This window comes from Heptranchias perlo, chromosome 9 (assembly GCF_035084215.1).
Source record: "Heptranchias perlo isolate sHepPer1 chromosome 9, sHepPer1.hap1, whole genome shotgun sequence".
In the NCBI taxonomy this organism is placed as follows: domain Eukaryota; kingdom Metazoa; phylum Chordata; class Chondrichthyes; order Hexanchiformes; family Hexanchidae; genus Heptranchias; species Heptranchias perlo.
Genome location: NC_090333.1, coordinates 81,679,494 through 81,750,490, shown reverse-complemented (window position 1 = coordinate 81,750,490; position 70,997 = coordinate 81,679,494). Strand labels below are relative to the sequence as shown.

The 70,997-nt window shown below is 48.3% G+C and overlaps 3 protein-coding genes and 1 pseudogene across 3 annotated transcripts in view; 3 read left to right on the top strand and 1 right to left on the bottom strand.

Moving 5' to 3' along the window:
- LOC137325069 (ankyrin repeat and SOCS box protein 12-like) overlaps positions 1-9,579 on the bottom strand; it is a 9,788-nt gene extending 209 nt beyond the window's left edge. Inside the window, exon 1 of the mRNA XM_067989764.1 lies at positions 8,769-9,579. Within this exon, the coding sequence (XP_067845865.1) occupies positions 8,769-9,570 (802 nt within the window). The 5' untranslated portion in view covers positions 9,571-9,579. The remainder of the gene's footprint in view (positions 1-8,768) is intronic.
- A 12,778-nt stretch (positions 9,580-22,357) lies between these two features.
- On the top strand, positions 22,358-22,517 carry LOC137326048 (U2 spliceosomal RNA; annotated as a pseudogene).
- Positions 22,518-37,491: 14,974 nt separating this feature from the next.
- On the top strand, positions 37,492-49,623 carry mrps14 (mitochondrial ribosomal protein S14). Its single transcript, XM_067990812.1, has 3 exons — positions 37,492-37,602; positions 42,979-43,146; positions 48,183-49,623. Exons 1-3 carry the CDS (start codon positions 37,543-37,545, stop codon positions 48,363-48,365), a joined length of 411 nt encoding a protein of 136 aa, XP_067846913.1. The 5' UTR covers positions 37,492-37,542; the 3' UTR covers positions 48,366-49,623.
- An 8,257-nt stretch (positions 49,624-57,880) lies between these two features.
- Positions 57,881-64,386, top strand: LOC137325562 (uncharacterized). The gene is made up of 2 exons (XM_067990811.1): positions 57,881-58,077; positions 61,979-64,386. The coding sequence occupies exons 1-2, from the start codon at positions 57,912-57,914 to the stop codon at positions 62,326-62,328; spliced, it is 516 nt and encodes a 171-aa protein (XP_067846912.1). The 5' UTR covers positions 57,881-57,911; the 3' UTR covers positions 62,329-64,386.
- Positions 64,387-70,997: the final 6,611 nt, after the last annotated feature.

Genomic DNA, 70,997 nt, shown 5'->3' with positions numbered 1-70,997 from the left:
CCATTGTAAATGATACAAACAATAAATTGCATTTATATAGCACCTTTAATGTAGTAAAATGTCCCAAGGCACTTCACAGGAGCGTTACCAGACAAAAATTGCTGCTCAGCCAGATAAGAAGACATTAGGATTGGTGACCAAAAGGTAGGATTTAAAGGGGTAGGTTTTAAGAAGCATCTTAAAAGAGGCGAGAAGTAGCGAGGCGGAGAGGTTTAGGGAGGGAATTCCAGAACTTTGGGCCTAGGCAGCTGAAGGTACAGCCACCAATGGTGGACCAAAGGTGGGGGGGGGGGATGCACAAGAGGCCAGAATTGGAGGAGCACAGAGATCTCGGAGGGTTACAGAGAGGTTACAGAGATAGAGAGGGGTGAGGCCATGGAGGGATATGAAAACAAGGATGAGAATTTTAAAGGGAGACGTCCATCCAATTACCAGTCTCCGTCACTCCTCTCTCATCGCCACCTTTTGTAGTTTGGAGCTTTTGGTTCGGGGCAGCTGGGAGCGGACATTTTGTAATGAACTTCCACCCCAGTGACATCATGAGGGTGGGGTGGCACCTATTTATGATGTCACTCAGTTGCAACAACAACTTGCATTTATACGGTGCCTTTAACGTAGTGAAATGTCCCAAGGCGCCCAGCATCACAAGATCTCACTGTTACTCTCTCCCCTCTGCTGGCTCATCCAGCTATCTACTTGTTATTCAGCTCATCCCACCAGCTCAGCTTTGGTTTTCGCACGTGGCCTATTCCCAGCTGGGATCCATCCGCTCCCTCCGCTTGTGAGGGCACTGATCCTCAGCCCTGCTCCCTCACAATCTACTAGCTGTAAAACCCACTCTGTCTCCGTAGGCAGCCATATATTCCCCCCTCCTCCAAGTTCATTACTTCAATTTTGGTCAGTTTATCGGCCCGGCCGATATACAAAATCCTCCTCGCACGATGAATTCTAAAAGCAGCCACGCTCGACTTCTGCACCTCCCCCCCCCCCAGGTACATAGGTGCTGAGTGGACGCTAACCTCATAACCTCACCTTTCACATCCTGTGACTCAGTGGGTAGCATGCTTGCCTCTGAGTCAGAAGGTCATGGGTTTAAGCCCCACTCCAGAGACTTGAGCACATAATCCAGGCTGACACTCCCAGGGAGTACTGAGGGAGATCTGTACTCTCAGAGGTGCCAGCTTTCAGGTGAGATGTTAAACCGAGGCCCCGTCTGCCCTCTCAGGTGGATATAAAAGATCCCATGGCACTATTTCAAAGAAGAGCAGGGGAGTTCTCCCTGGTGTCCTGGCCAATATTTATCCCTCAACCAACATCACTGAAGAAACAGATTATCTGGTCATTATCACATTGCTGTTTGTGGGACCTTGCTGTGCACAAATTGGCTGCTGCGTTTCCTACATTACAACAGTGAGTACACTTCAAAAGTACTTGCATTGTCTGCAAAGTGCTTTAGGATGTCCTGAGGATGTGAAAGGTGTTATATAAATGCAAGTCTTTCCTTTTTTTGATGATAAGTCTCCTCCACCAGAGCTGCCTCCTCCAAGTCATTAAAAGCACTCCACTAAAGCTTGTGATGTTACCCCGAACGCAGCTTCATGGTGTTTTGGGACGGGCTCCTGCGTGGGTGGAAGTTCCACACAGATGTCTGCTTCCAGTCTGTCTCAGTTCTGAAACATAAAGGGGTTTAATTTCTACGGGGTGGGGGGGGGTGGGGGGTTTCCTCCCGAAAGTCCTGCGGGAACCCTGGAAAAAAACGGAGTAAATGCCATTTACGTGGAACCCCCGCAGAAATCCCACCCCAAACAGTGAGGCAGCGAGTGAGGACAAAACACACACTTATCTCCCTTTATAACATTCAGGATTACTTGGCACTTCAGCAGAAGACATTACCCATTGATTCAAGTCTTTCTTTAATTAATTATTCGACCGGCATGATCCCAGACCCCAGTAACTCCCACGAGGAGGTGCATCAGGTACAACGTGGGCTGACTTTCGACCTGATTCCTCCCTCTTCCTTGTGAGAAACGCCCCAACAGCACAGCTGAGATAGGGAACTCGGTGTCTGGGGAGTCGCACTATTCCATGAGGCTTTGAGCTCTGTCACGCTCTGCCACTAAATCGCGCCATCATTTTGAATTCAAGCACACCAGTGCTAGGGAACGTTACGCCCTCCTCTTACAAAAGGTAGGAACTGCAAGGAATTATCAGGGCCAGAGTGACCTTATTTCGATTGTCTGGGAGCAGGAGTCGGAGAGAAATTTCCCAGATTTTATTCCCCCAAATTGGTTTGAATTTTCATCTGTTTTTTTGCCTCTCCCAGGAGATCACACGGTTTCGGGTGGAGTGGGGAGTGCATACATTGTGATACACAAGGCATCGCAATTTGTGTGGGACAGGCTGGCTGTACCAGAGGGTCATTTCCCGTGCGTCATTGTTCGTATGTTTCAGGCTCAGAGTGTTACCATCAAGCACTCCCAGATCAGGTACACCCAAGTTAACCATAGAGTAAATTTCCCTACAGTGTGCCCCCAAGCTCAGGAGGGCTCCTTCTCTGTAACTCTGCCCCAGTGTGACATTTAGAACTCTTCTCACTCCATTCCATCCTGTGGCCTTTCTGAGTCTGATTGTTACTTTTTTTTTTGCTAACCTGTGTGAGGAAGTCATTTTAACATAACCCGCCGATCAAGTCAATGGAACATAGAGCCAGGCGGCCGACCTGATCCCGTCAGGGTGGGTGGGGAATGACGTTAGGTTAATAAGACCCTAAACGGGTGTGCAATTATGCAGTGGGTCTGTACTCAGCAGGAATGAGGTGATACTGTCCCAAGCTCATTTCATATAAAGAACATGCATTTATACAGCACCTTTCACAACCTCAGGAAGTCCCAAAGTGCTTTATAGCCAATGAAGTACTTTTGAAGTATTGTCACTGTTCTCATGTAGGGAAACACAGCAGCTAATTTGCACACAGCAACAGCAGTGTGATAAATGACCAGATAATCTGTTTTAGAGGATGTCGTTGAGAGATAAATATTGGCCAGGACACCAGGGAGAACTGCCCTGCTCTTACTTTGAATAGTGCCCTGGGATCTCTTTATATCCACCTGAGAGGGCAGACAGGGCCTCTGTTTAACATCTCATCTGAAAGACGGCACCTCCGACAGTGCAGCACTCCCTCGGTACTGCACTGGGAATATCAGCCTGGATTATAGGCCCAATCTCTGGAGTGGGACCTGAACCCACAACCTACTAACACCAGGGGTGAGAGTGCTACCCACTGAGCCACAGCTGGCATACAGGACCTTTACATGTGGAAAAGAGCTGAGACTTTCACCCCATTAGTCAAGGCTGGATTTGAACCTATTTCCCAGAGGGAAAGGCTCGCGTTTAAACGCTCTGAGCTGCCCCATTTCTCTGATGGTTCCATTTTCAACCCAATCCAACGATACACTCTCCCTCAAGTAATGATTACCTTCTCCCGTTTATCCCGTACAAAAACACACTCTAATCTTGTTCTCAAACCGCTGCTTGCTGTGACCTCAAGGAGCAAAGTAGACACACAAGCAGTGAATTCCTCTCGTCCGCCAATTCCCACCCTCCTTCCTGTGAGTGAGCTGACTCCTTGTCGGGATAAAGTTATGGGGGTAAATGTTGCCCAATTGGCTGTTCTTCATGCCTGATGCCTGTCGGCAGGCTATTCAGCTGTGGAGGGATGCACAGCTGAGCCTGACCCTGGCCTCATTTGAGGTCCATACATGAGCACCTTTCAAGCAGGCTCACTGGATGGTACTCAGGAGCAGGCAGCCCTGCCCTAACCCTGGAGTGCACGGGTCAACAGTAAGGTTTCCTGCTGCTGCCCTGCCTATGATCAGCCCACCCGGCCGAGATCAGAGATCCAATCTGGGTCCACAGCATGGCTTAGTTACCGGACAAACTCACTGAAGCATCTCAAGGAGGCAATGGGTTTCATTCCATGCACACTTTCAATTGAAAGTTATGGGGAACGAGGAACTTCAGTCATCCTGCACCAATGCACGAAGTGGCTTTCACCCTTATCCAGGGCTTGACCACCATTTTGAATGTGGATCACTACTGATTACAGGCGGGAATCTGTCAGCATGTGACTTCTCACAACATAGAATCAGAGAGTTTTACAGCACCGAAGGAGGCCACTTGGCTCACTGCACTTGTGCTCCCTCTCTGAAAGAGCTACCCACTCATTCCCATTCCTTACCTTTTCCCCCCTATCCTTTTAATTTTTTTCTTTTTCAAATACTTATCCACTTCCCTTTTAAAAGCTGCTCCCACCACTATCTCTGGTCGGGCATTTCATGTCCTAACAACTCTCTGTGTAAAAAAAATTCTACTAACCTCTCCCTTTAGGTGTCAACTTGGCTCAGTGGGTAGCATGGTCACCTGTGAGTCAGAAGGTCATGGGCTCAAGTCCCACTCCAGAGGCTTGAACCTATAACTTGGCTGATACATGCAGTACTGAGGGAGTGCTGCATTGTTGGAGGTGCTGACTTTTGGATGAGACATTAAAGCAAGGCCCTGTCTGTCCTCTCAGGTGGATGTAAAAGATCCCATGGCACTATTTCAAAGAAGAGCAGGGGAGTTATCCCCAGTGTACTGGCCAACACATTGATTTACATTACAATAGTGATGATCATTCAAAAGTACTTCATTGGCTGTGAGGCACTTTGGGACGTTGTGAAAGGTGCTATACAAATGCAGGTTCTTATTTCTTTGTTGTATTGGTGGTGATCTTGAATGTATACCTTCTAGTTACTGACTTGCCAACCTCATGTACCTCTCTAGACTCTTTCTGTGTGTTGGCAACATTTTCCTTCCCCAGTTTTCTCCTGTTCTTTCCTGAAGGCTGTGACTCAAGGCAGGGGTAGAATTCCACTCACCTCACTGACTCTGCTGCCTCTCCCAAGTGGACATTATTCATGGGTGACCCTAGGCATTGGAAGGAGGAATTTTCTCTTTGTTCTGCCTGATTTTTGGATGGGAATGGGGAGGAAAATGGGCAACCTTTCCTGCTGGATCCCTGCCCATTTGACCATCTAAACGAGGCGGGCATGTTTAAATGAGGTGGCAATGACATGACGTGTCCTCTTTTCTGTTATTACTGCCTCAATAACGCTGGATCTAACAGAGCCTGTACGAAACAGGCACCTCAGAGTGAGGTGCTCCAGATAAAGCTGAAGGATATTTAAGGTCGGCCACAGTTGGTAAATTAAAATGTAGGCAAATTTTTTATTATTTTTTTCACACTAATGCCTCAACTTTGCTCCTTCTGCTATGGGAGTACCATTTTTTGCCTCCCCCCTTTCCAAATAGGCTGGAATGGGATTTCCATCTGTGATTCTTGGAGGGGGAGGAGGAAGACCAGGTTGGTGAGGCAAACGGTCACCTGTCAGTAACCCTACTCTAGAATATACTGACCACCCGCTCCTACATCTAGCTGGTCCAGGAGCGGAAACACTTGCGCAAACAATGCTTCAAAAGGGAAGTCATCAAAGAGATGTGCCACATGCTGCAACCTCACCTACAGCACACCTCCATCATACGCACTGTACTCCCAGTGGCTGTGAAGGTCACCACTGCCCAGAATTGTTATGTTATGTGGTCACTCCAGGCTGTCACTGGGGGGGGCGGGGGGGTATCAATGACATTAGTCAATCAGCTGTGCATAGATGCGTCAAGCAAGTCACCAATGCATTGTTTGTTGGAGCAAGCCAATTTGGTAGCATATTGGTTATGTTACTGGAGTATTAACCCAGAGAACTGGACTAATAATCCAGAGAATTTGAGTTCAAATCCCACCATGGCAGTTTGAGAATTTTGAATTCAGTTTAAAAAAATCTAGAAATAAAAAGCTGATACCAGTGAAAGTGAACATGAAGCTGTTGGATTGTTGTAAAAACTCAACTGGCCCATTAATATTCTTTCGGGAAAGAAACCTGCCATCCCTACCACAGTCCCACACCAACATGGTTGACTCAAAACTGCCAGCTGAAATGGCCTAAGCAAGACACTCAGTGGTACCAAAACTGCCAGAAAGAAAAACAAGAAACAAACCAGGTGGACAACTTGGCTGAGAGCTTGGCATCGAATCAGGACGCGGAGAAGGCACACCCAGCCCAACCAAACCTACAAAGTCCTCCTCACTAACATCTGCGGACTGGAGCCAAAGTTGGGAGAGCTGTCTCACAGACTAGTCAAGCAACGGCCTGATATAGCCATACTCACAGAATCATACCTTTCAATCAATGTCCCAGACTCTTCCATCACCATCCCTGGGTATGTCTTGTCCCACCGGCAGGACAGACCCACCGGAGGTGGGGACCCATTGGGATACAACGGGGTGGGAGTGGCCCTGGGAGTCCTCAACATTGACTCCAGATCCCATGAAATCTCATGGCTTCAGGTCAAACATGGGCAAGGAAACCTCCTGCTGATTATCACCCACCGCCCTCCCTCAGTTTATGAATCAGTCCTCCTCCATGTTGAACACCACTGGGAGGAAACACTGAGGGTAGCAAAGGCATAGAATGTACTCTGGGTGGGGGATTTCAATGTCCATCACTAAGAGTGGCTCGGTAGCACCACTACTGACTGAGCTGGCCGAGTCCTGAAGGACAAGTGCCAAACTGGGCTGGGAGGTGAGAGAACCAACACAAGCGAGTAACCTACATGACCTGATCCTCACCAATCTACCTGTCGCAACTAACTGGAGGAGGAGGCTCCATGAACATCCCCATCCTCAATGATGGCAGAGCTCAGCATTTGAGTGCAAAAGACAAGGCTGAAGCGTTCGCAACTGTCTCCAGCCAGAAGTGCCGAGTGGATGATCCATCTCATCCTTTTCCCGAGATCTGCACCATCACAGAAGCCAGTCTTCAGCCAAATTCGATTCACTCCACTTGATATCGAGAAACGGCTGAGTGCACTGGATACAGCAAAGGCTATGGGTCCGGACAATATCCCAGCTGTAGTGTTGAAGACCTGTGCTCCAGAACTAGCTGCGCCTCTAGACAAGCTGTTCCAGTACAGCTACAACACTGGCATCTAACTGACAATTGCCCAGGTATGCCTTGTCCATAAAAAGCAGGACAAATCCAACCCTGCCAATTCACCCAAATTTGGTTCAGTAGTACTGCCATGGAAGTGTCAGAGAATCTGGGGGGCTCTGGGCCCTGCACCTGAACTCGGGCATTTCAGAACGGTTAATGCTGCTTCCTGGGGGGGGGGGGGGCGGGGGGGAGGGGAGGGGAAAGCAACTTCTTTTGCTGATGCCTGGCCTTTTAAGCTGCTGCAGGCAATTAAATCCTGCATCAGCACACCGTGCCCCGGCTCTCCCTCCCCCATGACAAGTTCCCAATTGGAGGCGGGAATACTGCCTAGAGCCCACCTAGAACATACAGAGTAAGTATTGACACCGCTGTGTCAGGCAATGAGTTGGAGGCACGGTGAGACTTACAGCAGAGCCTATTTAAACAGCAAATAGTCTATTTACTTAGCAACACAGTCTATTTAAACAGAGTCTATTTAAACAGAGTCTCTACGAACTACAGCAAACAGAACTCATGACCGAAACTACAGCAAAGTCTCCCTATAAAAGCAGGATTATTTCTCCAGCAAAACGCAGAGGATAGTTCCATAATACAAATTATGTGTGTAAAATCAATCCCAGTCACTTACAGCAGTGCGACCTCCAGGCATGATTGACGGTGGAATTACCCAGTCATCTCCATTCTGGCCGGGATTTGTGGTGCAAGCCTTAAATTAAACTGATCCTCGAAAATCCAATGAGGTCAGCACTTGAGTGGCCAGATGGGCGTAAACCCGCCCAGCCCCTCCCACACGTTTGGTGGCAATGTCAATTGAAAGGAAAATCTAGTCTGTGTATTGACAGGTTATTCGGCTCTGGTGGGTGCATCATCTGACATGCAGCAACGTGCAGTTCCGACAGGAGTCACTAGATGGTGATCAGAAGCAGAAGGTGTTTCTTTTTCCTCTCTGACTGAAGCTAATTATAACAGTTCACTGACTGGCTCAGTACAGACCAGGGACTGAGCACAATTGCCCGTCTTCCTTTAAATCTATAACAGATTTTCTCCCCTGCTCTCCTGACTCTTACTGAGGTACGGTTTGACAGGCACCAGCAGGGCTCAGATATGACGCTCAACTGGCCATTCTACATGAGCTTAGACAGTGAGTCTTCGGAGGCTGATACAGTCACCAAGTGTCCACACAAATGCATTTTCCAGTGGCTGGTCACTGGAGAGCGGACAGCTCAGGCTGATTTTTTCCTTCCTTAAGCCAGGGTACTGCGGTCAAGTGTTGTACCCCAATTGCTGCCCAGCTGAGGAACGTAGGAACAGGAGGAGGCCATTCAGCCCCTTGATCTTGTTCCGCCATTCAATTAGATCATAGCTGATCTGCAATTTAATTCTATCTTGGTTCCTTAACCCTTAATACCCTTACCTAACAAAAATCCATCAATCTCAGTTTTGAAAGTTTTAATTGACCCCCAGCATCCAGTCTTTTGGGGAGAGAGTTCCAGATTTCCACTCCCCTTTGTGTGAAGAGGTGCTGAGATCAGTTAACTCAACACAAACCAGGGATGCTCTGTACATCTTAATAGTTCACAGGGATGACAGTTTCTTTACCCAATAGGGCTTTTGGGAGAACTGGATTGATTTTGATTTAAGAAATCCCTTTGATGTATAAGTGCTGATAACTGTGCCTCTTACCTGTGGCTCGGACTAGAAGTTCCGCTGCTTTGTTCTGTTGTGTATTTTTTACCGGGGTGTGACTTGGTAGGTAAAGGTTTGCACCAAAGTCTATGAGAAGCTGGATGTACTGAGGCCCACAGCCATACCTGAGGCACATCTCCAGGACTGTCTTTGGTTGTTTGATTCTGGCCAAGAGTCTCTGCTCTGTACAGTTGAAGTCGGGGTCTGCCCCGTACAGGAGGAGCAGCCGAAAGCAGTCATAGTGCCTGTATACTGAAGCAAGGTAGAGTGGGCCACTACAAGCACAGGCATTGGAAGCCCACTCTGGCACCTTGGATCGTACGTTGACTTCAGCTCCATGCTCCAGTAGGGCTTTCAAAATGTCCGCATCCCCTTCTCTGGCAGCAGTTAGTACAGGTGAGCAGTTGTTGTAGATACTTCCATTTGGGTTAGCCCCCGCCCTGAGCAGAGCTTGGACACAGTGCAAGTGCCTGCCGCTAACAGCCGTGAACAACGGGGTTTGAGCTTTCACGTCCAAACTGTCCACCTCGGCACCATGGCTCAAGAGGACCTCCAGACAGCTCAGGTGGCCTTTGGAGGCTGCCAAACGGAGTGGAGTACCCGGGACACCCCAGCCACTTCGACTATTGATAAACTGAGAGTACCTCTCCTGGGACAAAAGGTCGGCCAAAAGTTTGTCCTCATTTCTGGAGACGGCTTGGTTGATTTGGTTCACTTCTACGTTGTCATCTTGATTTCTGGGCTGGAGCATTGAGAAGATCTTACTGACATCCACCAGGCTCATCTTCACCGGGCCCATGATGTTCACTTTCAGCATGTTGCTGGATTCTCTATCAGGCCAGTATCACACAGAGGCATTCATGATGTTGCTAGTTACTCCTGCAGGCTAAGTTGACATTGTCAATGACGCAACATAGTGATGATTATGAGGTCAGGTAGGCAGAGTGTTGCATTGTCCCCCTTCACTGGTCAGGTCATGCACAGCAAGAAAAAGTTCTTGAAACGTACTCTTGCAACCAAATTGGAAGGGTACCCAAGTGCCATAGCAGCTGGGCTTGTACTGCATGCTTGGCTGAATTTAGTTCTCAACCCTGCTTCTCCTCGTTCATTCTTGGACGGCCTGCCACTGAGGGTGAATATAGTTAGGTGACAATGCGTGTGGCTATGTTTGCAACGGGTAGGGGTCTAAAGCAAAAAGGGAAACAATAGTTGTGGAGAGGGTTATGTACCAACAACATTCAGATAACCATAAGGTAGAGATAGGATGGTACAGGTGGCAACAAATAAATGCAGCAGTTATAAACAAACAAAAAAAAACCTCTTGAAAGCACATTCTGCTGAGTTACCAGTTGCCATGTCTGTCAGTCATCCTTTGTCGCTAACCTGCTTTCCAGCTCCTGGTTACAGACAGGGTACACGGAGAGTCGGGGCTCCAGAGATGTGAGCATTCCCCGTTCATGATGTCACTGGGGAAGAACTTGATGATGTCACACCAGGGGGGAAGCTTTTATTTTCTTTCAAACTTTTTGTTGGGGTGAATGGTTATGCTCATCAAGGCAAGGGATGTTAGTGCTGCTTACTGCACCTCTATCCCGATTCAGGCACTCAGCATCAGTGATAGCAAAGGAACAGAGGGTGGCATCAGGGACATGGTGTCGGAAAGAACTTTGGAAAAGTTATTTATTTCAGTGCTGCCGCTTTGTTCTATAGGAGCTGCATTTATTTCAATGCAAACACTCTCTGTTCTATAGGAGATACAATTATTTCAGTGCAAACACTCTCTGTTCTATATGAGATTCAATTATATCAGTGCAAACACTCTCTGTTCTATAGGAGATACAATTATTTCAGTGCAAACACTCTCTGTTCTATAGGAGATACAATTATTTCAGTGAAAACACTCTGTTCTATAGGAGATACAATTATTTCAGTGCAAACACTCTGTTCTATATGAGATTCAATTATATCAGTGCAAACACTCTGTTCTATGGGAGATACAATTATTTCAATGCAAACACACTCTGTTCCATAGGAGATACAATTATTTCAGTCCAAACACTCTCTGTTCTATAGGAGATTCAATTAATTCAGTGCACTCTCTGATCTATAGGAGATACAATTATTTCAGTGCAAACACTCTGTTCTATAGGAGATACAATTATTTCAGTGCAAACACTCTCTGTTCTATAGGAGATTCAATTAATTCAGTGCAAACACTCTCTGTTTTATAGGAGATTCAATTATTTCAGTGCAAACACTCTGTTCTATAGGAGATTCAATTATTTCAGTGCAAACACTCTGTTCTATAGGAGATTCAATTAATTCAGTGCACTCTCTGATCTATAGGAGATACAATTATTTCAGTGCAAACACTCTGTTCTATAGGAGATTCAATTAATTCAGTGCAAACACTCTCTGTTTTATAGGAGATTCAATTATTTCAGTGCAAACACTCTGTTCTATAGGAGATTCAATTAATTCAGTGCAAACACTCTCTGTTCTATCGGAGATTCAATTAATTCAGTGCAAACACTCTCTGTTCTATAGGAGATACAATTAATTCAATGCAGACACTCTGTTCTATAGGAGATTCAATTAATTCAGTGCAAACACTTTGTTTTATAGGGGATACAATTATTTCAGTGCAAACACTCTGTTTTATAGGGGATACAATTAATTCAATGCAGACACTCTGTTCTATAGGAGATTCAATTAATTCAGTGCAAACACTCTCTGTTCTATAGGAGATACAATTATTTCAGTGCAAACACTCTCTGTTCTATAGGAGATACAATTAATTCAGTGCAAATACTCTCTGTTCTATAGGAGATTCAATTAATTCAGTGCACTCTCTGATCTATAGGAGATACAATTATTTCAATGCAAATACTCTGTTCTATAGGAGATTCAATTAATTCAGTGCAAACACTCTCTGTTCTATAGGAGATTCAATTAATTCAGTGCAAATACTCTCTGTTCTATAGGGGATACAATTATTTCAGTGCAAACACTCTCTGTTCTATAGGGGATACAATTATTTCAGTGCAAACACTCTCTGTTCTATAGGAGATACAATTAATTCAGTGCAAATACTCTCTGTTCTATAGGAGATTCAATTAATTCAGTGCACTCTCTGATCTATAGGAGATTCAATTATTTCAGTGCAAACACTCTGTTCTATAGTAGATTCAATTAATTCAGTGCAAACACTCTCTGTTCTATAGGAGATTCAATTAATTCAGTGCAAACACTCTCTGTTCTATAGGGGATACAATTATTTCAGTGCAAACACTCTGTTCTATAGGACATTCAATTAATTCAGTGCAAACACTCTCTGTTCTATAGGAGATTCAATTAATTCAGTGCACTCTCTGATCTATAGGAGATACAATTAATTCAGTGCAAACACTCTGTTCTATAGGAGATACAATTATTTCAGTGCAAACACTCTCTGTTCTATAGGGGATACAATTATTTCAGTGAAAACACTCTGTTCTATAGGAGATACAATTATTTCAGTGCAAACACTCTGTTCTATATGAGATACAATTATATCAGTGCAAACACTCTGTTCTATGGGAGATACAATTATTTCAATGCAAACACTCTCTGTTCCATAGGAGATACAATTATTACAGTCCAAACACTCTCTGTTCTATAGGAGATTCAATTAATTCAGTGCACTCTCTGATCTATAGGAGATACAATTATTTCAGTGCAAACACTCTGTTCTATAGGAGATACAATTATTTCAGTGCAAACACTTTCTGTTTTATAGGAGATTCAATTATTTCAGTGCAAACACTCTGTTCTATAGGAGATTCAATTAATTCAGTGCAAACACTCTCTGTTCTATCGGAGATTCAATTAATTCAGTGCAAACACTCTCTGTTCTATAGGAGATACAATTAATTCAATGCAGACACTCTGTTCTATAGGAGATTCAATTAATTCAGTGCAAACACTCTGTTTTATAGGGGATACAATTATTTCAGTGCAAACACTCTGTTTTATAGGGGATACAATTAATTCAATGCAGACACTCTGTTCTATAGGAGATTCAATTAATTCAGTGCACTCTCTGATCTATAGGAGATACAATTATTTCAGTGCAAACACTCTGTTCTATAGGAGATTCAATTAATTCAGTGCAAACACTCTCTGTTCTATAGGAGATTCAATTAATTCAGTGCAAACACTCTCTGTTTTATAGGAGATTCAATTATTTCAGTGCAAACACTCTGTTCTATAGGAGATTCAATTATTTCAGTGCAAACACTCTGTTCTATAGGAGATTCAATTAATTCAGTGCACTCTCTGATCTATAGGAGATACAATTATTTCAGTGCAAACACTCTGTTCTATAGGAGATTCAATTAATTCAGTGCAAACACTCTCTGTTTTATAGGAGATTCAATTATTTCAGTGCAAACACTCTGTTCTATAGGAGATTCAATTATTTCAGTGCAAACACTCTGTTCTATAGGAGATTCAATTAATTCAGTGCACTCTCTGATCTATAGGAGATACAATTATTTCAGTGCAAACACTCTGTTCTATAGGAGATTCAATTAATTCAGTGCAAACACTCTCTGTTTTATAGGAGATTCAATTATTTCAGTGCAAACACTCTGTTCTATAGGAGATTCAATTAATTCAGTGCAAACACTCTCTGTTCTATCGGAGATTCAATTAATTCAGTGCAAACACTCTCTGTTCTATAGGAGATACAATTAATTCAATGCAGACACTCTGTTCTATAGGAGATTCAATTAATTCAGTGCAAACACTTTGTTTTATAGGGGATACAATTATTTCAGTGCAAACATTCTGTTTTATAGGGGATACAATTAATTCAATGCAGACACTCTGTTCTATAGGAGATTCAATTAATTCAGTGCAAACACTCTCTGTTCTATAGGAGATACAATTATTTCAGTGCAAACACTCTCTGTTCTATAGGAGATACAATTAATTCAGTGCAAATACTCTCTGTTCTATAGGAGATTCAATTAATTCAGTGCACTCTCTGATCTATAGGAGATACAATTATTTCAATGCAAATACTCTGTTCTATAGGAGATTCAATTAATTCAGTGCAAACACTCTCTGTTCTATAGGGGATACAATTATTTCAGTGCAAACACTCTCTGTTCTATAGGGGATACAATTATTTCAGTGCAAACACTCTCTGTTCTATAGGAGATACAATTAATTCAGTGCAAATACTCTCTGTTCTATAGGAGATTCAATTAATTCAGTGCACTCTCTGATCTATAGGAGATTCAATTATTTCAGTGCAAACACTCTGTTCTATAGGAGATTCAATTATTTCAGTGCAAACACTCTCTGTTCTATAGGAGATACAATTATTTCAGTGCAAACACTCTGTTCTATAGGAGATACAATTATTTCAGTGCAAACACTCTCTGTTCTATAGGGGATACAATTATTTCAGTCCAAACACTCTCTGTTCTATAGGGGATACAATTATTTCAATGCAGACACTCTGTTCTATAGGAGATTCAATTAATTCAGTGCAAATACTCTCTGTTCTATAGGAGATTCAATTAATTCAGTGCACTCTCTGATCTATAGGAGATACAATTATTTCAGTGCAAACACTCTCTGTTCTATAGGACATTCAATTAATTCAGTGCAAACACTCTCTGTTCTATAGAGATTCAATTAATTCAGTGCACTCTCTGATCTATAGGAGATACAATTAATTCAGTGCAAACACTCTGTTCTATAGGAGATACAATTATTTCAGTGCAAACACTCTCTGTTCTATAGGGGATACAATTATTTCAGTGAAAACACTCTGTTCTATAGGAGATACAATTATTTCAGTGCAAACACTCTGTTCTATATGAGATTCAATTATATCAGTGCAAACACTCTGTTCTATGGGAGATACAATTATTTCAATGCAAACACTCTCTGTTCCATAGGAGATACAATTATTACAGTCCAAACACTCTCTGTTCTATAGGAGATTCAATTAATTCAGTGCACTCTCTGATCTATAGGAGATACAATTATTTCAGTGCAAACACTCTGTTCTATAGGAGATACAATTATTTCAGTGCAAACTCTCTGTTCTATAGGAGATTCAATTAATTCAGTGCAAACACTCTCTGTTCTATCGGAGATTCAATTATTTCAGTGCAAACACTCTCTGTTCTATAGGAGATTCAATTAATTCAGTGCAAACACTTTCTGTTTTATAGGAGATTCAATTATTTCAGTGCAAACACTCTCTGTTCTATAGGAGATTCAATTAATTCAGTGCAAACACTTTCTGTTTTATAGGAGATTCAATTAATTCAGTGCAAACACTCTCTGTTCTATAGGAGATTCAATTATTTCAGTGCAAACACTCTCTGTTCTATCGGAGATTCAATTAATTCAGTGCAAACACTCTCTGTTCTATAGGAGATACAATTAATTCAATGCAGACACTCTGTTCTATAGGAGATTCAATTAATTCAGTGCAAACACTCTCTGTTCTATAGGAGATACAATTAATTCAATGCAGACACTCTGTTCTATAGGAGATTCAATTAATTCAGTGCAAACACTTTGTTTTATAGGGGATACAATTATTTCAGTGCAAACACTCTGTTTTATAGGGGATACAATTAATTCAATGCAGACACTCTGTTCTATAGGAGATTCAATTAATTCAGTGCACTCTCTGATCTATAGGAGATACAATTATTTCAGTGCAAACACTCTGTTCTATAGGAGATTAAATTAATTCAGTGCAAACACTCTCTGTTCTATAGGAGATTCAATTAATTCAGTGCAAACACTCTCTGTTCTATAGGGGATACAATTATTTCAGTGCAAACACTCTCTGTTCTATAGGGGATACAATTATTTCAGTGCAAACACTCTCTGTTCTATAGGAGATGCAATTAATTCAGTGCAAATACTCTCTGTTCTATAGGAGATTCAATTAATTCAGTGCACTCTCTGATCTATAGGAGATTCAATTATTTCAGTGCAAACACTCTGTTCTATAGGAGATTCAATTAATTCAGTGCAAACACTCTCTGTTCTATAGGGGATACAATTATTTCAGTGCAAACACTCTCTGTTCTATAGGAGATTCAATTAATTCAGTGCAAACACTCTCTGTTCTATAGGGGATACAATTATTTCAGTGCAAACACTCTCTGTTCTATAGGAGATACAATTAATTCAGTCCAAACACTCTCTATTCTATAGGGGATACAATTATTTCAATGCAGACACTCTGTTCTATAGGAGATTCAATTAATTCAGTGCAAATACTCTCTGTTCTATAGGAGATTCAATTAATTCAGTGCACTCTCTGATCTATAGGAGATACAATTATTTCAGTGCAAACACTCTCTGTTCTATAGGAGATACAATTATTTCAGTGCAAACACTCTCTGTTCTATAGGGGATACAATTATTTCAGTGCAAACACTCTCTGTTCTATAGGAGATACAATTATTTCAGTGCAAACACTCTCTGTTCTATAGGAGATACAATTATATCAGTGCAAACACTCTCTGTTCTATAGGGGATACAATTATTTCAGTGCAAACACTCTCTGTTCTATAGGAGATACAATTAATTCAGTCCAAACACTCTCTGTTCTATAGGAGATACAATTATTTCAGTGCAAACACTCTCTGTTCTATAGGAGATACAATTATTTCAGTGCAAACACTCTCTGTTCTATAGGGGATACAATTATTTCAGTGCAAACACTCTCTGTTCTATAGGAGATACAATTATTTCAGTGCAAACACTCTCTGTTCTATAGGAGATACAATTAATTCAGTCCAAACACTCTCTGTTCTATAGGGGATACAATTATTTCAGTCCAAACACTCTCTGTTCTATAGGAGATACAATTATTTCAGTGCAGTCACTCTGTTCTATAGACGCTATATTTATTTCAGTGTAATCACTCTGTTCTATAGGAGTTATATTTATTTCAGTGTAATCACTCTCATTTCTATAGTGGATACAATTATTTCAGTGAAGGCAATCAGTCAATAAAACGGACAATAAACTATTTGGACTCAGGAATTGGAAGTACAATTTCAAAATTTGCAGATGACACCAAATTGGGGGGAATAGTTAATACTGAGGAGGACTGCTTCATAATACAAGACATTAATAAACTTGCAGAATGGACATGTAATTGGCAAATAAATTTCAATATAGATAAGTGTGTGGAGTCACATTTTCGTGGGAAGAATAAGATGGCCACATACCGTTTGGAGAATATGGGGTACAGGAGCAAAAGGATTTAGGGGTACAGGTTCACAAATCACTAAAAGTAATGATGCAAGTAAATAAGGCCATAAAAAAAGCAAACAAAGCACTAAGGTTCATTTCTAGAGGGATAGAATTGAAAAGCAGAGAAGTTATATTCAACTTTTATAGACCCTTGGTTAGACCACACTTAAAGTACTGTGAACAGGTTTGGTCTCCATATTATAAAAAGGATATAGAGGCACTGGAGAAGGTGCAAAAAAGATTTACAAGGATGTTAGCAGAATTGAGAGGTTTACCTATCAGGAAAGATTGAACAGGCTTGGGCTCTTTTCTCTAGAAAAGAGAAGACTGAGGGGTAACCGGATAGAGGTCTTAAAATTATGAAAGGGTTTATTCGGGTAGACGTAGAGAAGATGTTTCCACTTGTGGGGGAGACCAAAACTAGGGGCAATAAATATAAGATAGTCACTAATAAATCCAATAGGGGATTCAGGAGAAACTTCTTTATCCAAAGAGTGGTGAGAATGTGGAACTCACTACCACAAAGAGTAGTTGAGGCGACTAGCATAGATGACTTTAAGGGGAAGCTAGATAAACATATGAGGGAGAAAGAAGTAGAAGGATATGCTGATAGGATTAGATGAAGAGGGGTGAGAGGAGGCTCGTGTGGAGCTCAGTTGGGCTGAATGGCCTGTTTCTGTGCTGTTCATTCTATGTAAAAATATAACTGAACTCGGGATAGTGGCCTGGTGTACTTTAAAAGAAAAAAACAGGACAACCTGCTCAGAAAATGAATTGTCAGACAAAACCGATGGTTGGCAACCCATCTGAGTATTTTTTTACTCATTTGTTCACTTCTACCTTGTTCACTACAACCAAATCAAAAAGTATAAAGTCCTTCTCTGTCATTGAGCGCAAAACTCAATTTGCATTATGTTCAGGGAGTGTCCCTGTAAAGATATTGTAGATTGGCACCTCAGGTGAAATGAATGGTTTGCTTGCATCCCCTCTTCCTTCGCCCTACCATTGACAGCCGTGCCTTCAGCACTAAGCTCTGGAATTCCCTCCCTTAACCTCTCCCCCTCTCTACCTCTCTCTCCCCTCCTTTAAGACACTCCTTAAAAGCTACCTCTTTGTCACCTGTCCTCATATTTCCTTTTGCGGTTTGGTGTCAAATTTTGTTTGATAACGCTCCTGTGAAGCACCTTGGGACGTTTTACTTTGTTAAAGGTGCTATATAAATGCAAGTTATTGTTGTTGCAGTGTTTAATTGTAGTGGTGAGAGTACATATTTCCAGGGGACGCCTGTTCCTTTAAGTGGGCTAAAGTGTCTTTGACAAAAATGAAGTGTTTTTGTAGTTTTGGTTTGGTGGCTGTACCTTTAAATCCATAAGCAGATAAAGAAAAACGACTGTAGTTCAAATTCCTGTCCCAAGCTTAACCCGATACAATGTTCCACGTTTTGTTGGTTACCGTTTCGAGAGAGGAATAGTTCAAACTTAAACACCACTGAGTAATTGGTTCTGTTGGTATTTGACTGACAGGTCCTTTTTGAATTTAAGTGGTCAATTATCCGGTTGGGAGTTGGGGGGGTGGGGGGGGGAGAGAGGATGGGGTGGGATGTTAAAATTGCAAAAATCTGAAACCCTATCCCGACTCCAACCTCCCGTGAACACACCTACTTCTGGTTTAATGGCAGTGGATTTGGGTGTGGCTGAGTAGCCTGCTCTGGAGAGGCGGGTCAGTGATTATAATATGTGAAAGAGGCTCATTTCATGAGATTTTGGCAGCGATTTGAAACTAACGCCTTCTGTATAGGTTTCCCGGGGCTCGGGACACTTGGCAGTGAAATGGAGGTGAGATTGAGCGACGGGGATGGTTAAAGGTCAGGTGTTCCGATATGAATAAAGGCTCAGTGCGAACAGCTGCTTTCTCAGTTCCTTCTGGGAGATGGTTTGCTGAGAGTTCTTGTTGTGACAGACTTATTTGTACAGTCTGGAGGTGTTCACACAGAGAAAATCGGGTTGGAGCCAAGGCTGCTTCAGAACGGACTTCGGAAGAGAAAGATAATCAGCATCAGCAGCAGCAAGGGGTGTGTTGTGGTGGGAGCAGCAGGTGGACAACAGAGAAGTGGACAACAGAGAGATGGACAACAGAAAAGTGGACAACAGTGAGGCATCAATACACCTGGTCCAGACCAGACGGGTCCGTCCGTTCCAGGATAGACTTCCTGTTTGCATCCCCGATGCTCAAGGTCAGATCCACCAAGGTCACACCGGTGTTCTTCTCTGACCACTGCCTCCTCCTGGCCGACTGTCACCTACAGGACGATCAGGGAGTGGGCAGGAGGACATGGAAGCTGAACGTGAAACTGTTGACCCCGGGAAACATTGAGGAACTGAAGAGGGATTACAAAGGTTGGAGAACCGTAAAGCCCCTCTTTGATTCCCCAGTGGACTGGTGGGAAACCATCAAGACGAACATCAAGAGGTTCTTCATCCTCAAGGGTGTTCAGAAGGCGAGAGAGAGGCAGATGGAAACATCCCGACTCCAGAAAAGCATGCAGAATCTTCTCCTGCTGCAGTCGATGGGGATCGATGTCGGGGAGGAACTCAGAGAGGTGAAGGACCAGCAAGCCTCGCTCTTTGCCTCCGAGGCCTCCAAGATCATCTTCCGGTCCAGAGTCCGCTCCGTGGAGCAGGATGAGACTTGCTCGTGTTTCTTCTTCCAAAAGGTGCACAGAGAGAGCTCTGTGTTCAGCAGCCTGAAGGAAGAGGACGGCTTGGTCACGTCCTCGCAGCCCGACATACTGAGGATCTGCAAATCCTTTTATGCCGGACTGTACGATGCGAAGCCCACAGACAGCACGGCCTCCCAGTCCTTGTCGTCTATCACGGAGGTTCTAGACGACAGCAAGCGGGAGAGTCTGGATCACCCGTTAAATCTGGACGAACTGACAAAGGCCGTCCGTTCCTTCGAGAAGAGTAAGACTCCCGGAAGCGACGGCTTACCGGTGGAGTTGTACTCAGCTCTGTGGGACTGGATAGGCCCAGTCCTGCTGGAAGTGTACGGGAGTATGCTTCTGGCAGGCAGCATGTCAGACTCCACGAGGAAAGGCATCATCACCCTCATCTACAAGCAGAAGAGAGAGAGGGAAGAGATCAAAAATTAGCAACCCATCTCACTACTTAACGTGGACTACAAAATTCTGTCCAAGGTCATCGCCACCCGGGTCAAGACAGCCCTGGAGGTGTTGATCCAGCCCGATCAGACCTGCGCCTTACCCGGCAGGAAGATCTCTGATAGCCTGGCACTACTCAGGGATACGATCGCCTACATACAGGACAAGGGGGTGAACATCTGCCTGATCAGCCTGGACCAGGAGAAGGCCTTTGACAGAATATCCCACACGTACATGATGGACGTGCTCTCCAAAATGGGGTTTGGGGAGGGAATCCGCAATTGGATCCAACTGCTCTACACAGACATCAGTAGCGCAGTTTCAATCAACAGGTGAGAATTAGAAAGCTTTCCGATCAAATCTGGAGTCAGGCAGGGCTGTCCACTCTCCTCCGTCTTGTTCGTGTGTTGCATCGAACCCTTTGCCGAGTCCATCAGGAGGGATGCGGGCATAAGAGGGGTGACGATCCCAGGCAGCGGAGGTACTCAGGTCAAGGCCTCCCTGTACATGGACAATGTCGCTGTCTTTTGCTCGGATCAGCTGTCGGTCCGCAGATTGATGAGCATCTGCGACCAGTTCGAACTGGCCTCAGGAGCCAGGGTAAATCGCATCAAGAGCGAGGTCATGTTCTTTGGGAACTGGACCAACTTTGTCCCCTTCACCGTCAGGTCGGATTACCTGAAGGTGCTGGGCATCTGGTTCGGGGGGGCCAGGGCGTGCACCAAGAACTGGGAGGAGCGTATTTCTAAGGTGAAGCAGAAACTGGGACTGTGGGACCGACGATCCCTCTTGATCGTGGGCAAGAACTTGGTCATCAGGTGCGAGGTGCTCTCGGTGTTGCTGTACGTGGCGCAGGTCTGGCCCATACCTCACTCCTGCACCGCGACAGTCACCCGAGCCATCTTCCACTTTATCTGGAGATCAAAAATGGACCCTGTCCGCAGGGACACGATGTACAAATCTCCAGAGAAAGGGGGGAAAGGCATGCCCAACGTGGCCCTCATCCTGATGGCCACCTTTGTGTGCGGCTGCATCAAGCTGTGCATAGACCCTCGGTACGCAAACACAAAGTGTCACTATGTGCTGAGGTTCTACCTGTCCCCGGTGTTGAGAAGGATGGGCCTGGCCACGCTGCCACGGAACGCTCCGTCCAGTTGGACCGTTCCGCCCCACCTGTCCTTCGTGGAAAGGTTTGTGCAGGAAAACACCTTTGACCACAAGGCGATCAGCAAGTGGTCCGCACGTAACGTCCTCGAGACCCTGCGGGAAAAGGAGATGGTGGATCCTGTCGGTTGGTTCCCCGAGCAGACTGTCAATGTCATTTGGCAGAACGCCTCATCGCCAGAGCTTTCAAATAAGCACCAAGACCTAGCTTGGCTGGTGGTGAGAAGGGCCCTTCCCGTCAGATCCTTCATGCACTCCCGGGCTCTCAGCCCCACCGCGCGCTGTCCCAGAGGAGGCTGCGGTGGAGACGAGACCATCACCCATCTCCTTCTGGAATGTGCCTTTGCAAGGAAAGTCTGGAAACAGATGCAGTGGTATCTGTCCAGGTTCGTCCCGAGCAGTTCCGTAACACAGGATTCTGTGCTCTATGGGCTGTTCCCGGGGACGCACACTGAGACAGACATCAACTGCTGCTGGAAGACCATCAACTCGGTGAAAGATGCCCTTTGGTCTGCCCGAAACTTGCTGGTCTTCCAGTGAAAGGAGCTGTCCTCGACCGAGTGTTGCAGACTGGCACATTCCAAGGTCCAGGGCTACGTGCTCAGGGACGCACTGAGGCTGGGTGCGGCCGCCGCAAAGGCCCTGTGGGGAAAGGCAACCGTTTAGAGCCTTCCCGCCATTGTATACCGAGGGGCTGCAATCAGGGAAAAACCCCCTCGGGCAGAAAGTAAAATTCAAATTGCTGTAATGTACCTGTAATGAATCTGCAATGTACCTGTAATGAATCTGTAATCAATAATCTGAATTGAGTGTAATGCAGAGGCATCCTAGAGTGTGATGAACTGTAATTATGTCCAATGTGTTCATTGAACTGTACTTGATGTAACCTGCAAATTGTATAATCTGTATTGTGTACATTTGGAATGTGATATGACAACTGTATTGTATGTATTGCTGCAAATTTTATGAATAAAGTATATTTTTTGGAAAAAAAAATCTGTTCTTATCAGTTTAATATCTGATACGTCCCCTATTTGGGGACCATATATTAAATTGATTTTTGGAACAGGGAGATGGAAAAGGGGCTTGCTCCGTCCACTCCAGTATTCCAGTGTCTCTGGGAACGGTGCACCTCCCTGTGGGGAGATATTCAAAAAGAAAAACAGGTCTTTCCCAGCATCTCTGTACGTGTGTATGTATTATTACTGAGAATAAAGCTGATATATTGCACTTACAAAAAGACATTAAAAAATAGTGAGGTGGACAACAGAGAGGTGGACAACAGAGAGGGGAGCAACAGAGAAGTGGTCAACATAGAGGTGGACAACACAGAAGGGAGCAACAGAGTGGGGAGCAACAGAGAAGTGGACAACAGAGAGAGGAGCAACAGAGAGATGGACAACAGACAGGTGAACAACACAAAAGGGAGCAACAGAGAAGGAAGCAACAAATAGGTGAACAACAGTGAGGGAGCAACAGAGAGGTAGACAATAGAGAGGTGGACAACAAAGAGGTGGGCAATAGAGAGGTGGACAACAGAGGGGGAACAACAATGAGGGGAGCAAAAGTGAGGGGAGCAACAGAGAGGGAAGCAATAGAGAGGGGAGCAACAGGGAGGGGAGCAACAGGGAGGGGAGCAACAAAGAGGTGGACAACAGAGAGGGGAGCAACAAAGAGGTGGACAACAGAAAGGTGGACAACAAGGAGGTGGACAACAGAGAGGGGAGCAACAGAGAGGGAAGCAACAGAGAGGTGGACAACAGAAAGGTGGACAACAAAGAGGTGGACAACAGAGAGGGGAGCAACAAGGAGGTGGACAACAGAAAGGTGGACAACAAGGAGGTGGACAACAGAGAGGGGAGCAACAAGGAGGTGGACAACAGAGAGGGGAGCAACAGTGAGGTAGACAACAGAGGGGGGAGCAACGAAGAGGTGGACAACAGAGAGGGGAGCAACAGTGAGGTGGACAACAGAGGGGGGAGCAAAAAAGAGGTGGACAACAGAGAGGGAAGCAACAGTGAGGGGAGCAACAGAGAGGTGGACAACGGAGAGGTGGACAACGGAGAGGTGGACAACAGAGAGGGAAGCAACAGTGAGGAGAGCAACAGTGAGGGGAGCAACAGTGAGGGGAGCAACAGAGAGATGGACAACGGAGAGGTGGACAACAGAGAGGTGGACAACAGAGAGGTGGACAACGGAGAGATGGACAACAGAGAGGTGGACAACAGAGAGGTGGACAACAGAGAGGTGGACAACAGAGAGGTGGACAACAGAGAGGGGAGCAACAGAGAGGGGAGCAACAGAGAGGTGGACAACAGAGTGGTGGACAACAGAGAGGTGGACAACAGAGGTGGACAACAGAGAGGTGGACAATAGACAGGTGGACAACAAAGAGGTGGATAACAAAGAGGTGGACAATAGACAGGTGGACAACAGAGAGGGGAGCAACAGAGAGGTGGACAACAGAGAGGTGGACAATAGACAGGTGGACAACAGAGAGGTGGACAACAGAGAGGTGGACAACAGAGAGGTGGACAACAGAGGGGGGAGCAAAAGTGAGATGGACAACAGAGAGGTGGACAATAGACAGGTGGACAACAAAGAGGTGGATAATAGACAGGTGGACAACAGAGAGGTGGACAACAGAGAGGTGGACAACAGAGAGGGGAGCAAAAGTGAAGTGGACAACAGAGAATGGAGCAACAGAGATGGGAGAAACAGTGAGGTGGACAACAGAGAGGAGAGCAACAGTGAGGTGGACAGAGAGGGGAGCAACAGAGAGGTGGAGAACAGGGAAGTGGACAACAGATAGGGGAGCAACAGAGAAGTGGTCAACAGAGAGGGGAGCAATAGGAAGGTGGACAACTGAGAGATGGACAACAGAGGGGAGAGTAACAGGGAGGTGGACAACTGAGAGGTGGACAATAGAGAGGCGGACAACAGAGAGGGGAGCAATAGGAAGGTGGACAACTGAGAGATGGACAACAGAGGGGAGAGTAACAGAGAGGGGAGCAACCGAGAGGTGGACAATAGTGAGGTGGACAAAAGAGGGGTGGACAAAGAGAGGGGACCAACAGAGATGTGGACAGCAGAGAGAGAAGCAACAGATGGGTCAAGTTCGCAGGCGGAACTAACCATGTAACAGACAGTCTCAGCTTCCCTGCCCTCTCGGAAGAGCAGTGCTTCCGAACGCTGAGATTGTCACGTCAGGTGGGCACAGGCATCTGCAGCCACCTAGATGAAGACCTGCTCCCTTCTGGACCTGGTGGCAGTGAAAGTCACGACTGCCCTCAATTTCTTTGCCTCTGGCTCCTTCCAGTGCGTTACCGGAGACATAGCAAGGGTCTCCCATTTGGCTGCACGTAAATGCATCAGGCAGGTGATGGATGGATTGTTTGCCAGGGCTGGGAGGTATGTAAATTTCCCCTGTGATGACAATAGCTAGAATGTGTGTGCACTGGGATTGGTGTCTCTGGCTGGCTTCCCACAGGTGCCATCGACTGCACACATGTGGCAATCCGAGCACCACCAAATCAACCAGGAGCATTTGTCAACCGCAAGAGATTTCATTCCATCAATGTTCAGCTAGTGTTCAACCACAAGAAAAGGTCCACGCAGGTCTGTGCCAGATTCCCTGGGAGCTGCCATGATGCTTTCATCCTGCGGCAAGCTCAAGATGCACTTCAGGTCCCTGGAGACGCTCTTCAGTACTTGCCAGCGAGGGTCTCTAGGATAATCATGGTGTGCTGCGTTCTGCACAACGTAGCGCAGCAGAGAGGATTAGAGGTGGAGGAGGAACAAGCCGCTCAGCACTCTTCATCTGATGAGGATTCCAATGGAGAGGAGGAAGAGGACGAGGAGGAAGAAGAGGAAGATGGGTTCCCAACGCCAGACCAGCCGATCACATTGCTGCTCGGGATGCCACGAATGCCCTAATAGCTTGAAGGTTCAGTTAGTCACTCACACTGGACCAAAGTAACTATCACATCCCCCGTCCCCACCCCCAATCACACAAAGCAGTCCTGTAACCAACCATCCTCCCATTGCACATCCACCAATTGGCCCCCGTTAATTCATGTCTTCACATTCATCACCAAGCGACTGAAAAGATGAGTTGCCACTCGGCAGGCAAGAATGGGCAACACGGGAAAATGATGCAAATTAATACATTTTATGTCAATTAAGAAATTAACAATACTCACAAAACATTTTCATAAACATCCATGTGCATACCCTTGGTGAACCACAAAGCTTTTCTCTTCCTTTGTCTACCACTCCTATACGGTGAAATCCCTGTGGCTCCAGCAGAGATAGAGGCAGGCTACTCAGATCCCTGCCCTGACTGCTGAGATGCTTTTGGCTGACGACCTCTGGGTTTTGGAGCCCATGAGGGCCCCGTCAAAGACTGCTCCACCTGCACCTGTGCAGGAGCAGACTCGGCCATCGGGAGAAGAGGCATCATTGCCGGTACTGGTTGGGGTGGGGGGGTGACAGGTGAGAGGTGGGAGCACTTTGAGTGGGGTTCCCTCTTCCCCTTTCGCCATAATCCCTCTCTTGGGCCGGCGCAATATCACTCCCACCACTCTGCTGGACAGCAGCTCAGTGCAAATCAGCGACATGTTTTAAGGCCAACGCTAAGGTATCTGTCATCCTGTTTAAGGTGGCAGACGTGTTGGCATCCATAGTCTGCATGGCCGTGGTCATGGCCTGCATGAACCGATTAGAGTGCCCTGATTGAGGTTCCTCAGAGGAGGCCACTCTATCCACGGAAGACATTCTCGCAATGGCCTGCGACATCAATCCATCAATGCTTGAACTGGACTCCTCCATCCTCTGTGCTATTGTGGAAAGCGTGGCACGACTGTCAATACCTCGCAAATTTGCTGCTGTCCCTGTATGATTATCCATTTCATTGATGGCCCCTGGGGTTCTGTGTCCACTGAGCAGAGCTTGGAGAGGAGTGCACCATCTGACGCGGACGCTCCACAGCTGCCTCTGCCACCACTCTCTGCTCGTGCTGTGACACACCAGGTGAAAATCCAACTAACTCTCTAAGAGGACCCACCGAAGTGCTCGTATCTGTGCTGGTGCCTGGTTTGCATGTGTCTTGTGATGGTGCACTCTCAGCAGCAATCAGCTCCTCTGAGGAAACGTCGTCCGGAAGGTCCACTGGCTGCTGGTCTTCGAGTGATGGCCCTGGAGGAGAGAAGAGGCGGATACGAATTAGTAATGGCATTGTAAAAATGTTGCTACTTAGCATGATTAGGGTGATCGCATTTCACTCGGTGCTGAAATCAAGTCAACATGAATAAGTCTTGCATGAGATATGGGTCGGAGACATTAATCCTGTCATCCTGCAGCAATGACGTCCTGTCTCTCCATCTCTGATAGTCAGGGGCGCTGATATGTCACTCATCTCCGAAGCCTCCTGTTCGGAATTTGTGAGCTCCACGATCTGTGACGGGCCACCTTTGGTCCTCTCCGTCTCCCTTGTATTTTGCGCTCTCTTCTCCTGCAAGGGGGCACAACAGACCTATGAGTGTCTGTAAGGCACATGCGCATCCGATGGATGCAGTGCATTCGGTGAGGGTGACAATCAGGCACTTGAATCGCAAGTGGCACTGGCATGCATTTGAGGACGTGTGCTGAGAATCAGGGGAGCTGCTGAGGTGGTATCACATTACATGAGGATTGGGGTGAGTGACTAGAGGAAGGGGGAGGTGAGGAAGTGCATTGAAACACAACGATGGGTGAGGAGTGATGTGAATGCCATATGCTTGACAAAACAGAGTGGGGGTGGGGGGTGCACTAAAAGATGTAGGTGAATTTGCAACTTTGCTCACCTTTCCTGACCTGGTTAGGTCATTAAAACGCTTCCTGTACTGGATCCACGTCCTCATGATCACACTTCCGCTGCTCTCCTCTTAGGCCACCTCCAATCATGCCTTCTTTGTTATGGCAGCAGGTTTTTATCCCATTACTAGGGAAGAGGACCTCCTTCCTTGCCTTTACTGCACCCAGCAGTAGGTCCAGGGAAGCCTCTTTGAACTTGGGCGCAGCCTTTGCCCTCCTCGATTCCATTTCTCAATTTCTACTTAACTGAACACAATCCATGGATCATCGAACCTTCTCCACCATTGCATCTGTGAAGTGGGCCTTTTAATAGTCGAGGTGAAATTGCGTCACGTGGGACCGCATCACACCTACTCGCGCAGTGGAGACGCGAAACCCAGAAGTAAAATAATAATGAGGCATCCCCTCCCTGTTGAAATCGGGCATTCCATCGTGTCCCACGATGTTGCATGTTTGTCGCCTGCTATCGTTCCCCCCGCTAATCAGATCCCACCTCTGCGTTATTATCGGGCCCAGGGAGTCCCAGTAATTCTTTTCTGGGATAGAAAAAGAACTGTTTCAGTTCGAAAATCTCTGAAAGAAAGAATCAGTCAATTCAGAATTGGTGAAAGAGACAAAAATCAGGCTGCAGCTTTCAGGAGATAGAATCAAGAGATAATTTAGGTTAGTACAGGTTCCCACAGTGGTAATAAATATAAGGAAACACTGGGGCCAGTTTTCCTGGGCCCCCTCTTCCCCAGGGATGGACAAAGGGTTGCCAACTCTGGTTGGACGAATTCCTGCAGGTTTCATCACATGACCTCCCGCCTTGGACCGCCCCAACCCCCACACTCCCGCCATCCTCCTGGCTCACTGCCTCCCCACGGCCAAATGGAAAGGGAACAGACTCTTTGTTACCCAATTGGATTAATCTTGACTGTTAGTGAAACAGACTATTTTTCCCCCTCTCCAACATTTTTATAACTAATAAATAAAAGTCTTCAAAGAAAAGGACAAAACACAATGTTGGTTAAAGCCCCTGTGATTTTTCTCCTGGGTTTTTACTCACAGCGGTGTCCTGGAGATTAATCTTCAATTGCTGGAGACTCCAGGACAATCCTGGAGGGCTGACAACCCTAGATGGACAGGAGCAGTGGTATCCTGTCCCGCTCATTAACACGGCCCGGGAGCACCCAACAAGCAAGGTCTGCCCTCGGGCTGGACCTTGCACTTGGAACACAGCAGCAAATTTAAACAGCCTGCAGCTGCTCGTCAAGCCTCTGGGATTGAGACCGTCCCAGGCTGCCGATAGAGGTTACCAACCAGGCAACTGCGAGTGGGCCTGGGAGGGCGGATCTCAGACTTCAACGATAACACTTAGCTTTCTGTCTCCCCCCCCCGGGACCCCAAGGAACTTCTGATTGACTCGGGACCAGAGACCCTATTGCCAGGTTGCAATAGGCGAAGGGTCGCCAACTCTGCGTGGACGTATTCCTGGAGGTTTCATCACATGACCTCCCGCCTCCAACTGGCCCCCCCACCCCCCCCCCCCCCACACACTCCTACCATTGGTTGCCCGACATGTCCATCCTCATGGAGCCCTGCCTCCCCACGGCCAATTGGGAGATGAACAGACTCTTTGTTACCCTATTGGATGATTCGTGACTGTCAGTCAAACAGCCATTTTTTTCCCCCCATCGCCAATATTTTTATAACTAATAAACAAAAGTGTTCAAAGAAAATGTTTTAAAACAACACAATTTTTTAATGCCCCTATGATTTTTCTCCCGGGTTTTTTTGCTCGCAGCAGTGTCCTGGAGATTAATCTTCAATTCCTGGAGACTCCAGGCCAAACCTGGAGGGTTGGCAACCCTAAGTGGGTCATACTCCTGTGCTGGGGGTGGGGTGGGGGGCACCCAGCAAATGGAGTCCCAGGAAAATGAGGTGGGAAGCCATACCTGCGATGGGCACGCGCCCACTGCGTGACATGAAAGTTATTTGCAAAGTGTTTGCCTACTAATTTAGAGTTGCGATTCATTCGTTGTTTTTCTACTCCAGGAATTAGGTGGAAGGATTTCCACTATAAATATATTACTGTATTATCTGTCTCCTACTTATTTGTTTAGCTTTTGTTAAATAAATTTGCTTAGTAGTTTTAAATGTAAAATGAGCCCTGGACGTGTGATGCTCTATTCGCTCGACGAAGACGAGAGAGATTCTCGCGGGATAAATCCAGTAGCTAAATACAATTGACTGACAGGGTTTTCTTCTGTTTTGTTATCCCGGGTCCATTACTGAAAGCTTACCGAGATGCCAAAGCTAGGAAAGACACTCTCAAAGCTATGGGGAGTTGGGACTCGCCCATGAGAGTGATGGAAGATACGAGAGCTGAAATAATCTAGAGTGAAGACTGAAGAATCATGTGAAAGGCTCAAATTTCAAAGATCCTCGTCCCCGACCCATGATTATTTCACACTGAACACTTTAGGAAACATTGGAACAGGAGGAGGCCACTCAGCCCCTCGAGCCTCTTCCACCATTCAATTAGATCATGGCTGATCTGTACCTCAACTCCATTTACCCGCCTTAGCTCCATTTCCCTTGATACTTTGGCGGGATTGTATTGGAGGAAGTCACCAGACCTCTCAAGGCACTCAGCACCTTTCCTTCCCCAGTCCTATGGTGTGCTCGATGATGGCACTCATTGATAGATAAACCTCATTCTACTTGGTTGGGCCGAGGACACTGCCCTGAGGAACTCCTGCAGCAATGACCTCGGGCTGAGATGATTGGCCTCCAACAACCACCACCATCTTCCTTTGTGCTAGGTATGACTCCAGCCACTGGAGAGTTTTTCCCCTGATTCCCATTGATTTCAATTTTACTAGGTCTCCTTGGTGCCACACTCGGTCAAATGCTGCCTTGATGTCAAGGGCAGTCACTCTCACCTCACCTCTGGAATTCAGCTCTTTTGTCCATGTTTGGATCAAGGCTGTAATGAGGTCTGGAGCCGAGTGGTCCTGGCGGAACCCAAACTAAGCATCGGTCAGCAGGTTATTGGTGAGTAAGTGTCGCTTGATAGCACTGTCGACGACACCTTCCATCACTTTGCTGATGATTGAGAGTAGACTGATGGGGCGGTAATTGGCCGGATTGGATTTGTCCTACTTTTTGTGGACAGGACATGCCTGGGCAATTTTCCACATTGTCGGGTAGATGCCAGTGTTGTAGCTGTACTGGAATAGGTTGGCTAGAGGGGCAGCTAGTTCTGGAGTACAAGTCTTCAGCACTACAGCCGGGATGTTGTCGGGGCCCATAGCCTTTGCTGTATCCAGTGCACTCAGCCATTTCTTGATATCACGTGGAGTGAATCGAATTGGCTGAAGACTGGCTTCTGTGATGGTGGGGATATCGGGAGGAGGCTGAGATGGATCATCCACTCGGCACTTCTGGCTGAAGATGGTTGCAAACGCTTCGGCCTTGTCTTTTGCACTCACATGCTGGACTCCGCCACCATTGAGGATGGGGATGTTTACAGAGCCTCCTCCTCCCGTTAGTTGTTTAATTGTCCAGCACCATTCACGACTGGATGTGGCAGGACTGCAGAGCTTTGATCTGATCCGTTGGTTGTGGAATCGCTTAGCTCTGTCTATAGCATGTTGCTTCCGCTGTTTAGCATGCATGTAGTCCTGAGTTGTAGCTTCACCAGGTTGGCATCTCATTTTTAGGTATGCCTGGTGCTGCTCCTGGCATGCCCTTCTACACTCATTGAACCAGGGTTGATCCCCTGACTTATTGGTAATGGTAGAGTGAGGACTATGCCAGGCCATGAGGTTACAGATTGTGCTGGAATACAATTCTGCTGCTGCTGATGGCCCACAGTGCCTCATGGATGCCAAGTTTTGAGCTGCTAGATCTGTTCTGAATCTATCTCATTTAGAGCGGTGGTAGTGCCACACAACACGTTGGACGGTATCCTCAGTGTGAAGACGGGATTTCGTCTCCACGAGGACTGTGCGGTGGTCACTCCTACCAATACTGTCATGGACAATTGCATTTGTGACAGGTAGATTGGTGAGGACAAGGTCAAGTAAGTTTTTCCCTTGTGTTGGTTCGCTCACCACCTGCCGCAGGCCTAGTATTCAACTGCTTCATCAATGACCTTCCCTCCCTCATAAGGTCAGAAATGAGGATGTTCGCTGATGATTGCACAGTGTTCAGTTCCATTCACAACCCCTCAAATAATGAAGCAGTCCGAGCCAGCATGCAACATGACCTAGACAACATCCAGGCTTAGGCTCATAAGTGCAGGTAACATTCGCGTCAGATAAGTGCCAGGCAATGACCATCTCCAACAAGAGAGAGTCTAAACACCTCCCCTTGACATTCACCGGCATTAGCATCGTCAAATCCCCGACCATCAACATCCTGGGGGTCACCAGTGACCAGAAACTTAACTGGACCGGCCATATAAATACTGTGGCTACAAAAGCAGGTCAGACGTTGGGTATTCTGCAGCGAGTGACTCACCTCCTGACTCCCCAAAGCCTTTCCACCACCTACAAGGCACAAGTCAGGAGTGTGAAGGAATACTCTCCACTTGCCTGGATGAGTGCAGCTGCAACAACACTCAAGAAGCTTGACACCATCCAGGACAAAGCAGCCCGCTTGATTGGCAACCCATCCACCACCCTAAACATTCACCCCCTTCAACACTGGCTGCAGTGTGTACCATCCACAGAATGCACTGCAGCAACTCGGCAAGGCTTCTTTGACAGCACCTCCCAAACCCGCGACCTCTACCACCTAGAAGGACAAGAGCAGCAGGCACATGGGAACAACACCACCTGCACGTTCCCCTCCAAGTCACACACCATCCCAACTTGGAAATATATCGCCGTTCCTTCATCGTCGCTGGGTCAAAATCCTGGAACTCCCTTCCTAACAGCACTGTGGGAGAACCTTCACCACACGGACTGCAGCGGTTCAAGAAGGCGGCTCACCACCACCTTCTCAAGGGCAATTAGGGATGGGCAATAAATGCTGGCTTTGCCAGCGACGCCCACATCCCACGAACGAATAAAAAAAAACTTGGTGTTCAGTAGATGTTTTTGGAGGTGCACACATACCACAAGCCAGGCCTGTGGCGGGTAACCTTGGTTTCCAAACTTGCATTTCGTGTCCAGGGTCAAAACAATGGGGGAATGGAGGGCTGATGTAAAACGAAGGCATCATGATAGATGTCAAGAAAACAGGCATTAATCTGTGCAGATGGTCACAGATGGATTGGAATCCCCTGCAATTCATAAAGACTCCATTATTGTGTGGAGGAGTCCCCAGGGCAATGTGTTTACAATCTACGATGCCCTGATATTACAAATTTTCAGGTTTTGCATTAGATATTCTCTCCAGTTCCACATCGCCCCTCACTCCTGCAAACTTTATTTAACTTTAGCAAAGACTTCCTAACAGTGTCCGCTACAATCCAGAGCGCACCTTTTACTGTCCACGGCCGGACATTTGGACACCTCGATATCCGTTGCCGTAAAAGAGGCAGCAGGTGTGTGTGTGGCATTTTGGGGCCCCATTCCCTGTATTTAAGTCTTTAACCCCCACCCCCGACCCTCTCTCACCTGTTGTGGGGGGGTTAATATCGAGGCCAACTAGTTTGATGAAGGCAGGACTTTAATTCGGTGCTAAACTTCTTGTCTTTTTGCTGGTGCCCAGGTCATAATCAGGACAACAACAATAACTTGCATTGATACTGCACCTTTAAGATAGAAAAATGTCCCAAGGCGCTTCAAAGAGAAATAAAGGGAAAAAAAGAGAAATTGAAGCAAAGAAAGAGAGATTAGGAGGGATGGCCAAAAGCTTGGTCAGAGATAGGCTTTGAGGAGGGTCTTATAAGAAGAGAAGGAAGTGGAGGGGCAGGTTTAGGGAGGGAATTCCAGAGAGTGGGGCCTAAACGGCTGAAGGCATGGCCACCAATGGTGGGGGGTAGTTGCGGAGGGATGCACCAGAATCTGGAGTCAGAGGAACAGAGAGTATTGGAGGGGGGAATTGTACAGCTGGAGGATATTACAGAAATAGGGAGGGGTGAGGCTGTGGAGGGATTAAATGCAAGAATGAGAATTTTAAATTTGAGGAACCAGGAGCCAATGTAGGTCAGCGAGGACAGGAGCGATGGGTGACCAGAGTTTTAGATGGGCTAGACATAACGGACATGGGGAATGGGAGACTGGCCAGAAGAGCATTGGAGTAATTCAGTCTGGAGGTGAGGGACACTGGGATTTCTGCTCATTTGTTTTTTATTATAAGATGTTGTCTCAGTTCACTAGTCCAGAAATTTAAGCGGCCTTGTATGTTCTCCAGCTGAGTAGGCACCTGCCTTTCTTTGGCTCAGCACCCATTTTTTCCCCTTACACTTCTGTGAAGCATCTCGGGATGTTTTCTATTTTAAAGGTTCAAAGATTAACTCTTTGTTTTGCAGAATGCTTATACTGTGGTTTAGAATGGCCAACTTTTCTACATGTTCCCTTACCAGCATCCCTGCATTCTTCCTCATCCTCTTTACACGGAGCCTTATGAGGCTGTAGAATTCACTTCCAGGGTTAGTGGTTGAGGCAGAAACTATGTCAACATTCAAGATTAGATTGGATAGGTGGATGAAGGACAAGGGGACAAAGAGATACTTCATAGGGCAGGTAAATGTGATTAGGCCTACTTGCTCGTGTGGAGGGTAAATGCCAAATTGTCTATTTATGTATTGTAACTTCCAAGTGTTTCCTTGAAATAAGTCTAAGAGGAACTTCAAAAGAGACACCCATTGTGCAAAGGGGCTAGGAAGCTTCCAAAAAGGATATACCCAAATCCCTCCTGCTGAAACCCTTTGCAAGAGTTTCTGAAAGGTAAACACATCAAAGAACTGAGTTGCAAAAGTACCTGGTGAGAGCAGCGTGTCCCCTTAAAATGGTTAATACTTGAAATTGAAGCTTTCATGTTGTGAACACTCAGGTTTCTGGGGTGATCCATCGGCTTAATGATAGCATGCTTGCCTCCGAGTCAGTAGGTTTGTGGGTTCAATCCCCACTTTAGAGACTTGAGCATGTAATTTAGACTGACACTGCAGTGCAGTACTGAGGGAATGCTGCACTGTCGGAGGTGCTGTCTTTTGGATGAGATGTTAAACCGAGTCCCCGCCTGCCCTCTCAGGTGGACATAAAAGATGCCACGATACTATTCAAAGAATAGGGGAATTGTCCTGGTCTCTTGGCCAACATTTATCCCTCAACCAATATCATTAAAAACAGATTAGTCATTTATCTCATTGCAGTTTGTGGGACCTTGCTGTGCGCCAATTGGCTGCTGTGTTGCTCTCCATTACAAAAATGAGTACTCTTCACTGGCTGTAAAGCACTTTGAGGCATTCTGAGCTTGTGAAAAAACGCTGTATAAATGTAAGTTCTTTCTTTCATCAGGAACAGGGGTAATCCTGGTGAAAGGTACACAAATCTCGTTGACATCTAAAGGACGTCACTTCCTGGTCCTTAGAATACGATTACAAAGCTCCTGCCTGTTTCTCATGGACCTTCCACCATGCACTCCAAAACCCAGCACAAAGTCCAATGGTGCTACTAAATGGCAAAGATCAGGTGGAACAGAACGCCACCCAATTTCTTGCTCTGTTATGCAATAGAAAGCAGATATGGAATAACTGTGCCTATATTCAGCTCGAGTCTTTTATGTAATGAATCCGGTACATATCTTCTAATTGTTGTGGGAGGTTGGTTTTGTGCAAATTCTTCCAACCTTTGATTAGAGAGGGGGGCTGTTACCCCTGGCAGCACCTAACATGGTATGGTTTTGCAGACTGCGTGGGAATGCACCACTTCTTTTTGACCTGACATTATCCTTGATGTGGAGATGCCGGTGATGGACTGGGGTTGACAATTGTAAACAATTTTACAACACCAAGTTATAGTCCAACAATTTTATTTTTAATCCCACAAGCTTTCGGGGGCTTCCCCCTTCCTCAGGCGGTGTGGAAATGAAATTTTCGAATCCTTCGCATTTTAAGATCACAGAACAAAGCCTGGTGATTACTGCCCGTTGCCAAGGCAATCACAGTGAGCAGACAGAAAGGTGTCACCTAAAAAGGCCACCGAATATACAAACCTCCAAAAAAAAGAGAGAGAGATAAGGAAGACAGTCAATGACCTGTTATATTAAAAACAGATAACATTTGTTCGCTGGTGGGGTTACGTGTAGTGTGACATGAACCCAAGATCCCGGTTGAGGCCGTCCTCATGGGTGCGGAACTTGGCTATCAATTTCTGCTCGACGATTTTGCGTTGTCGTGTGTCTCGAAGGCCGCCTTGGAGTATGCTTACCCGAAGGTCGGTGGCTGAATGTCCATGACTGCTGAAGTGTTCCCCGACAGGGAGAGAACCCTCCTGTTTGGCGATTGTTGCGCGGTGTCCGTTCATCCGTTGTCGCAGCGTCTGCATGGTCTTGCCAATGTACCATGCTCTGGGGCATCCTTTCCTGCAACGTATCAGGCCCTGCGAATACACAGGGTCTGCTCAGACAAGGAGGAACGCGATGGACACCTACAGACGCTGAAAGACGCCCTAGTAAGAACGGGATATGATGCTCGACTCATCGATCGACAGTTCCGACGGGCCACAGCGAAAAATCGCGTAGACCTCCTCAGAAGACTAACACGGGACGCAACCAACAGAGTACCCTTCGTCGTCCAGTACTTCCCCGGAGCGGAGAAACTACTCCATGTTCTCCGCAGCCTTCAACATGTCATCAATGATGACGAACACCTCGCTATGGCCATCCCCACACCTCCACTACTCGCCTTTAAACAGCCACCCAACCTCAAACAAACCATCGTTTGCAGCAAATTACCCAGCCTTCAGGAGAACAGCGTCCACGACACCACACAACCCTGCCACGGTAACCTCTGCAAGACATGCCAGATCATCGACACAGATACCACCATCACACGAGAGGACACCACCCACCAGGTGCATGGTTCATACTCCTGTGACTCGGCCAACGTTGTCTACCTCATACGTTGCAGGAAAGGATGCCCCAGAGCATGGTACATTGGCGAGACCATGCAGACGCTGCGACAACGGATGAACGGACACCGCGCAACAATCGCCAAACAGGAGGGTTCTCTCCCTGTCGGGGAACACTTCAGCAGTCAGGGACATTCATCCACCGACCTTCGGGTAAGCGTACTCCAAGGCGGCCTTCGAGACACACGACAACGCAAAATCGTCGAGCAGAAATTGATAGCCAAGTTCCGCACCCATGAGGACAGCCTCAAACGGGATCTTGGGTTCATGTCACGCTACACGTAACCCCACCAGCGAACAAATGTTATCTGTTTTTAATATAACGGGTCATTGACTGTCTTCCTTATCTCTCTCTCTCTCTTTTTTTGGGGGGTTTGTATATTCGGTGGCCTTTTTAGGTGACACCTTTCTGTCTGCTCACTGTGATTGCCTTGGCAACGGGCTTTGTTCTGTGATCTTAAAATGCGAAGGATTCGAAAATTTCATTTCCACACCGCCTGAGGAAGGGGGAAGCCCCCGAAAGCTTGTGGGATTAAAAATAAAATTGTTGGACTATAACTTGGTGTTGTAAAATTGTTTACAATTGACATTATCCTGATAGACGACAAAATGGGTCTTCATCTTCCTTAAGCCATTGAAAGGTGCCAAACACTTCCTGGTCAGGGCAATGGCTCTGAAGGCCTGAATATTGGGATCAGTACCATCAACAAGAACTGGCAGGCTTGACAGACGAAGCCTTTTCCCTCCTCAAACATGGGACAGATGGAGTGGATGGGGAGGGGAACGGGAACAGGGCGGGGTTGCCACGTTAGGCCGCGCGTTGCCACGGCAACAGTTAGGCCGCACGTTGCCGCCTCTCCCGGAGAGCCGCCCCTGATTGGTCAGCTTGCGGAAGGGGCGGTTCCCCAGTGGGGTTGACGACACCACTTCGGATCACGTGGCCTGGCGCGCCTCCTGACTGACGTCAGCACTTTTAAAAGTAAGAGGCGCGGGAGGTGCGCGCGTCCCATAGTTTAAGTTGCGGCGCGGGGCCGCGCGCGTCCCATAGTTTAAGTTGCGGCGCGGGGCCGCGCGCGTCCCATAGTTTAAGTTGCGGCGCGGGGCCGCGCGCGTCCCATAGTTTAAGTTGCGGCGCGGGGCCGCGCGCGTCCCATAGTTTAAGTTGCGGCGCGGGGCCGCGCGCGTCTCATAGTTAAGTTGCGGCGCGGGGCCGCGCGCTCCCAGCGGGGCCGCGGACATGGCGGCGGCAGCAATATGGGGCCGAGCTGCCGGCTTCTTCCATGGTGCTGGACGGCAGGTGAAGTAGCGGAGAGCGGGGCCGACCGCCGTACGGGGGGGGGGTGGGTTGGACGTATGTACACGGGGCTGACACTTGAGAGCGGGGTGTGCGAATAAACCCCGGGGCCTGGGCCTGGGCCTGGGCATAGTCCTTCGTCCTTGTGCCCGGTCCCAGGCCCCCATTCGCGGGCTGTGCTGAATTAGCCGATCTCGGGGGCCTGGGGGCTTCGTAACAGGCCGCAGCGCCCCGGGTTAGGGAGGGGAATCAGCAGCAGCAGCAGCAGCTGCCCTTCTGTCAGTCTTGGCTCAGTGGGCACCACTCTGGCTTCTCAGTCAGAAGGTCGTGGGTTCAAGACCCACTCCAGAGACTTGAGCACATAATCCAGGCTGACACTCCCAGTGCGGTACTGAGGGAGCGCTGCACTGTCAGAGGGTCAGTACTGAGGGAGCGCTGCACTGTCGGAGGGTCAGTACTGAGCGAGTGCTGCACTGTCAGAGGGTCAGTACTGAGGGAGCGCTGCACTGTCGGAGGGTCAGGACTGAGGGAGTGCTGCACTGTCAGAGGGTCAGTACTGAGGGAGCGCTGCACTGTCGGAGGGTCAGTACTGAGCGAGTGCTGCACTGTCAGAGGGTCAGTACTGAGGGAGCGCTGCACTGTCGGAGGGTCAGTACTGAGGGAGTGCTGCACTGTCGGAGGGTCAGTACTGAGCGAGTGCTGCACTGTCAGAGGGTCAGTACTGAGGGAGCGCTGCACTGTCGGAGGGTCAGTACTGAGGGAGCACCGCACTGTCGGAGGGTCAGTACTGAGGGAGCGCTGCACTGTCGGAGGGTCAGTACAGAGGGAGCACTGCGCGGTCAGAGGGTCAGTACTGAGGGAGTGCTGCACTGTCAGAGGGTCAGTACTGAGGGAGCGCTGCACTGTCGGAGGGTCAGTACTGAGCGAGTGCTGCACTGTCAGAGGGTCAGTACTGAGGGAGCGCTGCACTGTCGGAGGGTCAGTACTGAGGGAGCACCGCACTGTCGGAGGGTCAGTACTGAGGGAGCGCTGCACTGTCGGAGGGTCAGTACAGAGGGAGCACTGCGCGGTCAGAGGGTCAGTACTGAGGGAGTGCTGCACTGTCAGAGGGTCAGTACTGAGGGAGCGCTGCACTGTCAGAGGGTCAGTACTGAGGGAGCGCCGCACTGTCAGAGGGTCAGTACTGAGGGAGCGCTGCACTGTCGGAGGGTCAGTACTGAGGGAGCGCTGCACTGTCAGAGGGTCAGTACTGAGGGAGCGCTGCACTGTCAGAGGGTCAGTACTGAGGGAGCGCCGCACTGTCAGAGGGTCAGTACTGAGGGAGCGCTGCACTGTCGGAGGGTCAGTACTGAGGGAGCGCTGCACTGTCAGAGGGTCAGTACTGAGGGAGCGCTGCACTGTCAGAGGGTCAGTACTGAGGGAGCGCCGCACTGTCAGAGGGTCAGTACTGAGGGAGCGCTGCACTGTCAGAGGGTCAGTACTGAGGGAGCGCCGCACTGTCAGAGGGTCAGTACTGAGGGAGCGCTGCACTGTCGGAGGGTCAGTACTGAGGGAGCGCTGCACTGTCAGAGGGTCAGTACTGAGGGAGCGCCGCACTGTCGGAGGGTCAGTACTGAGGGAGCGCTGCACTGTCGGAGGGTCAGTACTGAGGGAGCGCCGCACTGTCGGAGGGTCAGTACTGAGGGAGCGCCGCACTGTCGGAGGGTCAGTACTGAGGGAGCGCCGCACTGTCGGAGGGTCAGTACTGAGGGAGCGCTGCACTGTCGGAGGGTCGGTACTGAGGGAGCGCTGCACTGTCGGAGGGTCGGTACTGAGGGAGCGCTGCGCTGTCGGAGGGTCGGCACTGAGGGAGCGCTGCGCTGTCGGAGGGTCGGCACTGAGGGAGCGCTGCGCTGACGGAGGGTCGGCACTGAGGGAGCGCTGCGCTGTCGGAGGGTCGGCACTGAGGGAGCGCTGCTCTGTCGGAGGGTCGGCACTGAGGGAGCGCTGCGCTGACGGAGGGTCGGCACTGAGGGATCGCTGCGCTGTCGGAGGGTCGGCACTGAGGGAGCGCTGCGCTGTCGGAGGGTCGGCACTGAGGGAGCGCTGCGCTGTCGGAGGGTCGGCACTGAGGGAGCGCTGCGCTGTCGGAGGGTCGGCACTGAGGGAGCGCTGCGCTGTCGGAGGGTCGGCACTGAGGGAGCGCTGCGCTGTCGGAGGGTCGGCACTGAGGGAGCGCTGCGCTGTCGGAGGGTCGGCACTGAGGGAGCGCTGCGCTGTCGGAGGGTCAGCACTGAGCGAGCGCTGCGCTGTCGGAGGGTCGGTACTGAGGGAGCGCTGCGCTGTCGGAGGGTCGGTACTGAGGGAGCGCTGCGCTGTCGGAGGGTCAGTACTGAGGGAGCGCTGCGCTGTCGGAGGGTCAGCACTGAGCGAGCGCTGCACTGTCGGAGGGTCAGTACTGAGGGAGCGCTGCGCTGTCGGAGGGTCGGTACTGAGGGAGCACTGCGCTGTCGGAGGGTCAGTACTGAGGGAGCGCTGCGCTGTCGGAGATGCCGTCTTTCAGGTGAGACGTTAAACTGAGGCCCCGTCTGCCCTCTCAGGTGGATGTGAACAATCCCATGGCACTATTCCAACAGCATAGTTTTCCCCCGGTGTCTTGGCCAATATTTATCACTCATACAATGGTTACAGTGAGGAACGAGGTCATTCGGCCCATCGAGTTGGTACCAGCTCGTTGTAAGAGCGACCCAGTTAGTCCTATTTCCCCGCTCTTTCCCCGTAGCCATGCACATTTTTCCCTTCAAGTATTTATCCACTTTCCTTTTGAAAGCCACGATTGAATCTGCTTCCACCACCATCTCAGACAGCGCATTCCAAATCACAACTACTTGCTGCGTAAAAAGATTTTTCCTCATCTCGCCTTTGTTTCTTTTGCCAATCACCTTAAATCTGTGTCCTCTGGTTCTCGACCTTACCGCCAATGGGAACAGTTTCTCGTTATTTACTTTATCTAAATCCCATGATTTTGAACACTTCGATCAAATCTCCTCTTAACCCTCTCTGCTCTAAGGAGAACAGCCCCAGCTTCCCCAGCCTATCCACGTAACTGAAATCCCTGGAACCATTCTAGTGAATCTTTTCTGCGCCCTTTCTAAGGCCTTCACATCCTTCCTAAAGTGCGATGCTCAAAATTGGGCTCATTACTCCAGTTGCTGCTGAACCAGTGTTTTATGAAGGTTCAACATAACCTCCTTGCTTTTGTACTCTATGCATCTGTTTATAAAGCCCAGAATCCTGTATGTTTTTTTAACTGCTTTCTCAATCTGCCCTGCCACCTTCAACATCACTAAAACAGATTTTCTGGTCATTTAGTTCATTGCTGGGATCTTGCTGTGCACAATTTGAGTGCCGCGTATCCTACATTATAACAGTGACTACACTTCATTGGCTGTAAAGAGCTTTGGGAACATAGGAACAGGAGTAGGCCATTCAGCCCCTCGTGCCTGCTCCGCCATTTGATAAGATCATGGTGATCTGAGATCTAACTCCATATACCTGCCTTTGGCCCATATCCCTTAATACCTTTGATTGCCAAAAAGCTATCTATCTCAGATTTAAATTTAGCAATTGAGCTAGTATCAATTGCCGTTTGCGGAAGAGTGTTCCAAACTTCTACCACCCTTTGTGTGTAGAAATGTTTTCTAATCTCGCTCCTAGAATCCCCAACCAGCGGAAATAGTTTCCCTCTCTCCACCCTATCTGTTCCCCTTAATATCTTATAAACTTCGATCAGATCACCCCTTAACCTTTGAAACTCTAGAGAATACAACCCTAATTTGTGTAATCTTTCCTTGTAACTTAACCCTTGAAGTCCAGGTATCATTCTAGTAAACCTACGCTGCACTCCCTCCAAGGCCAATATGTCCTTCCGAAGGTGCGGTGCCCAGAACTGCTCACAGTACTCCAGGTGCGGTCTAACCAGGGTTTTGTATAGCTGCAGCATAACTTCTGCCCCCTTGTACTCTAGTCCTCTAGATATAAAGGCCTTCATTCCATTAGCCTTATTGATTATTTTCTGCACCTGTTCATGACACTTCAATGATCTGTGTACCTGAACCCCGAAGTCCCTTTGGACATCCACTGTTGTCATCCTGATGTTGTGTAAAGCGCTAAATGAATTCTTTTGTGTAATCTTAGCACATAAAATTGTTATTCTCATCGTGAAATCCCTCTATGACCCTCCCTATCCTTGATCTTGAGCCCAATGTCTGTGTGCACACCCTCTCCAACAGAGGCCTATTTATCATTCCCCACTTCCTCCCCTGCACCACTGGCGCACCCTCCGTCAGCCATCTTGTCCCCTACCTCACCCTCTCCACCCTGCCACCTGCCTTCACAAATCTTGAGACTCTCCTTCCTTTTCTCTCCCTGCTCAGTGTTCACTCACTATCCACCCTCTGTGAAACTCTCTAAGCTGTCTCTAGTGAGTGCTGTATAAATGTAAGCCAAAGATGTGTACAACTGCATTTTCATCAAGTGTGAGAATTAAATTAACAGCAATTCTTTCATGTTCCAGTTCTGTTGGATTCTGTCAAAAGTAGAACTGAAATTTGCCAGATGCTGGTGCTTGCTATATGTGGATTTATTTTGCATGGATGCCCTTTTCTAGGGTGCAGTTAACCCCTTTAGTAGCTGTTTCCTGTCGTGTAGTCACGTTACATGTGAATTCACTGTTTTAGAATCATACACCACAGAAGGAGGCCATTCAGCCCGTCGTGCCTGTGCTGGCTCTATGAAGGAACGATCCAATTAGCCCCAATTCCTTGCTCTTTCTCCACAGCTCTACAAATTTTTGTTTTTCAAGTATATATCTAATTTGAGGATCACTTATGTCAGAAAATTAGAAAATATTATGCAGAACCGACTAATGTACGAACATCTCTCCCAACTGGACTGTGCAAAATTAATTTGAACGGTCTTACTCCAATTTCTAATCAACATGGTCCCATAGCACAAAACCTTCCCTCATTTGCTACAAAATTAATAATCTCACTTAGAGGCAACGGGATGTGGGAAATTTTTTAATTTAAAAAAAAACACTGGTGCAGTAGACGATGCTCTTATACGTCTGTGGTGGAGCAGAGGGGGATTCACTCCCATCTAACCATGCCATGTTGGTCTAGAGGAACGTGAAATGGGAAGTGATCTATTCCCGGCACTTTCTTCCCTCACTTTGATGCATACTAAAGAGCATTGAGGGAGCCTGTGTATTTGAGCCTGTATATCCACAAGAAAATCTCAGGGTGTTTACCCTGATGATGCTTCCTGTCATTCTAGCGTGTGTAATGGTAGTGCAGTATAATTTTTATTTTACAAACGCTTGTATTTTTTCTTTTGCAGCTGTTTTCGTGGATTCCCGGAGGGAATGTGGGACCGGTTCGGAATTACTACGTGGACTGGCGAATGCTGCGGGATGTGAAAAGGAGGAAAATGGCCTTCGAGTACGCGGATGAGAGGCGGCGACTTAATGCAATACGGAAAAACACCATCTTGCCAAAGGAACTGCAGGTATGGACAGCCGCAGCAGGTGGTGGGTGCTGAGACGAGTCGTGTGAATTACGTTCCGCTCTTGGGACTAAGACTCCCTTTGCCGAGGACTGGGAGTTTGTGCTGTGATTCTCAGTGGCCTGAAACTGAAGGAATGATAAAGGTTACGTTGCCATTGGTATTTCAAATTAAAGTGAGGCCATTTTATCACCTCAGAGTGGCAGTCAGTGGTTTTTACTAAGGTTCAGTAAACAGTGAGCGGATGCAAGGCCGGCATTTTTTGCCCATCCCTAATTGCCCTTGAGAAGGTGGTGGTGAGCCGCCTTCCTGAACCGCTGCAGTCCGTGTGGTGAAGGTTCTCCCACAGTGCTATTAGGAAGGGAGTTCCAGGATTTTGACCCAGTGACGATGAAGGAACGGCGATATATTTCCAAGTCGAGATGGCATGTGACTCGGAGGTTATGGTGTTGCTGTTGTCCACATTGTATTAATGTTGTCAGGAGTCAGGAGGTGCTGTCAGAGGAAGCCTCACAGTTCAAGTGGACATAATGGGCTCAATTTTCAAAGTGAAAAACGGGTGGGTTGGGGCCGGGGGTCATTGAAAATTGCCACCATTTCAGACCCGCCTCCAACCCGCCCATTTCCATTTTTACCGGGGCGGGAAGAGGGACTGGCAACCTGCTCCCAGGAGGCGGGTTGGGCCTTAAAACCTTTCAAGGAGGCTTCGGGCCTCCATTTTTCTGGACTTCCCGATTTCAACCCTGGGAGGCCGGGATTCCCAGGCCTTTTGTTTGATGCCTTGTGAAAGGAGGCAAGAAGGCCCGAGACTAACAGGTGGGCGCTTATAAAGGCACAGCTTGTGGGCCCAGAGGTGCAGGAGTGCTTCCCCCAGACCCAACAAGCCTAGCTGCACCGACCCCCCCAATGATCACCGATCCCCGATCGTGGACTCCCTGTCCCGACCGCAGACCCCCAACCCCGATCCTCCCACCCCCGATCCTCCCCTTCAACTATCATGGACCCCTGATCCCATCACCTCCCTCCCCCTGTGACACATGACCCCCATGCTGACTTGTGCCCACCCATGCCTCCCCCCATCCATACAAACACAGACTTATCTGCAGAAGTCCTCTCCCTGGCTGGTCTCCTGTCCAGTCAATCGGGCCAGTCAGTTGGACGGGAAACCAACAAAAAAAAATAAAAGACGTCCTTACGTCAAAATCGTCAGGATGTCCGGGAAACCTGTGCTAATGGGTTTCCCGTCCTCAAATTGACCCTCTCGTCCCCTTCCTGGTTCGGTTTTAAAATTGAGTCCACTATTTCTGCTTGAACTGTGAAAATACCGAGCAGTGCATGGTAGATTTTCTCTTTCCAAATTTGTGTTGTTTCTGGAGAGCACACTTTGAGCTGTGTAGCACTAGGGGCTTATACAGCTGATTATAGGACTATGACTGCAGGTTACAGCAGTTTGAGCTGATGCATTAAGAGCATCACAGAATATTAAAGCACATCGACTTAAGTGTGATTTTTTTTTTCTTGTTGCATTTTTCAATCATCTGTGTTTCTGACATGAGCATGGTGAGGGGTTTTTGCACGAGACTCCAAACCAAACCACTGAGAAATCCACACAGGTGTTTTGGAGGGATGCACTCCCACTTACCTTGGCAGCTGGGGCTGCGGAGCATCAGAAACTGCCCGACACTCTGAAACCCAGCCACGACGGACAGCAAACTCAAGTACACGGCCTCGTACCTGCCCTCCAGGTAGCACCGTCCACCCCATCGGCTGTATGGTGGACATTGCGGGCGGGCCTGGCTGAGACCAGCTAACTCGGCACAGACCAGGGACTGAAGCTGCTGTGTATGGCTCGTACCCCACAGTCTTTACACACTCAGCGGCTGAGGAGAACTGCTCCACATCTTGTATTAACAGTTGGCATTCAGGATAGTATCTAAATGGTGTCAGCATCATGGAATCGTACAGCACAGAAGGAGGCTATTCAGCCCATTGTGCCTGTGCCGGCTCTTTGAAAGAGCTATCCAATTAGTCCCACTCCCCTGCTCTTTCCCATAGCCCTGCAGTTTTTTCCCCTTCAAGTATTTATCCAATTCCCTTATGAAAGTTATTATTGAATCTGCTTCCACCACCCTTTCAGGCCGTGCATTCCAGATCATCATAACTCGGTGTGTGAAACAATTTCTCCTCCTCTCCCCTCTGGATCTTTTGCCAATTACCTTAAATCTGTGTCCTCTGGTTACCGACTCTCCTGCCACTGGAAACAGTTTCTCCTTATTTACTCTATCAAAACCCTATATAATTTTGAACACCTCTATTAAATCTCCCCTTAACCTTCTCTGCTCTATGGAGAACAACCCCAGCTTCTCCAGTCTCTCCACACAACTGAAGTTATGTTCTGACCAGAAGAGGTCAGTATTTACCAAATTCAGCTGCACATTGAGTTTTTAACTCATGCACCAAATCCGGAGCAAAATTGGAGCCAATGTAAGGACTGCAGATACTTGGTAATTGAAAGTTTGGGTTATAAAAGGTAAAAATCTCACTGTAAAATATTCCTTAACTGTCAACTGGGTATAAATGCTCTAAATTGAAGTTTAGCATTTTCAGGTGCCTATTTGTTATGCTGAAGTATTTACTGTCACAAGCCCATTTATGAAAATAGTTGAAATAATAAAAACTATTTCCTCTGGTGGGGGAATCCCAGTACCTTAAATTAGAGCTAGGGTGTAATCAGGAATCACTTCTTCACACAAAGGGGAGTGGAAATCTGGAACACTCTCCCCCAAGAAGCTGTTGAGGCTGGGGGTCAATTGAAAATTTCAAAACTGAGCTTGATAGATTTTTGTTCGGTAAGGGCATTAAGGGTTACGGAACAAAGGTGGGTAGAGGGAGTTAAGGTACAGATCAGCTGTGATCGAATTGAATGGCAGAACAGGCCCGAGGGGCTGAATGGCCTCCACCTGTTCCTAGTTCTGGGCAGGGAAGATGGTGAGTTTGACTCTGCTGTTTCCCACCCAGCCTGTGTCAGCTTGTTGTAGAATTTTCACCTCTGAGTCAGAGGATTGCGGGTTCAAGCCCGGCACAGACTTGAGAACACGGGGTGGAATTTCTGGGCTGGGAAGGGTTCTCCCACTCGTGCTCTGTAACTTTGGAAGAGCAACGGAAGCCCCTGGGAAATGGCCGGGATGAGTGGGAGAACCCCCTGTGGAAATTCACCCCCCCCCCCTCCCCTTTTACTCTAGCGTGGTACTGAGGGAGTGCTGTCCTTTGGATGAGATGGTAATCGAGGCCCCATCAGCCTTCACAGGTGGACATTAAAGTAGGGAATTCTCCGGGTGTCCTGGCCAACATTCCCCTCTCAACCAACAAACTTACTAACTGTTCCTTTATCTAATTTAGTTGATTGTGGGACCTTGCTATGCACAAATTGGCTGCCATGTTTGCCTGAGTAACAGCAACTGCGCTTAGAAAGTAATCCAGAAGTATTTTGGGATGTCCTGAGGATAAGGTGATCTATATATATATTTATCTATCTATATCTCTCTCTCTCTGGTGAATCCAAGGCTACGTCACCTTAAGCCGACACCAAGCCCCTCCTGAGCAGCAAGCTGCTTAGTGGCACTAACAGACGGCTGTGTGGTGCTAGGAAGGGAGGAGTTGAAGACTGAGAAAGGGCAACAAGAATAAAATTACAGGAGTGTGTTTGTTACAACTTCAGCCCTGCTGCAGATACCTTCTTGGGTTCAGTGGTATCAGTTGCCCCCATAAGCTGCCTGAGTGTCATCCCTTTCTGGGCATTGACTGGCACTGCCCTATTTCTGTTTGCACGGCAGCGTGACCCGAGGGTGTAACAATAGTATCCCTTCGTGACCTGGACCTGATATTTGTGTCTTTGGCTCGTGTATTTCTTCAGTCTCTCCGAAGGCGGACAGAGTGAACCCTTGGTGAGACGTGGCCAGATAAAATTGTTAAACTGGTTCATTTCACACCATGTGAACGTAGAGCATCACTTACAATTAATCATCACTGATTCCACTCAGCTTCACCTCGCTTCCTGGACATAGAGAAAGTAATTAAATCGCCACATTATTCCACATCTTACTTTTTGTACCACTGCCGGCTATAAGAAACTGAACCCCTACATTTTGGCCTTAAGCCCAGGACAGAACCCCCTCTCCCTCCAGTCTCCTGTTCCTTTTCTGTTGTCAGATTGACTCGAGCTTTCAGTCAAACCGATGACTCCCCGCCAAAGAGTGGAATCCACCAATTCCCCCTTTGCTGAGTTTGAATCAACGGAGTTGTCGCAGCAGCAATAAGACCAAACGATCACTGGAATGTTAAACTATCAACTATCTTTTGTTGTCTGCAACATGTTGGTTCAAACATCCTGACTGAATCGTAATCCTTTTCCTTCACTCATGCTGTCCTGTGAATTTAATCCCCCGAGCGCCAAGTTTAGCTTAACAGTAGTGTTTTTAACACGTATTACACAAAGATCCCCATCAGACGGCATGATGAGAAATCCCAAAACATCACAGTGGCCTTGGATGCTGCAACAGGCCTGACACTTTCAAATGAGATTAAAAAGTTGCTTCATGATTGCAAAACTGCTTCCCACACCGTTAGTTTTTGCAACAACCACAACTTGCATTTATATAGTGCCTTTAACAAAGTAAAATGTCCCAAGGCACTTCACAGGAACGTTATCAGACAAAAAATTGACAGAGAGAGGTCGAGAGGCGGAGAGGTTTAGGGAGGAAATTCCAGAGCTTAGGACCTAGGCAGCTGAAGGCACGGCTGCCAATGGTGGGGCGAAGGAAATCGGGGAGGCGCAAAAGGCCGGAATTGGAGGAGCGCGGAGATCTTGGAGTATTGTAGGGCTGGAGGAGGTTACAGAGATAGGGAGGGGTGAAGCCATGGAGGGATTTGAATACAATGATTGCAAGTTGGATACAGGCCTCCGGTCCGGCCTTATTTTAAATTGCAGTAAGGAACTAGAGCTTTGCGCTTTTACTCACCGGAGCATTGTGTTTCCACAGGAAGTTGCTGACCAGGAGATTTCAGGCCTGCCGCGAGACAGCTGCCCGGTTCGAATCCGCAATCGCTGCGTCCTCACCTCCCGGCCGCGGGGAGTCAAACACAGGTGGCGCCTCAGCCGGATCGTGTTCCGCCACCTCGCTGACCACAACCAGATGTCTGGGATCCAGCGGGCCATGTGGTAGCGCCGCACCCGTTTGGCAGGAGGGCACATTTTGTCACAAGTGACCCCCGCTGTTGGACTAATGTGAACAGATGTGGTTAACAAGCACCTAATCACGGAGCTTCCCACCCGTCGCAAGATGGGTGGTCCCTCTTGGGGGGAGGGGTGGGGGGGGGGGGTCATATATTGCAACAGCAATTACACATCAAAAGTACTTCATTGGCTGTAAAGCGCTTTGGGACGTCCTGAGGTCGTGCAAGGCACGATAGAAATGCAAGTCTTACTGGAACGAGGAAGTTGCTTATCCCTCTGTTACTCCCCTTAACCTCCCTCCTCCTCGAGATGCTGACTCTTGCCGAGGTGCAGTTCCATGGGCAGCCTAACACCTTACCTGTAACCACTCTCCATGTTACAAGCCTGGCCAGTGAGTGCTGGCAATGGGAGCTAGTGCCGGCACAGGCGCGATGGGCCGAATAGCCTCCTCCAGTGCTGAAGCTTCTGCTATTTCTCCACAGGGGACATCACAGCTGAATGTGACCCTTCCCGAGCCAGATGTCCCGGCGCATCTCCAGCTGTGCACATTTTGTAAATGAACATGTGTTAGTGAGTCTCTTTTATGCTTAATTTCCCCATTTTGGAAGTGGTCCTGCTCTGTAAACCAGAATCAGATGTGTTTTGTGTGCCAGTGCTTGTGATCAGAGTGGATGTAACCGGGTTTGTAAGGAGCTGTGTTGTTCAAATAATTAAAGGATAATTTCCGCTCTGCCTTATAGCATCCAACATTAAATCCTCAATACTGTGAGTTAAAGGGATATTATTTTCATGGCAAATTATTTGGTGGGGTTGGGGGTGAGATAAAACTCTGTCAGTTTTTCTTGACCATAACATCACTTGCATTTGATGTGATATATTTGAATGCAGTCCATATCATGTTCTGTTTGGCAGATAACATTTTGTTTGTACAAGGGCACTTTCATCCTTAAAAAATCAATGTGGTGCCCCTTTAAGAGTATCCCTTGAACATCCCGGGGGGGGGGGGGGGGGTGTGCTGTGCCCAGTTGCCTCTCCGCTGCATTGTGGAGCGTGTGACAGGAGGAGGAGTTGCCACATTTAAACCGCAAATATTTGCTCTTTGCCTTTGTCCAAAGGTTGTTTTTCTGTAACGTTCCGAAGAGCACACAGTGGTGACGTGACTTTGAAACCGCTCGCCTCAATTTCACTCAATAAAGCTCGGTCCAAGGACACTGTTAATCTGTAATAAAGTGAGGCACTTTACAACGTTCCGGACTCTACATTAATTTCAATAACTTCAGATCATAACCACTGCTCCCATTTTTTCAGACACCAGGTGCTGGTAATGGTTCTGCTGTTGCCATTTACAGCTACTCTAGACCCATTTTTTGTTTCCTTACTTGTCCCATTACCACCCTCCTTGCCTTGCACCATCATCCCTTTTGGCATTTAATCACTCCTGCCCTCCACCTTATCAGAGACCTTCCCTTTGTTCTTTCCTTTCCTCCCCTCCCCTTCCTTCTTCCCCCACCTTTCCCTTGCTCTGTACTTGCTTAAAAACTGTTTAATCAACTTCTAGTTCTGAGGAAGGGTCATTGACCTGAAACGTTAACTTTTCTTTCTCCACAGATGCAGCCTGACTTACTGAGTGTTTCCAGCATTTTCTGTTTTTATTTCAGATTTCCAGCATCCTCAGTATTTTGCTTTTGACACTGTTAATCTGCTTGCTTTCTTCGATTGACTATCGCTGCCTTTATTTGGCCGCGTTAGACAAGTAAAAATCTCAGTAAATAGTGCCGTTGGTAGCTATTGATCCCGATCGAGGGGCAATAAGGCTGAAGAAGTCATTTTCTTCCCCCCCATGGCCACTTTCAGGCCCCGCAAGCCGTTTGTGGTGCGGAGTTTTGCCTCCTTTACATCGACCTTGCGCACTGCGTATCAGCTGCCAACAGCATATTATCAATGTAAAAAAAAGTGTCGAAAGGTCTCGGTCCCATGAGTTGGTTGAGGGTCTTTGACACTGCTGTACTGGAGCCAACCAGGAGCGAGAGCTGCCTGAAATAACTTTCACACCCCTAGACTCACTGTTTATATACACTTGCAGTCGTACGGTGAACGACTTGACTAAGATTTTGAAACCCAAGTGCCCTCTGTTGTGCCCGGTGGACGGTTACTGAAGTATTCCAAGTGTGGCTGTAGGTTATACACACATATATCTAATTATAGCTGGCTTGAGCTTTGCTGCAATAGCGCAAACAACTCAGTAAGTCACAAAAAAAATGGGTTCAAAGCCGTCTGAAGCCCAAAGTCCTCATGTTGTACAATGCTACCTGGGAGCAGCACGTAAAGAAAAGTGCAATGGACACACGGCAGATAGAAGACTTGTGTATAGACAGATATGGCACGATATCCTTATTACACATCACATGCGCTGATATAAAATCGGTTCTTCTCTCTACCCCCCACCCCTTCCCTCCCTCACATCTCGAAGCGGTTTGGTTCGAGAGCAGCACTGACTGAAGACTGCAGGTAGGACACCTGCCTGTGCTCCTGGTTAAAGAATCGTGCACCACGCATGCAGTTGAACTATCGAAGATCCGAAGGATAATTTGCACTCTGACTTCTGACATTCAATGTTAAAACCCTCAACAGTGTTATCAGTGACGTGGTGACTTAAAGGGGCCTTATTTCCAGGCAAACTGGGGAGGAAGATGTGCTGTTGTATCTATTTTGTCACAACAGCATTGGTTGCAATTGTCAGTGTATTTGAGTGCAGTTTACAAAATTATGTGTGGCAGACTATATTTTGTCTGTGAAAGGACACTTTATTAAATCAATTTGGTGCTTCCCTTCCTACCCCAGGTAGGATTGTGTCCATTTGCCCTTTTTGGCTGCATTGCTGAATGAACTGCACTCAGCAGTACCGGGGGATGTTTTTCCACGTTAAAGGCGCTATATAAATGCAGGTTGTTAGGAGTTTCAGGGATTTGGGGGGTGGGGGAAGGGAGAAGTAAACTGAACTACGAGCTATGCAGATGCAGTGGTATCTTCAGCCGGAGTCTATCCTGTCGCAGGGCATTGCTTAGATTATGTGAGGGTTTCTCCATTTGCCCATTGCCCGCAGAATCCACGTGGCTGCTTTTTTTGATCAGATTAGATAGAATCATAGAATGATACAGCGCAGAAGGAGGCCATTTGGCCCATCATGCCTATGCCGGCTCTTTGAAAGAGCTATCCAATTAGTCCCATTCCATTGCCCTTTCCCCATAGCCCTGCAAATTTAAGAGATGTCTCTTATGACTTTTTGGGGGTCCCCTCTACTGTTATGACCTGGAATGCACTGCCTGAAGGGGTGGTAGAAACAGATTCAATTGTAACTTTCAAAAGGATAAATATTTGAAGGGAAAAAAATTATAGGGCTATGGGGAAAGAGCAGGGGAGTGGGACTGATTGGATAGCTCTTTCAAGGAGCAGCCATAGGCATGGTGGGCCGAATGGCCACCCTCTGTGCTGTACTTACTATGATAGTATGATACGATACTCATACAATGCCATAGATGCATTGGTACCATACCCAAGTGATCATTCTTTGTGTGTGAGTATAGAGCTCTTCAACCATGAAGGACACCAGAACTGGTGTCAGCGGGGGTCACCGGACAGAGCTCAGGCACACAAAGGCTGGCTGAGTCTTTCCACTCCCCCTACCTAATCCAGGGGGTGCTGAGTCCAAGTTGTAGAGGTGTCCCAATTACTGCCGCAGCTGAGGTCAGCACAGACCGAGAATTCAACCTGGGCCTGTCTGGTCTGGCTCAGTGCCACACCAGGCGGTGTCGCTACCCAGTAGGCCAGTGTAAGAGCTTGAATGATAAGTCTTCTGACTGCATACATTGCCCGTGCCCCTCCCATGTTACTCATGATACGATTTGGGATGTCGGTCAGATGTGTAGGCAGATCTAACATTGATTCCACATTGAATTCACCTCGGGGTATCCCTTTAGCTTGTCAATCCGTTGTCTTATGAAGCAGCTGTTCATGCAAACTGACATTTTCAGCAAAGTCCCAAAGTTCACTTCATTGATCTAAAGGAAGCTTTCCGCTCCACTACTCAACTCTTCTGCTTGGACAAATCGGCTCTTAATATTTGCCTGTAAAAATCATCCTTTGCCTTTGCCCCGCTGAATGGTTTACTGATCAATTTGCTTCTCTTCCAAAGCCATGATCACAAATCAGTGCGTTTAGAAGATTTCAGAAAGTTCACTTGGCAGCACCCATGCACGCTCATTACTTGGTGTTGAGTGAACTGCAACAGCCCTGACTTATAGTAAGTCACTGCCATCATTTTGCTGGAAGTAACATTTTCCAGTTAGTAGTTTAACTCATGCAAAAGTTGGAAGAGGAACATGAAATTGATTTTATTGCCTGGAGGAAGTAGATAAGGAGTAATGTCTTTCCGTAAATCTAATGCCTTTGTCTAAAAACTAGGGTGGAGTGGGTCTTGGTTGGGGAAATACTCAGTGTGAATTTAGTGTTAAGCCGTAGGGATCATGAAGGCCTGAGGTTAATCCTTAGCTTGTGCCAAGCGAGGTGTGGTGGGTGGTGTAATTGGCCTTAGTGTCTTGAGAGCGATAGGGAAAAGAGATGAACTTGGTTTCACATTCCTTATCATTATCAAAAATAAAATCACTTTTTCTGCGCTGTAGTCAATGGCTCCTCCTCAGACTCTTCCATTTGGGATTTCCCTGGGACGAATCCTCTCTCACTCACCTTCACAGCAATCTCCTCTGTTCATCATCCAACCCTATCCACTCTCTTTGCTGATGATTCAGCTCTACAATCACCAGCTTCCTTCAGTTTGCACCCGCTCAGTGCTCGCAACCTCCAGCTCTGTCCCAGTGCAATGGCTGACTCGCCACACCTGGGTCCCACCACGACTTACAACAGAGCAATCAAGATCTAGTTTCTTTCGATTCTTCAGAAACGCAGTGGCCCTGAAATCCCAATGGAATTCTCCCTCTGCAGCTCTGCCAGGAGTCCGGTGGCGCCCCCGGGAGATGGCAGAGACCCGATGTGACCCCATTACTCCCAGTCTGCCATATCCCTTCAGGTTCCGCTGGAGTTAACAGCAGCAGATCAGGAGAGCGCCTGTGGGAAATCAGGGCCGGTCTCTTGCAAGTTTAACTTACAGCTGCCGCCTCAAACTTTTGAAGGTATTCTACTTCATCCGTCAACATGTAAGGATGAATCTCCTGACCTCACGTTCCCAAGGGAGCGCATATCGGAAGTACGGGTGTGCGCTGCGTCCGATTTTCAGACCTGATGTAAATGTATCTGACTCAACCCAGTCTTAAAAGGATAAAGAGCTGCCATGGTTAACAAAATGGCAGAGAAGGTTCCATCGACCGAATGACCTACCCCTGTTTCTATTACGTTCTTGACCTTAAATGAACCTCCCGCTTCTCCTGCATTGGGAAAGTTGCCTCCAAGATGTTTAGTTTCCCTTTTTATGCAAAACACTTCTTTATTAAAACCAATTCCACCCAATTCTTCAATACCTCTCTAACACCCCTCTCACATTCCTGGACAGTTTATAAATCGATTTCAGCAGAATATACAAGGGGGAACTGTAGTGTATACAGAGATACTGTAGAGTATACAGGGAGACCTATAGAGTATATAAGGGGGTACTGTAGAGTATACTAGGGGGTATTATACATGCAATACTGTAGAGTATACAAGGGGTTAGTCTATTGCCGAGTATTCAGGGGTAGAGTTTTCAAGGAGATACTGTAGAGTATACAGGCAGGGTAGTGTACAGGGAGTATGTGGTGTATACAGAGATAGAGTATACAAGGGGATACTTCTTTTTAATTCATTCATGGGATGTGGGCATTGCTGGGAAGGCCAGCATTTATTGCCCATCCCTAATTGCCCTTGAGAAGGTGGTGGTGAGCCGCCTTCTTGAACCGCTGCAGTCCGTGTGGTGAAGGTTCTCCCACAGTGCTGTTAGGGAGGGAGTTCCAGGATTTTGACCCAGCGACAATGAAGGAACGGCCGATATATTTCCAAGTCAGGATGGTGTGTGACTTGGAGGGGAACATGCAGGTGGTGTTATTCCCATGCACCTGCTGCCCTTGTCCTTCTAGGTGGTAGAGGTCGCGGGTTTGGGAGGTGCTGTTGAAGAAGCCTTGGCGAGTTGCTGTAGTGCATCCTGTGGATGGTACACACTGCAGCCACAGTGCGCCGGTGGTGAAGGGAGTGAATGTTTAGGGTGGTGGATGGGGTGCCAATCAAGCGGGCTGCTTTGTCCTGGATGGTGTCGAGCTTCTTGAGTGTTGTTGGAGCTGCACTCATCCAGGCAAGTGGAGAGTATTCCATCACACTCCTGACTTGTGCCTTGTAAATGGTGGAGAGGCTTTGGGGAGTCAGGAGGTGAGTCACTCACCACAGAACACCCAGCCTCTGACCTGCTCTTGTAGCCACAGTATTTATGTGGCTGGTCCAGTTAAGTTTCTGGTCAATGGTGACCCCCAGGATGTTGATAGTGGGAGATTTGGCGATGGTAATGCCGTTGAATGTCAAGGGGAGGTGGTTAGACTCTCTCTTGTTGGAGATGGTCATTGCCTGGCACTTGTCTGGCACGAATGTTACTTGCCACATCAGCCCAAGCTTGGATGTTGTCCAGGTCTTGCTGCATGCGGGCATGGACTAATTCATTATTTGGGGGGTTGCGAATGGAACTGAACACCGTGCAATCATCAGCGAGCACCTCCACTTCCGACCTTATGATGGAGGGAAGGTCATTGATGAAGCAGCTGAAGATGGTTGGGCCTAGGACACTGCCCTGAGGAACTCCTGCAGTGATGTCCTGGGGCTGAGATGATTGGCCTCCAACAACCACTATCATCTTCCTTTGTGCTAGGTATGACTCCAGCCAATGGAGAGTTCTCCCCCTGATTCCCATTGACTTCAATTTTTCTAGGGCTCCTTGATGCCACACTCGTTCAAATGCTGTCTTGATGTCAAGGGCAGTCACTCTCACCTCACCTCTGGAATTCAACTCTTTTGTCCATGTTTGGACCAAGGCTGTAATGAGGTCTGGAGCCGAATGGTCCTGGCGGAACCCAAACTGAGCATCGGTGAGCAGGTTATTGGTAAGTGCCGCTTGATAGCACTGTCGACACTTTGCTGATGATTGAGAGTAGACTGATGGGGCGGTAATTGGCCAGATTGGATTTGTCCTGCTTTTTGTGGACAGGACATACCTGGGCAATTTTCCACTTTGTTGGGTAGATGCCAGTGTTGTAGCTGTACTGGAACAGTTTGGCTAGAGGCGCAGCTAGTTCTGGAGCACAAGTCTTCAGCACTACAGCTGGGATGTTGTTGGGGCCCATAGCCTTTGCTGTATCCAATGCACTCAGCTGTTTCCTGATAACACGTGGAGTGATTCGAATTGGCTGAAGTCTAGCTTCTGTGATGGTGGGGATATCGGGAGGAGGCCGAGATGGATCATCCACTCGGCACTTCTGGCTGAAGATGGTTGCGAAAACTTCAGCCTTGTCTTTTGCACTCACGTGCTGGACTCCGCCATCATTGAGGATGGGGATGTTCACGAAGCCTCCTCTTCCCGTTAGTTGTTTAATTGTCCACCACCATTCACCACTGGATGTGGCAGGACTGCAGAGCTTTGATCTGATCCGTTGGTTGTGGAATCGCTTAGCTCTGTCTATAGCATGTTGCTTCCGCTGTTTAGCGTGCATGTAGTCCTGAGTTGTAGCTTTAGCAGGTTGGCAGCTCATTTTTAGGTACGCCTGGTGCTGGTCCTGGCATGTTCTTCTATTCTCCTCATTGAACCAGGGTTGATCCCCTGGCTTGTTGGTAATGGTAGAGTGAGGAATATGCCGGGCCATGAGGTTACAGATTGTGGGTGGAGTACAATTCTGCTGCTGCTGATGGCCCACAGCGCCTCATGGATGCCCAGTTTTGAGCTGTTCTGAATCTATCCCATTTAGCACGGTGGTAGTGCCACACAACACGTTGGATGGTGTCCTCAGTGTGAAGACGGGACTTTGTCTGCACAAGGACTGTGCGGTGGTCCTACCAATACTGTCATGGACAGATGCATCTGCAACAGGTAGATTGGTGAGGATGAGGTCAAGTAGGTTTTTCCTTCCTGTTGGCTCTCTCACCACCTGCCGCAGGCCCAGTCTGGTCCTTCAGGTCTGAGCAGCTCGGTCAGTTGTGGTGCTACCGAGCCACTCTTGGTGATGGATATTGAAGTCCCCCACCCAGAGTACATTCTGTGCCCTTGCTACCTTCAGTGCTTCCTCCAAGTGGTGCTCAATACGGAGGAGTACTGTGGAGTATACAGGGGTAGAGTATACAAGGGGATATTGTAGAGTATACAAGGGGGTACTGTGGAGAATACGGGGTAGAGTATACAAGGGGATTTTGTAGAGTATACAAGGGGGTACTGTGGAGAATACGGGGTGGAGTATACAAGGGGATTTTGTAGAGTATACAAGGGGGTACTGTGGAGAATACGGGGTAGAGTATACAAGGGGATTTTGTAGAGTATACAAGGGGGTACTGTGGAGTATACAGGGTAGAGTATACAAGGGGATATTGTAGAGTATACAAGGGGGTACTGTGGAGTCTACAGGGGTAGAGTATACAAGGGGATTTTGTAGAGTATACAAGGGGGTACTGTGCAGTATACAGGGGTAGAGTATACAAGGGGGTACTGTGGAGTATACAGGGGTAGAGTATACAAGGGGGTACTGTGCAGTATACAGGGGTAGAGTATACAAGGGGGTACTGTGCAGTATACAGGGGTAGAGTATACAAGGGGGTAGAGTATACAGGTAGGAGAGGATCAGGTTGGGGGAGAGAGAGAGAGAGATGGATTGTGAAGGTTGTGGATTGACAAGGAAGCTGAGAAACGGGAGGAGGCTGGAGGTGGAGACACTGAGGCTGGACAGTGAGCCCAGGGGAGAAGGAAGCAGCAGAGGATCGGGAGGAGGGAGCTGAGCCTGCACTGGGGGCGGGGCCAGTGTGAGCCCCGCCCCCTCCTTCTCAATCCCCGCCCCTCGCCCCGGCCCCGCCCCCTCTCCTCAATCCCCGCCCCCTCCTCCGCCAGTCCCGCCCCCTCAGTCCCCCGGCCCCGCCCCGTAAGTCCCCGCCCCCTCCACCCTCAATCCCCGCCCCTCGCCCCGGCCCCGCCCCCTCTCCTCAATCCCCGCCCCCTCCTCCGCCAGTCCCGCCTCCTCAGTCCCCGCCCCTCGCCCCGCCCCCTCAGTCCCCGCCCCGCCCCCTCCCCTCAGGCCCCTGCCCCTCCAGTCCCCGCCCCTCGCCCCGCGCCCTCAGTCCCCGCCCCTCGCCCCGCCCCCTCAGTCCCCGCCCCTCGCCCCGCCCCCTCAGTCCCCGCCCCTCGCCCCGCCCCCTCAGTCCCCCGCCCCGGCCCCGCCCCCTCTCCTCAATCCCCGCCCCCTCAGTCCCCGCCCCTCAGGCCCCGCCCCCTCAGGCCCCCTCCCCCTCAGAGTGTGAGTGCGGCCGGCTGATGATGGAAGGGGGGTCCCGGCCACCGGAGAGCGACATCAGGGCCCTGGCCGAGGGAGACGTGCCTGCGGCCTGGGCTCTCGAGGCAGCCGGTTACCCCCCGGAGGAAGCGGCCAGCCTGGAGAGGCTGGAGTGCAGGCAGAGGGAGGCTGGGGAGCTGTTCCTGGGTAAGGCTCGGGGAGGGGCACCGGTCGCAGCTTGTGAACCGGCCGAGAGCGGCGGGTGGGGAGGGTTCGATCCGAGCACCTGACGGCCGGCAGTCAGATCACTGGAGCTCGCCGAGGGTGACCCAGGGCTCAGTGCTCAGTGCTCCCTTCACTCCCCACATTCACTCCCCACATTCACTCCCCACATGACGGCGGTTTGCGGGTCGCTGTGTGGGTCTGTTTTTAAAATTCGTTCACGGGATGTGGGCGTCGCTGGCGAGGCCGGCATTTATTGCCCATCCCTAATTTCCCTTGAGAAGGTGGTGGTGAGCCGCCTTCTTGAACCGCTGCAGTCCGTGTGGTGAAGGTTCTCCCACAGTGCTGTTAGGAAGGGAGTTCCAGGATTTTGACCCAGCGACAATGAAGGAACGGCCGATATATTTCCAAGTCGGGATGGTGTGTGACTTGGAGGGGAACGTGCAGGTGGTGGTGTTCCCATGTGCCTGCTGCCCTTGTCCTTCTAGGTGGTAGAGGTCGCGGGTTTGGGAGGTGCTGTTGAAGAAGCCTTGGCGAGTTGTTGCAGTGCATCCTGTGGATGGTGCACACTGCAGCCACAGTGCGCCGGTGGTGAAGGGAGTGAATGTTTAGGGTGGTGGATGGGGTGCCAATCAAGTGGGCTGCTTTATCTTGGATGGTGTCGAGCTTCTTGAGTGTTGTTGGAGCTGTACTCATCCAGGCAAGTGGAGAGTATTCCATCACACTCCTGACTTGTGCCTTGTAGATGGTGGAAAGGCTTTGGGGAGTCAGGAGGTGAGTCACTCACTGCAGAATACCCAGCCTCTGACCTGCTCTTGTAGCCACAGTATTTATATGGCTGGTCCAGTTAAGTTTCTGGTCAATGGTGACCCCCAGGATGTTGATGGTGGGGGATTCAGCGATGGTAATGCCGTTGAATGTCAAGGGGAGGTGGTTAGACTCTCTCTTGTTGCAGATGGTCATTGCCTGGCACTTATCTGGCGCGAATGTTACTTGCCACTTATCAGCCCAAGCCTGGATGTTGTCCAGGTCTTGCCGCATGAGGGCACGGACTGGTGCCCTCCCCCTCCCCACCCTTCGCCCAGTGCTACCCCTGCTGGCATTACCTAACCCAGCACAGACCTGGGCATGGAGTTTGGGGCAGTTCCTGGTCAGTCAAAATTCACATTGGAATGAACATAAAAAAGTGGTTTCGGAGGGCCGCACGGGCTTGTTGGGATATTGTGTAACCCAGTGTGCAGGAGCCATACAGACCAGAAAGGGGCCCAAGTTCGATCCCCGTTCTGTTCCGAGTTAGCTGGTTTCAGCTGGAGCAGCATGAAGGGGGAGTGGACGAGAACGAGGCCGGCACATTTGGCCTCAGTACCCGGGGGGGAAGAGAGGGGAAAGATCAGCCAGTGATGATGATGCAGTGACCCCTGTGGGAATGCGCTGAACACTCCAGCTGCCTGTGGAGTAGGTGTCGAATAGAACAGGTGCTATTGAGACTACATAATGTCCCTAATTTTCAGCCATTGGATTCCCCAAGGCTCTTTGGATGCTCTACAGCAGGTTAAATGTTCTTTCACCCACCCCACCAATGGTGGGTACAGTGGTGTAATGGTTATGTTACTGGACTAGAAATCCAGAGAACGTGAGTTCAAATCCCACCAGGGCAGTTTGAGAATTTGAATTCAGTTTTAAGAAAGCTGGAAATAAAAAGCCAGTGTCGGTAAAAGTGACCGTGAAGATGTCGGATTGTCGGAAAAACCCAACTGGTTCATTAATGTCCTTTAGGGAAGGAAACCTTCCGTCTTTACCCGGTGTGGCCTATATGTGACCCCAGTCCCACACCAATGCAGTTGACTCTTAACTGCCCTCTGAAGTGGCCCAGCAAGACACTCGGTTGTATTACCACCTGCTCAGGGCAACGAGGGATGGGCAGTAAATTCCGACCTTGCCAGTGACGCCCATATCCTGAGAATGAATAATTAAAAAAATTGTCTCTCCCTTCCTCTCCTGACTGTAGCCACCCTTCAGTCTCTGGTACCCCCCTGTTCCACAGGTATCCGGCAGTCTCTGGTACCCCCCCCCCCCTCCCCGTTCCACAGGTACCCGGCAGTCTCTGGTACCCCCCTCCCCCAGGTACCCAGCGGTCTCTGGTACCTCCCCAAGTGACCGTTCCACAGGTACCCAGCAGTCTCTGGTACCTCCCCATGTGACCGTTCCACAGGTACCCAGCGGTCTCTGGTACCTCGCCCCCCTCCCCGTTCCACAGGTACCCAGCGGTCTCTGGTACCTCCCCATGTGACCGTTCCACAGGTACCCAGCGGTCTCTGGTACCTCCCCATGTGACCGTTCCACAGGTACCCAGCGGTCTCTGGTACCTCCCCATGTGACCGTTCCACAGGTACCCAGCGGTCTCTGGTACCTCCCCCCACTCCCCGTTCCACAGGTACCCGGCAGTCTCTGGTACCTCCCCCCACTCCCCGTTCCACAGGTACCCGGCAGTCTCTGGTACCCCCCTCCCCCAGGTACCCAGCGGTCTCTGGTACCTCCCCATGTGACCGTTCCACAGGTACCCAGCGGTCTCTGGTACCTCCCCATGTGACCGTTCCACAGGTACCCGGCAGTCTCCGGTACCTCCCCTCCCCGTTCCACAGGTACCCGGCAGTCTCTGGTACCCCCCCCTCCCCGTTCCACAGCTGTGAGCCTAAAACGTGAGCCGGCCATTAGGAGGGTCACTGCAGCTGAGCCTGGTGTTGTCCTCGGCCAAACACAAAGTCCTTTGACCCAGAGTCACTGGATCGTGATCGGGAGCATGACGCTGGGCTGATCATTTCCTCACTCTCTCGCCCAAGGGAACTGAGGCCAATTGTCAACCTGTGGTCAGACCCATCTGGAGTACTGCGCACCTCAGGAAGGATATACTGGCCTTGGAGGGGGTGCAGCGCAGATTCACCCGAATGATACCGGGGCTTAAAGGGTTAAATTAAGAGGCCCGGCCTGTTGCATGGAATGGGCTTGTATTCCCTTGAGTATATAAGATTGAGGGATGATCTAATCGAGGTGTTTAAGATGATTAAAGGATTTGATAGGGTAGATAGAGAGAAACTATTTCCTCTGGTGGGAGAGTCCAGAACAAGGGGGCATAATCTTAAAATTAGAGCTAGGCCGTTCAGGGGTGATGTCAGGAAGCATTTCTTCACACAAAGGGGAGTGGAAATCTGGAACTCTCTCCCCCAAAAAGGCTGTAGATGTTGAGGGCAATTGGAGCTTTCAATACTGGGATGGATAGATTTTTGTTGGAAAAGGGATATGGAGTAAAGGCAGGAAAATGGAGTTGAGAATACAGATCAGTCATGATCTGATTGAATGGCGGAACGGGCTCGAGGGGCTGAATGGCCTCCTCCTGTTCTTATAATTGTACCCCAATGAGCTGAGGACAGATTGGGAATGGAGCCTGGGTCCACCCTGGCCCGAAATGGTTCAGTTCACTTGTGAGGAAGTCTAAAACTAGGGGCCATAAATATAAGATGGTTACTTATAAATCCAATAGGGAATTCAGGAGAAACTTCTTTACCCAGAGAGTGTGAGAATGTGGAACTCACTCCCACAATGAGTAGTTGAGGCGAATAGTATTTTACATTTAAGGGGAAGTTAGATAAGTACATGGGGGAGAAAGGAATAGAAGGATATGCTGATAGGGTGAAATGAAGGAGGGAGGGAGGAGGCTCGTGTGGAGCATAAACACCAGCATGGACCTGTTGGGCCGAATGGCCTGTTTCTGTGCTGTACATTCAATGTCATTCTATTTAAAGCTCTGCTCCGCGCAGGGTCTAACCGATTCATCAGGGGAGTGAAGGACAATAAAATTAAAGGTGGCTGTTCTCATTGTTCTTTGAAGGGCATTTCATCGACAACAAGCTGATTGGATTTGTTTGTGGGACCCGCTCTTTCGCCGATCACCTTACGGAAAGCTCGATGGGAGTCCACGAAGCGGCAGGGACCACGGTCTGCATTCACTCCGTGTGCGTGGACTCGGCTTGGCGACGCCAGGGGGTCGCCCTGGGCCTGCTTCGGCGCTACGTGGAGTCCGTGCCGCAGACCCGACCTGCCGTGCGGAGGTTCTGCCTCATCAGCCACCGGCACCTCCTGCCCCTGTACGCCAAGGCCGGCTTCGAAATGGTCGGCCCCTCCTCTGTGACGCACGGGGCCGAGGCCTGGTACGAGTGCGTCATCGACCTCAGCGAGTGACGTGGCGGCCGATTGATTGACAGCTGCCAATCGCCAGGCGCCCCGGCCAAATCGCAACTCGCATTTCTGCAGCTGGCCGCGTTTTAAACTTTCCACGGAAAAGGCATTCCAGCCTCCTCGATTCCGACTTAGTTTTCCGCATCCTCCTGCTACGTATTATTTCCCCCCAAACCCAGGAAGGGGGCAGATCCCAAGGGCTCTGTCACTGGCACTTCAGGAGGGGCCCAGTATTCCCAGGCCTTGAGCTCATCTCTCTCCTCCCCTCCCCTCGCACCTCCTCTCTCCCTCCTCCCCTATGAGTCTCTGCCTTCGAGAGATGGTGGGGGAGGGTCTTATTTTTAAATAGACTTTTGAGCGAGAGCGAGAGAGAGAGAGAGAGCGCGAGAGAGAGAGAGAGCGCGAGAGAGAGAGAGAGCGCGAGAGAGAGAGAGAGCGCGAGAGAGAGAGAGAGCGCGAGAGAGAGAGAGAGCGCGAGAGCGAGAGAGAGCGAGAGAGCGCGAGAGAGAGAGAGCGCGAGAGAGAGAGAGCGCGAGAGAGAGAGAGCGCGAGAGAGAGAGAGCGCGAGAGAGAGAGAGCGCGAGAGAGAGAGCGCGCGAGAGAGAGCGCGCGAAGAGAGAGCGCGAGAGAGAGAGCGCGAGAGAGAGAGAGCGCGAGAGAGAGAGAGAGCGCGAGAGAGAGAGAGCGCGAGAGAGAGAGAGAGCGCGAGAGAGAGAGAGCGCGAGAGAGAGAGAGAGCGCGAGAGAGAGAGAGCGCGAGAGAGAGAGAGAGCGCGAGAGAGAGAGAGCGCGAGAGGGAGAGAGAGAGAGCGCGAGAGAGAGAGAGAGCGCGAGAGAGAGAGAGCGCGAGACTTGCGCTTAATGTTGGAATCGAGTCCAGGTTTTACCAAACTGCTCCACTTGCCAACAGGCTGAAATAATAAAGGGTTTCCGAACTTGGTTTCATTGTGGACTTAGAGTTTGCTGGGGTGTCTGTTGTCAGGTATCCTTCATTAGAAACACTGTCTATTGATGCAGCCTCACACAGTCTCCAAGTAAGGAGGAGAGGCAAAGTGCAAAGTACTCTCTGTCAGTCTCTTTTGTCAGTCAGCTCGGTGATTTGTTCTGAGTCTGGCTTAAGAGCAGGGGAGTTCTCCCCGGTGTCCTGGGCCAATATTTATCCCTCAAGCAACATCACTAAAACAGATGATCTGGTCATTATCACATTGCTGTTTGTGGGATCTTGCTGTGCGCAAATTGATTGCCGCATTTCCTACATTACAACAGTGACTACACTTCAAAAGTACTTCATTGGCTGTAAAGTGCTTTGGGATGCCCTGAGGTCGTGGAAGGTGCTAAATAAATGCAAGTAAGTCCTTTCTCTTTCTCTTTCTCTCCATCTCTCTCTTTCTCTCCATCTCTCTCTTTCTCTCCATCTCTCTCTTTCTCTCCATCTCTCTTTTTCTCTTTCTCTCTATCTCTCTCTCTTTCTCGTTCTCTCTCTATCTATCTCTCTCTCTATCTCTCTCTCTTTCTATCTATCTATCTCTCTCTCTCTTTCTCTCTCTCTATCTCTTTCTCTTTCTCTCTCTCTCTATCTCTCTCTTTCTTTCTCTTTCTCTTTCTCTCTCTCTCTTCTCCCACTCACTCACCCACCCACCTACCTCTGGATTGCCCCCACAGATTGAGCTGAACGTCAGCTCCCAGAGAAATCGCTGAGTGCGGTCTGAGAGTCTCGTGCTGCACAGCAAAGACCCAGAAGAGCGAGTCTCTGTTTACACCGCGGGGTTAAGGCAGGTGTCAGTGTAGATTGAGGGCCTGAACTGACTCCTGCGGCGAGTCTCTCCCCACTCAGGGTGGTGAGGAGCGAGGCTGTATTTCCAGCACGGGGAGCTGAGCCTCGTCCGCTGGGGACTGTGGAAGTGGTTTCCTTGTATTGTTTGGGAATGGGGAAGAGCCTGGCACCATATTTGTTGCACTGAGCATGACTGACAAGTGATACAATGATGTATTTCGGTGCAATTGACTCCATTTCTGTCAGGTTTTGTAAATCAGTGAAGAATAAAGTTATTTTTCCTGGGGATGTGGGCGTCGCTGGTATTTATTGCCCATCCCCAGTTGCCCTTGAGAAGGTGGTGGTGATCCTTCTGCTTGAACCGCTGCAGTCCATGTGGTGAAGGTTCTCCCACAGTGCTGTTAGGTAGGGAGTTCCAGGATTTGGACCGAATGACGATGAAGGAACGGCCGATATATGTCCAGGTCGGAATGGTGCGTGACTCGGAGGGGATGGTATCTCCACGCACCTGCTGCCCTTGTCCTTCTAGGTGGTAGAGGTCGTGGGTTTGGGAGGTGCTGCCCAAGAAGTTTTGGTGAGTTGCTGCAGTGCATCCTGTAGATAGATCACACTACACCGGTGGTGGAGGGAGTGGATGTTTAAGGTGGAAGAGGGAGTGAATGTTTAGGGTGGTGGATGGGGTGCCGATCAAGCGGGCTGCTTTGTCCTGGATGGTGTCAAACTTCTTGAATGTTGTTGCAGCTGCTCCCGTCCAGGGGAGTGGAGAGTATTCCTTCACACTCCTGACTTGTGCCTTGTAGATGGTGGAAAGGCTTTGGGGAGTCAGGAGGTTGCACGAACACCAAATGCAGCGTCCCTTTAAAGAGGCCAATCAAGTCCTCCTTTTAGATGGTGCTGCCGGGATCTCTGACTTTCCCTTCAAGGGAGTGGGCGGGAGGGTCAAAGGTTAACATTTCTTCTTGCTGGTTCCTAACCTTAACGAAGTGCAGAGGATAGTAACAGACTTCCGGAGAGCATAGACAGACTGGTGAAATGGGCAGACACATGGCAGATGCAGTTTAATGCAGAGAAGTGCGAAGTGATACATTTTGGTAGGAAGAATGAGGAGAGGCAATATAAACTAAATGGTATAATTTTAAAGGGGGTGCAGGGGCAGAGAGACCTGGGGGTGCACATACACAAACCTTTGAAGGTGGCAGGACAAGTCGAGAAGGCTGTTTTTAAAAAAAAAAAGCATAAGGGATCTTGGGCTTTACAAATAGAGGCATGGAGTACAAAAGCAAGGAAGTTATCCTAAACCTTTATAAATTAGTGGTTAGACCTCAACTCGAGTATTGTGCCCACTTTAGGAAGGATTTCAAGGCTTTAGAGAGGGTGCAGAAGAGATTCACTAGAATGGTGCCAGGGATGAGAGACTTCAGTAATGTGGAGAGACTGGAGAAGCTGGGATTGTTCACCTTAGAGCAGAGAAGGTTCAGGGGAGATTTGATAGAGGTGTTCAAAATGATGAAGGGTTTTGATAGAGTAAATCGGGAGAAACTGTTTCCAGTGGCAGGAGGGTCGGTAACCAGAGGACACAGATTTAAGATTATTGGCAAAAGAACCAGAGGGGAGATGATGAGAATTTTTTTTGTGTAGCGAGTTGTAATGATCTGGAAGTCACTGCCTGAAAGGGCGGTGGAAGCAGATTCAATAGTAACTTTCAAAAGGGAATTGGATAAATACTTGAAAAGGAAAAAACTGCAGGGCTACGGGGGAAGAGCAGGGGAGTGGGACCAATTGGATAGCTCTTTCAAAGTGCCGGTACAGGCACGATGTACTGAATGGCCTCCTCCTTCTAAGTCATGTTCCGATGGACCGAATGGCCTCCTCCTTCTAAGTCATGTTCCGATGGACCGAATGGCCTCCTCCTATGGTTCTAAGTCATGTTCCATTGAGCACAACACAATGTAAAGGATGACTGCACCACCCGATGACCAGTGTGGGACCTCCATAGTTTGAATCATGCGTGTCGGCCGACTCACTGGCGAAACAGTCCCAGGTGTTGGCAGCTGCCTCCAGAGTTGTGAAGAAAGAATCAGCGAGGGACATGCAGGGAACATAAGAAAAGTGGTGCGCCTATGCGAACCGATTCTCCCATTTAAACTCTCGCCTCGATTTCCTGATCACAATGCCGGCTCCAAAATAACACTGGTCAGAAAATCTAGGCCCCTGTCTCCAGCTCCCCCAGTGGCTCAGCGGGTAAACTGTATTGCCTGGTGTAGTGAGTCGCACCAACTGAGGGAGGTCCCAACTTTGGTTCCCGGTCTGCGCCGAGCTGGCTGTTCTCAGTCCCATGCTGCAGTTGTGCTCAGCATCACCTGGTCTGGGGGAGGTGGGGATGGGGGGAGAGAGATCAAGAGTTCCCGCTCCTATTCGGCCATCCCGTGACCCCCTACTGGAAAGTTGATGTCAGGTGGGAATATGTTGGGACTCGGCTGAGATGCCTTCCAGAGTTGAATAGCTGGCCTAGGTTCGCCTTGGGCAAGGAACCAGAGGGCTGCTGGCCTCTGTGGTGCCTGTGCCCCCAGCACGGGGAGGGGTGAAAAAGCCCACACTCTTAGTGGCTGTGTTCTGGGATGCCATCACACCTCAACATCTGGATGATAAAAACTGTACATGCACTCTGATATGGAGCTGTTTCTAGCCTTGATTACAAATTCATTCTTCTGTTATGCATAAGATTCAGTGAGACATAAACTCCCTGGTTCTTACCTTCTGCCCCTTACTCCAAGTCTAACTCTTTAGTCTGCTGATCGTGGTGCTGTCAGACCGACTTTCACTAATCTTATGAATGTGTTGATATATTACTGCAGTCTAACAACCACAGGCTGAGTGCAGCTGCAAACAGAATAAGTAATCCTAACCTTGTTACAATAAACTCCAGTTACACAGCAAATATCAATAATAGAGCTTTACCCTTACTCTGCTGAATAAACAGTGAATATAGTTACAGTGAGTAACCCTTACCCTGAATAAACAGTGAATATAGTTACACTGAGTAACCCTTACCCTGAATAAACAGTGAATATAGTTACAGTGAGTAACCCTTACCCTGAAGAAACAGTGACTCTGTACAGTTACACACTGAGTAACCCTTACCCTGAATAAACAGTGACTCTGTACAGTTACACACTGAGTAACCCTTACCCTGAATAAACAGTGACTCTGTACAGTTACACACTGAGTAACCCTTACCCTGAATAAACAGTGACTCTGTACAGTTACACACTGAGTAACCCTTACCCTGAATAAACAGTGACTCTGTAAGTATACAGGCAGGAAGTGAATGGGTGACCACCAGGAAGAGTAAGAGATGCAGGCAGGTAGTGCAGGGGTCCCCTGTGGCCATCCCCCTCTCAAACAGATATGCCACTTTGGATGCTGTTGGGGGGGATGACTTATCAGGGGAAGGCAGCAGCAGCCAACTTCCTGGCACCACGGGTAGCTCTGCTGCACAGGCTGGGAGGAAAAAGAGTGGCAGAGCTATAGTGATAGGGGACTCAATTGTAAGGGGAATAGACAGGCGTTTCTGCGGCTGCAACCGAGACTCCAGGATGGTGTGTTGCCTCCCTGGTGCAAGGATCAAGGATGTCTCGGAGCGGCTACAGAACATTTTGGAGGGGGAGGGCGAACAGCCAGCTGTCGTGGTGCACATAGGCACCAACGATATAGGTAAAAAAGGGGATGAGGTCCTAAAAGCAGAATATAGGGAGTTAGGAGGTAAATTAAAAAATAGGACCTCAAAGGTAGTAATCTCAGGATTGCTGCCAGTGCCACGTGCTAGTCAGAGTAGAAATAGGAGGATATTTCAAATGAATACGTGGCTAGAGGAATGGTGCAAGGGGGAGGGATTCAAATTCCTGGGACACTGGAAATGGTTCTGGGGGAGGTGGGACCAGTACAAACCGGATGGTCTGCACCTGGGCAGGGCCGGGACCGCTGTCCTAGGAGGAGTGTTTGCTAGTGCTGTTGGGGAGGGTTTAAACTAAAGTGGCAGGGGGTTGGGAACCTGAGCAGGGAGAGAGAGGAAAGCGTAACAGGAAGGGACAGAAGGTATGGAGTAATAGGTAAAGTGTTAAAAAAGGAAAAAGCAGGAACTAAGCGTCACAAAACAGATTTGAAAGTTCTTTATCTGAATGCACGTAGCATTCGTAATAAAATGGACGAGTTAACGGCACAAATAACTACGTATGGGTATGATCTTGTGGCCATTACAGAAACATGGCTGCAGGGTGACAACGACTGGGAATTAAATATGCCAGGGTATTTAACAATCAGGAAGGACAGGCAGGAAGGAAGGGGAGGTGGGGTGGCTATGTTGATAAAGGAAGGAATCACTGTAATACAGAGAAATGATATTGGGACAAAGCATCAAGATAATGAAACAGTTTGGGTGGAGATAAGGAATAATAAGGGAAAAAAAACATTAGTGGGCGTAGTATATAGGCCTCCTAATAGTTGCAACTCTGCTGGAAGAAGTATTAATCAGGAGATAGTCGGGGCATGTAATAAGGGAACAGCCATAATTATGGGGGATTTTAATTATCATATTAACTGGACAAATCAAATTGGGCAGAGCAGCCTTGAGGACGAGTTCATTGAGTGCATCAGGGATGGATTTCTTGAGCAGTATGTAACTGATCCTACAAGGGGGCAGGCAACCTTGGACCTGGTCCTGTGTAATGAGTCAGGATTAATTAATAATGTCCTAGTTAAGGATCCCCTTGGAACGAGCGACCACAACATGGTTGAATTCCATATCCAATTAGAGGGTGAGAAGGTTGATTCTCAAACAAGCGTACTGAGCTTGAATAAAGGAGACTATGATGGTATGAGAGCGGAATTGATTAAAGTGGACTGGGAAAATAGATTAAAGGGTAAGACGGTACATGAGCAGTGGTGTTCATTTAGGGAGTTATTTTACAACTTTCAAAATAAATATATTCCACTGAGGAAAAAAGGGTGTAAAAGAAATGACAGCCATCCGTGGCTAAGTAAAGAAATCAAGGATAGTATCCGACTAAAAACAAGGACATATAAGGTAGCCAAACTTAGTGGGAGGATAGAAGATTGGGAATTCTTCAAAAGACAGCAAAAAGTAACTAAAGGATTGATTAAGAAAGGGAAGTTAGATTATGAAAAGAAATTAGCAAAAAATATAAAAACAGATAGCAAGAGTTTCTATAGTTATATAAAAAGAAAAAGGGTGGCTAAGGCAAACATAGGTCCCTTAGAGGATGAGACCGGGAAATTAATGGTGGGAAACATGGAGATGGCAAAAATGCTGAACAAATATTTTGTTTCAGTCTTTACAGTAGAGGACACTAAGAATATCCCAACACTGGACAAACAGGGGACTCTCGGGGGGGAGGAGCTAAATACGATTAAAATCACTCAGGAGATGGTACTCAGTAAAATAATGGGACTCAAGGCGGATAAATCCCCTGGACCTGATGGCTTCCATCCTAGGGTCTTGAGGGAAGTGGCAGTAGGGATTGTGGATGCTTTGGTGATAGTTTTCCAAAATTCCCTGGACTCAGGAGAGGTCCCGGCAGATTGGAAAACTGCTAATGTAACACCGTTATTTAAAAAGGGTAGTAGGCAGAAGGCTGGAAATTATAGGCCAGTTAGCTTAACATCTGTGGTGGGTAAAATTTTGGAGTCTATTATTAAGGAGACAGTAACGGAACATTTAGATAAACATAATTTAATAGGACAAAGTCAGCATGGCTTTATGAAGGGGAAGTCATGTCTGACAAATTTGCTTGAGTTCTTCGAGGATATAACGTATAGGGTGGATAAAGGGGAACCAGTGGACATAGTGTATTTAGACTTCCAGAAGGCATTCGACAAGGTGCCACATAAAAGATTATTACTTAAGATAAAAAATCACGGGATTGGGGGTAATATTCTGGCATGGGTGGAGGATTGGTTATCGAACAGGAAGCAGAGAGTTGGGATAAATGGTTCATTTTCGGACTGGCAACCAGTAACCAGTGGTGTTCCACAGGGGTCGGTGCTGGGTCCCCAACTCTTTACAATCTATATTAACGATTTGGAGGAGGGGACCGAGTGCAACATATCAAAATTTGCAGATGATACAAAGATGGGAGGGAAAGTAGAGAGTGAGGAGGACATAAAAAACCTGCAAGGGGATATAGACAGGCTGGGTGAGTGGGCGGAGATTTGGCAGATGCAATATAATATTGGAAAATGTGAGGTTATGCACTTTGGCAGGAAAAATCAGAGAGCAAGTTATTTTCTTAATGGCGAGAGACTGGAAAGTACTGCAGTACAAAGGGATCTGGGGGTCCTAGTGCAAGAAAATCAAAAAGTTGGTATGCAGGTGCAGCAGGTGATCAAGAAAGCCAACGGAATGTTGGCTTTTATTGCTAGGGGGATAGAATATAAAAACAGGGAGGTATTGCTGCAGTTATATAAGGTATTGGTGAGACCGCACCTGGAATACTGCATACAGTTTTGGTCTCCATACTTAAGAAAAGACATACTTGCTCTCGAGGCAGTACAAAGAAGGTTCACTCGGTTAATCCCGGGGATGAGGGGGCGGACATATGAGGAGAGGTTGAGTAGATTGGGACTCTACTCATTGGAGTTCAGAAGAATGAGAGGCGATCTTATTGAAACATATAAGATTGTGAAGGGTCTTGATCGGGTGGATGCAGTAAGGATGTTCCCAAAGATGGGTGAAACTAGAACTAGGGGGCATAATCTTAGAATAAGGGGCTGCTCTTTCAAAACTGAGATGAGGAGAAACTTCTTCACTCAGAGGGTGGTCGGTCTGTGGAATTTGCTGCCCCAGGAAGCTGTGGAAGCTACATCATTAGATAAATTTAAAA

Excerpts from the sequence above, each read along its gene's own strand:
- LOC137325562 (XM_067990811.1), top strand. The coding sequence starts at position 57,912 with ATGATGGAAGGGGGGTCCCGGCCACCGGAGAGCGACATCAGGGCCCTG. Across the intron at positions 58,078-61,978 it reads GGCTGGGGAGCTGTTCCTGG|GGCATTTCATCGACAACAAG; the intron begins GTAAGGCTCGGG and ends TGTTCTTTGAAG.
- mrps14 (XM_067990812.1), top strand. The coding sequence starts at position 37,543 with ATGGCGGCGGCAGCAATATGGGGCCGAGCTGCCGGCTTCTTCCATGGT. Across the intron at positions 37,603-42,978 it reads TCCATGGTGCTGGACGGCAG|CTGTTTTCGTGGATTCCCGG; the intron begins GTGAAGTAGCGG and ends TTTCTTTTGCAG. Across the intron at positions 43,147-48,182 it reads TCTTGCCAAAGGAACTGCAG|GAAGTTGCTGACCAGGAGAT; the intron begins GTATGGACAGCC and ends GTGTTTCCACAG.